Source organism: Meriones unguiculatus, chromosome 11 (assembly GCF_030254825.1).
Source record: "Meriones unguiculatus strain TT.TT164.6M chromosome 11, Bangor_MerUng_6.1, whole genome shotgun sequence".
Lineage (NCBI taxonomy): Eukaryota > Metazoa > Chordata > Mammalia > Rodentia > Muridae > Meriones > Meriones unguiculatus.
In genome coordinates, this window is record NC_083359.1 from 50,090,456 (window position 1) to 50,162,544 (window position 72,089).

Here is a 72,089-nt window from a genome sequence, read left to right on the forward strand (position 1 = left end):
CACTTGGACTTCAGTTTTGTGCAGGGTGATAAGTATGGATCTATTTGCATTTTTCTACATGTAAACATCCAGTTAAAACAGCACCATTTATTGAGATGCTATCTTTTTTTCACTGTATGGTTTTGGCATCTTTGTCAAAAATCAGGTGTCCATAATGTGTGGGTTTGTTTCTGGGTCTTCTGTTTGGTTCCATTGATCCACCATTCTGTTTCTATGCCAGTATTCAAGAAGCTAAACAGCAACAAATCAAGTAATCCAGTTTAAAAATGGAGTATAGAGCTAAACAGAGAATTCCCAATAGAGGAATATCGAATGGCAGAGATACACTTAAAGAAATGTTCAATGTCCTTAGTCAGGGAAATGCAAATCAAAACAACCCTGAGGTTTCACCTTACACCCATCAGAATGGCTAAGATGAATAACTCAAGTGACAACACATGCTGGAGAGGTTATGGAGAAAGGGGAACCCTCCACCACTGCTGGTGGGAATGTAAACTTATACAACCACTTTGGAAATCAGTCTGGCGCTTTCTCAGACAATTAGGAATAACACTTCCTCAAGATCCAGCTATACCACCCCTAGGCATATATACAAAAGACTCTCAAGTATACAACAAGGACATTTGCTCAACCATGTTTGTAGCAGCTTTATTTGTAATAGCCAGAAGCTGGAAACACCCCAGATGCCCCTGAGTTGAGGAATGGATACAGAAATTATGGTACATCTACACACTGGAATATTACCCAGTGATTAAAAAGCAAGGAAATCATGAAATTTGCAGGGTAAATGGTGGGAACTGGAAAAGATCATCTTGAGTGAAGTATAATATAGGATAAACCTACTAAAATCTGTACACCTAAGGAAGCTAATCAGGAAGGAGGATTCTGGCTAGAATGCTCAATCCCCATTCAGAAAGGCAAAGAGGATGGACATCAGAGGAGGGTGAAATCAGGGAACAGGACAGGAACCTACCACAAAAGGCCTCTGGTAAGAGAAGGCTCTACCCTGCATGGTATCGAGGCAGATGTTGAGACTCATATTCAAACTTTGGACAGAGTACAGGGAATCTTATGAAAGAAGTGGGAGATAGTAAGACCTGGAGAGGACAAGAGCTCCACAAGGACAGCAACAGATCCAAAAAGTCTGGGCACAGGGGTCTTTTCTGAGACTGATACTCTGCCCAAGGACCACTCATGGAGATGGCCTAAAACCCCTGCAACAGAGGTAGCCTATGGCAGTTCCAGGTCCAAGTGGCCTCCATAGTAATGGGAACAAGGACTGTCTCTGACATGAACTGATTAGTCTGCTCTTTGACCACCTCTCCCTGAGGGGAGAGCAGCCTTACCAGGCCACAGAAGAAGACAATGCAGCCACTCCTGATGAAACCTGATAGACTAGGAGCAGAGGGAAGGGGAGGAGGACCTCCCTTTTCAGTGGACTGGGAGAGGGACACGGGTGGGGAAGAGGGGGGGTGGGATTGGGAAGGGAGGACAGAGGGAGCTACAGGAGGGATATAAAGTGAATAAATTGTAATTAATAAAAATAAGAATAATTAATTAAAAATATATATTTGTTCCTCTAGAGAGCTCTGCCTAACACAGAAAGGAACTGCACCTAACCATAAATAAATATCCCAAATTAAGTATTCAGATTCCTCTAAGGGAGTTTTATCAAGTGAGCATTGCCTTTAGTGTCCACTGCATTCAGATTTTGTTCTTAGTTTTGCTCTTAACAATTAGCTTCCTGACTTTATTTATATAGACCCCTTTCTATTTAACTCTCTACGTTCTGATAGGTAGTTGGATAATTGACATGAAGCAATATAATGCCTAGGCACTCAGCAAATTTCATTTGCTTCCCTTCCCTTGCATAGCCAAGTCTCCTTTCTTAGTTCCATAAAGATGTAAAAGATGGTATCTGCAAACAGAACATGCCACTGTTTATCTAAATGACCACAGCAAACGATTCTCTTCCCTGAGATTTACAGCACCTATGGGGTCTTTGGGCAGAAAACATGCCCATGCACAAAGACCTCAGGCTAGCACTGCTCAAGTTCATGGCAGCACCACTCTAGCCCAAGCCAGAAATAATCCCATTAGTCACATTCAAAGCGCTAAGCAGAAACAAAAAGAAATCAAAATTAATTTCAGTGCTCGCAGTGACAGCAGCAATTAAGGTGACAAGATTATGGAAATTGTTGCCATCACCAGATATCTTTGCCTAAAGGAAGAAAATAGCCAGCAATACAAAGGACTAAGAAACAGCGTTTGAGCCAGCACATGATGAAACTCAGTGCTCAACACATGTGGGTCACAGCTCCCAGGAAGTTAGAAATAGGGGTGACTCCACACAATCATAGTGTGTTCTATACCAACTGTATACTAAAAACTATTTACCCATAGTCTTCAAGTTAGGCCTTTAGGAGGGATTACAAATCCATCTGCAATCTAAGGAGTTGAGGTACAGAAAGATAAAGAAATTTACCAGGTTTAATTTAATGGAAAATATCATGACCAAAATCTGAGTCAAGACTTTCTATAGCTGAGACCCTGTGAGCATACCATTGTCAGATTTTCAGAGAATGGTCAGAGTCCCAGAAGAGACCCACCTTCCCCCTGGTCCCAGAAGATACCCACACTCTCCCAGGTCCCTCTTTGTCAGTTGCTACATGCTAAGAGTTCCTTGTGTGTTGTTCAAATGTGACACATTTTTTTTGTTTTTTTTTTCTTTCTAATTTCTGTTTTGTGCCACTGTAAAGTGATTGCTCATGAACTCTATGGTGGTTTTCTAAAACAGACCAAGCAAAAGAGAGAAGCATCCTGTTCCAAAATCTCAGAAAAGATAAATTGTGTTTTGCTGTGCAGAATAACAAAAACAATCATTAAAGTCAAGTATGCTTGACAGTAGGTAGTCCCAGCAATGCCAAGAAGTTGTTCTGTGGGTTTGTCATCTGGTCCCTTCTGCTGGGGATGATGTCCTTCTGAGCACTTTATATGTTTTTATTGATCACCTCCATGGAGACCTGGAGTAATGGGAGAATGAGATGGTCTAAAGAGAACTTGCTTTTATCGAGAAGACAGTAAATGGCTTGTTGAGCTAATCTAATCCTCAGTCCAATTCTGGACATGGCTTCTGCAGTAAGGGAGTAAGGACAGTGTCCAAAACCTCATGTGGCTGGGAGCAAATAAAGACCAACAGGATCAATAGCCACAAAAGTGGCCAGGACTGGAGTGCCCACTTGTGAGACAAAGTGTGTCATGGCCTGAAGTGCACATTTCCCAAAACCATAAACTTCTGGGCCAATAGTCTCAATGACAGTTCATCTTCACCATCAATTTGATGGGATGTAGAATCACTTGGGGAAGTCTGTAAGGGAATTGCTATATCAGGTTAATAAGTAGGAAAATTTACCAGACAGAAGTAGCCCCACTCTATAGACTGGGGTTCTGAACCGCATGCAAAGAAGAAAATGAGCTGAGCACAGGCATCCATCTCTCTCTCTCTCTCTCTCTCTCTCTCTCTCTCTCTCTCTCTGCTTCTTCACTGCGGCTGTAGTGTGGCCTCACATTCCTGCCTCCATGGTGACTGTATTCCTTTGAACTGAAAGACAGAATAAGCCCTCCTTTCCTTAGGCTGCTTTGGTTAGGCATTTTGTCACAGCAGTGAGTAAAGTAACTAAGAATGTTCTGTATTCTAAGAAGTATTTAGAAAGTAACTTGAGAAGTATCTAGAAAGTAACAGATATTAGGAACTGGTTTTAATTATCTAGGAAATTATATTTCATTCATGAAGTCAGGAGACCCATTGAGTGAGGCAAGTATGACAGCTTAAATTTGTCATGTAGAAGACATCACTGAAAGCCATTGCAGAAGCCTTGACTTCATTAGGTAAGGGGTGACTTACCCCATCTCTTACAGAGGTATACAATTTTTTTTGTTTGCACTGAAATCAAATGGCTTCTCTGGGTGCCTGCCCTTTGGCTGGCTGTTGAACAGCGCAAATTGTTGATATATCTCTAGGTACTTAGGTACTAGAGGCTTTGAATAAGACAGGTGTAAGAAATTCATTGATTTCTAAAGTATTAGCGAAACAGTGAACCAAATATGAGACAAATAAGAATATGTATGAATACACATGCCATTGCACCTTAAGCAATAATCAATCCTAGCAAATTAGAGGATGATTTGTTCATCCATCCATCTTTCCATTCGTTCATCTATCTTACCAATACTTTCATTCAACTGTGTTCTGAGCGCCTTTAGTGTGGCAGACACTATTCAAGTGTTTGGAGATATCAATGAACAATAATGAAAGATAAAATTTATCTGATTTTCTATAGTTTATATTCCAACAATTATGTAGGGGATGATGGCAGAAACAATGGAGAAAGTAAAAAGGTGAATATGCAATAGAATATAAAAAGAAAAGAGTGAAAAGGAAAGGTTGAAATATAATCTTAGGGAGCAGGAACTTGGCAGAACTAGGCATATAGATACATGAAAAGAGTTGACAACTCAAGATCCTTACGTTGTATACATAAGCACAAAGAAAGAGAGCACTGTGCCTGAATGAAAAGCAGGGATAGGAAACCGGGTCAGGGGAAGAAATTAGGTCACGTTAGTTCTGTCTTCATGATAAGGATGCCCTGGTATTTCAGCCAAAGAGAGTACTGAGTGTTGATCTAGAAGGTAATCTAAGCCATGAATCACCACCACCACCACCACAATCATCATCACTACTGTTCTCATTTCAGACATGAGAACAGTGAAATCCAGAGAAGGGAAGTAAATTCCCAAGTTCAAAGTCACCCAAATGAGATGTAAAAGAGCCTGAATCCCGGCAGGAGGTGGCTGGTCAGAACTCACTGGAGGGATGGACTGTTCCAGCTCTATCTGCTTTGTGTGGCCTCTCTGGAGTTCAGGGATGCCGTTTATTTTATTTCTTTTGGCAGACAGCTCTCATTGCATAGTGACATTGGTGAGTAGGAGTCACATAGATTTTTCGTTACACACACTGAACCTCCAGCCTTGTTCATATGGATGGCATGACTTTAATGAGAACTCAGCAGCTCCCTCAGAAACAGTGGGTGTGGCTAGGATGCCAAGATGCTTCATTGTGGGACAAGAGTTGTTAGCAGGAGACTCCCAGCCCTGCATGAGCTTTGCACGGGCAAGCAAGTGCATGCTCCAGTTGGGTGTTTAAACTGACATAGCTATGTGTCCTGCTTAAAGGAGTCCAGCTTAGGAAAATGTTATTTTCCAGAGCTCTTCGTTTTAACTGCTGTTTATCATATTATCTAATTGCAAATATAAAAGCTGCTTAAGATGAAAGAAATAAAATGGGTAAAAAAAGAGATTTTTGTTGTTGTTGTTTTCTACTCTTTCATGGTAAACACAAGTAGATCTTGTGTCTTCCCCACATTTTATCTTTGTCTCCATTTCTGTCTTTGTCATATACACATATACAGAGATACACACACATACTCAAATGTGAAGAAATACACTAAATTTTTGTTTCCTTTTCTGAAATATGAAGATAAAATCTTCTATCTGCAAAACCTTTCAGGATTATATAATGGGTGCTTAATAAATTACACTACACCTACTGCAGTTCAACTTTGATTGTATTTAGTTTTTTTCCACTTGACATTCTGTAATGAACATTTTCCATGTGTCATTAACTACTCTTCAAAAACATGACTTTTAATGGCTGCATAATATGCCATCATTTAATGAGGCATGGTTTATTTCATGATTGGTTCTCATTGAGCTGTAAAGTGTTTTCTAATGTTTTGCTGTTAGGAGTAATTCTGAGCACCAAAGTCTTATTCTAAGTTTTTCTTTGTTTCTCCAGGTTGTACTTACCAAGATAATTGACAAGGATGAGGAAGATAAAAGGTTAAGTTTGTATACCTGTTACCAAATTACATTCCTGAATGTTGGGAGAGAACTTTTGCACCAAAAGTTGTTAAGAATTTAACCCACCAGAGATGTACATGTCTCCATACCTTAACAGGGTGGTCACAGTGAAGAAGAAACAAAATTTTGGTACATTTAAAACTATCAAATCAGACAGCCTGGTGGCTCAGCAGGCAAGGGCACCTGAGTCCAATCCCCGGACTCACATGATGAAACATGTTCACAAGTTGCACTTATTATGGCGAGTAAGAACACATTTGAGACCACGCATGTGCTCATACGCAGTGGGGGGGGTAACAAGAGTTAACAATTTGTGGTGTGCAAAGTGAATACATTTCTTTAAAGGAACAAAGGGAACAGATTCAGAAATGTTGATGTCATTTTTTTTCTCTACTGCTTAAATGCTAATCACCCTTTAAAGGAGTAAAGATGTAATGTCTTTTTTGGTTTCTAATATCAGGGCACACACCTTCCACTCTTCTCCATTGCTAAATCCCAATCACACTGAAGGGGACTGATAATTATGGCAGTTGCACAAAAATGATTGCTACCTGCAGAGGCAATCACTTCCATCTCCTGCAGAACTGATGAGCAATTCATTATCGAGGACGTAATTGCTGTAACCCTGAAGGAAAAGGAATTTTTCACATGATTTCCAGGATTCTGTTCATGTGACCCTGGTTGGTTGGAAATTAGCTTTCACGGGCATGACGCTGGAATCAGGCTGGGGCAGAAGGGTGAGTACACATTGGAAAGCACAAAGGAAATATTTGTATAACCTGTCTCAAACCTGTGACATTACCTTTAAGGGAAAACTGTATCCAGGAATGGAGTAGCATCTTCTTGAATTTATGACAATACTGGCATTCAAAGGAAGAAAAGTTGAGGGTGTACAATTAAGGACCCTGTATGCTTTGCCTCTGCAAGATCCCCACTTTAATCCCCAGCTCCCTCCTCTTCAATAATGCAAAAGGTATGGTATGGAAATAGGGTAATAGGAGCTACACTGAGTTGGGATAGTTCAGGAGTTAAGAGTTCAAAACTCTTAACTAAGCACTGCACTCAGGGTCAGCCGCTTTCGACCCAGAGAAGAACATGTCTGATTGCATGCAGGTTGATGCCCCAGGTCCTGCCTCTGAGAAAAAGGTATCGGACGGGTTTGATGCTCTTTGGATGGATGACACCTAAATGAACATTGGTACAAAGTCCCAATTTATTTCTAATATCAGAGATCAGACCTCTACTCTTACCTGATGCGTCTAAAACAAAAACGGGGAACTGTAGAGAGCTGCGTAATGCCATGCCTTAAAAATGGAGCTGGTTTCCGCCTTCCACCTTCCCGATGATGAGTGCTCTCTGTCACAAACAACTCCATATTTGGCTAAGGCTGAGGATCTGGCTTGCTTCCTTGTATGTGGACCTATCTGCATTGCCCACGTGGCACGCTGGGGTTGGCTACCCAGAGGCTATTTTAAGCTGTGGGCTGGCTTTCCCCAGGGTCAGAAGATTGTTCAAGGTTCCTGAATAAACTGCATTGAGAAGAACAAAAAAAAAAAAAAAAAAAGATCAGAAAGAAGGAGAGGAGGACCTCCCCTATCAGTGGACTTGGGGAGAGGCATGCATGCAGAAAGGGGGGGAGGGTGGGACCAAGAGGGGAGGAGGGAGGGGCTTATGGGGGGATACAAAAGGAATAAAGTGTAATTAATAAAAGTTAAATAAAAAATTAAAAAAAAAGAGTTCAAAATTCAATAGTCAAGCTGCTTGGACCAAAATCTTGCTATTCCTAATCCAAAGCAACTAAATCTGTTTAAGGTGGCCACATTTTGAATCTCTCTCCCCAGGAAGAATCCTAATCCTAGAGCCTGTCTCTCATAATCATACATGAGATTGTCTTCATTCATTCCTCAAACATGGAGTCCATGGAGAACAGAATAATATTACTAAAATGTGTTAAAATTGCTTTCATTTTGTATATTTAAATATTTAAATTTAAATATTCCTGCTCTCATACTTGATATAAAATGTCCCTCATGGACTCATGCAGTGGGGCTAGGTTGTTAGCTTATGGGCTTTTAGTAAAGTGATTGGATTTTAGAAGCTCTGACACAGTCAGTGGTTTGATTCCTTGATGGATTCACACTATGATGGAATTGTTTGGAGGTGGCGGACTTCAGTTGAGTTACTGGGGGCTATATCTCACCTGACCCCTTCTTTTTTCAATTTACTACAATGTATTCACTCTGTATCCCAGCTGTAGCCCTCTCTTTCATCCCCTCCCAATCCCACCCTTTTCACTTTTTTGCTCCCATGCCCCTCCCCCAGTCCACTGATAGGGGAGGTCCTCCTCCCCGTCCATCCGACCCTATCAGGATTGGTTGCACTGTCTTCCTCTGTGGCCTGATAAGGCTGCTCCCCCCTCAAGAAGAGGTGATAAAAGATCCAGACACTGAATTCATTTCAGGGACAGCCCCTGTTCCCCTTAAGAGAAAACCCACTTGGAGACTTTCCTGCCATGGGCTACATCTGTGCAGGGGTTCTAGGTTATCTCCACAAAAGGTCCTTGGTTGGAGTATCAATCTCAGAAAAGACCCCTGGGACCAGATTTTTTGGTTCTGTTGCTCTCCTTGTGGAACTCCTGATCCCTTCCGGTCCTTCTATTTCCCCCTTCTTTCATAAGATTCCCTGCACTCTGCCCAAAATTTAGCATTATGAGTCTCAGCATCTGCTTTGATACCCTGCTGGGAGGAGTCTGAGATCTCACCTTACACCCATCAGAATGGCTAAGAACAAAATCTCAAGTGACAACAGATGCAGGAGAAGATGTGGAGAAAGGGGAACCCTCCTCCATTGCTGGTGGGAATGTAAACTTGTACAACCACTTTAAAAAGTAATCTGGCTCTTTCTCAGACAATTAGGAATAGTGTCACCTCAAAAAATACCATGGGAAGGACCAATAAACTGGGAGAGAGAATGCAAAAAAAAAAATGCCTTTAGATTTTACAAAATATTCCTAGGTTGAATGATCTTCTTATTTATCTTACCTGACCAATGATAAGGTCATATACTTCAAAAATGGGTATTGAAAGGAATAAATAATCACCACGAGGCTACTGACTGTGCCAAGTGCTGTCCTGAAGAGGGTGTCTGAAACAAATACAAAGCTGAAATTTGCTCGTTGAGCTAAAATTACTCTTGTTCATGTTGAATGTACATGCATGGCCCCATGCCTCTAAGGGAGGAGTGCTGACTTTATCTAGGCCGAGCTGAAATACAGAGTTTCAGAGATGGCAAATTCCAGAAGCTCTGTTCTTACCAAGGACTGTGTGGCTGCTTTCAGAGAGGTGAGACTGCGTCAGTGAATCGGTACTGATCGTTTAGAGTTGGTTTATAGTGACTTTCTGGAGGTCTTGTTATATCTAAAGAATAAACACTCGTTTCCAAGTAGGGAATAAAAAGTTTCTTTTTAAAAAAAAAAACAAAACAAAACAATATTAAGTCCTAAAGTGTATGAGGAAATCTAAAAGGACTGAACAAATATGTCATTCCACAGTGTTCATGGCTCCAAAGACAGTTTATACAGACAGAGCATGTTCTGCTTCTCTCCCCTGCTCATGCTTTGTAAGATTTAGAAGAATGTAAAAGTTTTGCATTAAATTATCATGTTCTGATCATCTTAATGTTCCAATTTTTATGTAAACTCCATGCTTAAGTCCATACTAATTCATGGCAGGGTTATGTGAGACAAAGCAATTGAATGAATTAAAAGTCCTTTTTTCTTAAAAAAAAAAAAAAAAAAAAAAAAAAAAAAAAAAAAAAGAACCAGCTATACCACTCCTAGGCATATATCCAAAGTGTTTTCAAGCATACCAGGACATTTGCTCAACTATGTTCATAGCAACTTTATTTGTGATAACCAGAATCTAGAAACAATCCAGATGTCCCTCAGTTGAGGAATGGATACAGAAATTGTGGTACATTTACACAATGGAATACTTCTCAGCAATTAAAAACAAGGAAATCATGAAATTTGCATGCAAATGGTAGTGCCTAGAAAAGATTATCCTGAGTGAGGTATCCCAGAAGCAGAAAGACATACATGGTATATACTCAATTGTAAGTGGATATTATATGTATAATATAGGATAAACATACTAAAGAAGTTAACAAGAAGGAGGACCCTGGGTAAGATGCTCAATTTTCATTCAGAAAAACAAATGGGATAGACCTTGATAGAGGGAAAAAACAGGGAACAGGACAGGAGCCTACCACAGAGGGCCTCTGAAAGACTCTACCCAACTTCTTACAATATCCCTCTCTTTGCTCCTGTCCATAATCGATCCACCTGAGGTAACCAGCCTGCTCCCTCCATCCTCATTACATTGATGTTCTGCCTCAAAACAGACTGTGACTCAACAGAGCAAGGAACATCAGACTGAAGCCTGTGAGCCTGTGGGTCAAGGTAAAGGTCCCTCTGCAAAATTGCCTTTCCCCGGAGGAGTTTTTGACACAATAATGAAAAGCAAGCTCACATGTCTATCATCTGCAGATATTTTTGCCACTAACCATGTTATCTACCCTCTTGTGAGCCCCTTGTTTAAAGAGATTACAGTGAGAAAGGAGATATTGTAAGTTTCAGAAATATGTAAGGTTTAATCTCTACTAACTACTACTTATAATCAGTGTCATTTCAAATGTTTTCCATGACATTGTTGTAGCCAAGGTCAGATCCTCTTTGTCCATGCACTATTTTTATGATTCAAAGAAAATTACCTCTCTAAGCTTCATTTTCCTGGAAATGAGGATAATAACAGTTCCCTTTTCATCTTGCTACAATGTCTGGTACCTAGTGTGGGATCAGATAAGGTTGGCTTTTCTTCTTACTTATTAATAAATTCTGAGGCTCATTCAGGTACATAATCCGCCTAAGATAATATAAGCAATAAATGTATGAGATTTGAGTATGTATATGTCTGACCAAAATGCTATAATATTCTATTCTGTCATGTTGACAAATTAACTATTGTGTTAGTAATTCATGCTAGAATCCCATCAAAAGTTAGCACAGAACAGACTTTCCTCCTATGTCATAATCACCAGTATTTCTATGTAGTGTTGAAAACAGTGAAATGACTGGATAATAGTGATTTTCTTGCACAGTTATTTGGAAGATTAGAAGTGATTATTTGAAAATATTTTTCTAGTTAAGCAGTAGCTATTTTGGATTCTATAATTTAAAACTAAAGAAATGTTAGATGATTCATTACTAACTCTGTCAGGCTTCCCTAGAGAAATAGAATTATTAGAAAGAATACACATGTACTATAGAGCAACAGTTATAAAACTGCATGGTACCGGCATAGAAACAGAATGGTGGATCATTGGAACCGAAGAGAAGACCCAGAAATAAACCCACACACTTATGAACACCTGATTTTTGACAAAGATGTCAAAACCATACAATGGAAAAAAGACAGCATCTTCAACAAATGGTGCTGGTCTAACTGAATGTCTACATGTAGAAAAATGAAAATAGATCCATACTTAGCACCCTGCACAAAACTGAAGTCCAAGTGGATCAAAGACCTCAACATAAAACCAGACACATTAAATCGGCTAGAAAAAAAAGTGGGGAATACCCTAGAACTCATTGGTACAGGAGAAAACTTCCTGAACAGAACACCAACAGCACAGGCTCTAAGAGCAACAATCAATAAATGGGACCTCATGAAACTGAAAAGCTTCTGTAAAGCAAAGGACACAGTCATCAAAACAAAACGACTGCCTACAGATTGGGAAAGAATCTTCACCAACCCTTTCTCTGACAGAAGACTCATATCCAGTATGTATAAAGAACTAAAGAAGCTGAAAAGCAACAAGCCAAGTAATCCACTTAAAAAATGGGGAACAGAGCTAAACAGAGAACTCTGTGTAGAGGAATATTGAAAGGCATTTAAAGAAATGTTCAACATCATCAGCCATTAGGGAATTCCAAATCAAAACAACCTTGAGATTTCACCTTACACCCATGAGAATGGCCAAGATCAAAAACTCAAGTGACAACACATGCTGGAGAGGTTGTGGAGAAAGGGGAACCCTTCTCCACTGCTGGTGGGAATGTAAACTTGTACAACCACTCTGGAAATCAATCTGGCGCTTTCCCAGACAACTAGGAATGGCACTTCCTCAAGATCCAGCCATACCACTCCTAGGCATATATCCAAAAGAGGCTCAAGTACACAAAAAGGACATTTGCTCAACCATGTTTGTAGCAGCTTTATTTGTAATAGCCAGAAGCTGCAAACAACCCAGATGCCCCTCAACTAAAGAATGGATGCAGAAATTGTGGTACATCTATACAATGGAGTATTACTCAGCAATGAAAAATAAGGAAATCATGAAATTTGCAGGTAAATGGTGGGACCTGGAAAGGATCATCCTGAGTGAGTTGTCCCAGAAGCAAAAAGACACACACGGTATATACTCACTCATATAAACATACAACATAGGATAAACCCACTAAAATTGGTACATCTAAACAAACTAAACGAAAGAGAGGACCCTAACTAAAATGCTTAATCCCCATCCTGAAAGGCAAAGAGGATGGATATCAGAAGAAGAAAACAGGAAACAACCTAGGAACCTGCTACAGAGGGCCTCTGAAAGCCAGAAGAAGAAAACAGGAAACAACCTAGGAACCTGCTACAGAGGGCCTCTGAAAGCCAGAAGAAGAAAACAGGAAACAACCTAGGAACCTGCTACAGAGGGCCTCTGAAAGCCAGAAGAAGAAAACAGGAAACAACCTAGGAACCTGCCACATAGGGCCTCTGAAAGCCTCTGCCCTGCAGAATATCAAAGCAGATGCTGAGCCTGATGGCCAACTGATGAGCAGAGCGAATGGAATTTTATGTAAGAAGTGGGAAATAGAAGAGCTGGAGAGGACAGGAACTCCACAAGGAGAGCAACAGAACAAGAAAATTTGAACACAGGTAACTTCCCAGAGACTCATACTCCAACCAGGGACTATTCATGGAGATAACCTAGAACCCCTGCACAGATGTAGCCCATGGCAGTTTAGTGTCCAAGTGGGTTACATAGTGATGGGAAGAGGGACTGCCTCTGACATAAACTGATTGGCCTGCTCTTTGATCACCTCCCTCTGAGGGGGGAACAGCCTTACCAGGCCACAAAAGAAGACAATGTAGCCATTCCTGATGTGATCTGATAGACTAAGATCAGAAGGAAGGAGAGGAGGACCTCCCCTATGAGTGGACTTGGGGAGGAGCATGCATGCAGAAAGGGGAGGAAGGGTGAGATGGGGAGGGGAGGAGGGAGGGGCTTCTGGGGGAATACAAAATGAATAAAGTGTAATTAATAATAATAACAAAAGAATAAAAAGGGGGGATTTAATAGAGTGTGTTGCACAGTATGGTTTGGGGCAGCCTACCAATGGCAGACCCACATTGGAGAAGCTCAATCTATAAAACCCTAAGCCAGAAGAAGCTGCTTCTAATAACAAGAAAGGAATGCAGCAATAGCAGCCACCAGAGGGGTGAACTTGCCAGCAAGCATGCAGGCAAACAGGCAAAAAGAAGAGCCTTTCTTTTTCTATATTCTTTCATCTGGGCTGCTTCCCAAAGTTCTGGGAACACTTAGGATGGGTCTTAGAGCTTTAAATAATTTGCTCATGAAAATTACTCACAGGAGTATCCATCAGCCTGCTATTTAGTTGATTCCTGATCCAGTCACTGTGACAACCAAGATTAACCATGGCACTCTGCATATAATTATGGTTGAGAAATGTAAATTTTAAATTGTGTATTTTGGGTAATAAAATTAGTATAGAAGTTGCTATCTCTGCAGTCACAGACTGTTGCTGTCTACAGACTTTATCCTGGGGAAACCTGCAAGTGACAAGCCTGCAAAATACATTATAACTATACCTGCAATTTGCATGTGAGCCATAAGGAGCCACTTATCTTCCTACATTTGCTCCGGGGCAAAGTAAAAATTTGCACACTGACCTGTGTGGCTAATGTTGATAAATTAAGGGTAGCTACTAATATATCAAGTAATGAAGTCCAGATTGTGGTTGTAAGCTAAAAGCAGACCTTTGTGTTTCTTCAAAATCATGTAGGTGGAATTAGTCACTGAGGTGAACCCTTGCCAGACTTAGCCGTTTTCAGATAGCTGTAATGTTCAAAGCAGAGAAGCAGAAACATCTCAAATAAATAGTAGGCTTGACTTGAGATTGTATACAACATAGAACACAAGAAGAAAAAAATTCTTGCCTATTTCATAGTTTTGTTGGGCATCACATGGACACTCATGCAAGAGTGCACATACACAAATGAGGGCACATGGTCACGCACATGTACACACAACTGTTTACATGCATACATACACTCTTCCTAACACGGCTTACAATCACAACAAAACAATGGGAGCAGGATTTCTCCTTTTATATGAAAGTTAGAACCTGTGATGTAATGAAATGTGTGTTTTCAGATTATGAGCATCAGGAGTACAAGCCAGTGGTCCCTGAGAGCAGAACTAATCAGATAAGGACATTAAAACAGCATTATACATACAGCTTGTATGTTCAGAAATAAAGAAGAAAATATGTGCATTAATAGAAATTTGTGTTTCTATTAAAGACCTACATCCCAGAGGTAAATATTACATTAGAAAAAAAAAACTAATGAATTAGACAACAATAAAATCATTCTAAAGATAAGTGTGGAGAAAAGAAGAAAAGAAGCAAAACAAAATCAATAAGAACTCACACTCACTCGCAAACTGCGGCCAGCTTTAACTAATGCAGCACAACCTGAGATTCCATGAGTGGAGGACTGAAAAAGTATTTCAGGGATGACACAAAAAGCAGCGCTAAAGAGATGAGGACATTAAACCAGTATTATACATGCATATTTTCTTCAAAAATATGAAGAAAAACATTCATTAATAGAAACCAGTATGTATTAATTAAAAGAAACAATGACTAAGAATTTTATAATTTTATAAGCCCGTTGACCCAATAAACACAATAAATCAAAACACAAGAAACACAAACAGGAAAAAAAAATTTACAGAATTATGTAAGAGGGTTAACAGGATGACAATAATATTTTGAGAAATAACACAAGCAAGAAGATTTTGTGAAACAACATTTTAAAGTTAAGAAAAAAGAGAGGCATGCACCCATGGTGGAGTCCTAGTCCATGCTACTGCAGAGGGCCATGTCTGGGTCTATGACCCTGCAGCAGCAGGTAGTTTGTGTTGATGTCCATGGTACATGTTACCACCAAAAGCCATGTGGACATCCCTGGTCTGGGCTTCTGCCTGGGACCATGCTCATGTCCAAGGGCTGCACAGAGCTGTTCCCACCCCTCACCAGTTGCATTGGTCAGGAGAGTGGACCCCATCACTCTGCAGGGTAATGCTAGAGAGCTAGCCCCAATGCTGTGAGTGAGAGCCCGTCCTGAGAGCTGGCTGCCTCAGGCAAGAGAGCTGGTGTCTCTCCTCACCTCAGCAAAGTGCTAGAGCTGGCTTTGGTGGTGTGGGCACAGGAATGCTCATGGGTTGACCAACTCAGCTTCCAGTGAGGCCCAGGTCCAAGGCATTGAGTTGACCCACCCCAACATCTGCCCCTCTAGGAAATGCTAAAGCACATGAAAGAGCTGGTCCTACAGATCTAAAGCTGCAGAATCTTCATGACATAGGACAACAACAGTATATCCAAGAGGAATTCTGGTGAGGATCCAGTATTAATAGTGTAGCAGAAGCTAAAGACCTTGAACCAGATCAATGACTCATTGTAATGAACATTTGCAGGTAAAGATGTTTGGACAAAAAAAAAAAAAAAAAAAAAAAAAAAAAGCATATTTGGAGACACACTGTGATACATTACAGTTTCCATGATGAGATGGTGTTTGTTTTCTTTTCTTTTCTTTTCTTTTTTTTTTTTTTTTTCTTATTGGAGGAGGTTGCAAAGGTAGAGAGCAGATATGAAGTGATTGGGAGATGAGTAGGAGGTGAAATTCACAAAGAATCAATAAAAAGTTTTTAAAATTGAGGAATAAAAGACACTTTTGAGCTACAACTAGATTCAATACCCAGCAAGACTGTACTTTAAAAGTAAAAGTGAGCTATATCCCAGAGGCCTGTTGCCACTAGGGACAGACAGGTGAGACCCCTATGCTGTAGTCTCCTGTCATCTGCCACCTCCCAAGTCCAGCAGCAATGAGCTATATCCTGTCCCTAGTATGCTCCATCTTAGGGCCCACAGCTCTACCTGCATTCCTGGAGATTTACTATCATCAAGGACCATCAGATGAGGCTCCCTTCCTCCATAATTCTCAGCCTGCCTGGTCCTCTTGCTAAACCCAGCAGTGTTGAGGCCCACATCATCACTGTGCACACTATTCTAGGCTCAAAGCTCTGCCTATATCTCCAGTGCTCTGCTGTCATCAGGTACCAACCGGTAAGACTCACTTGCCCATCCTTTGGTCACTGGTTCCCAACAGAGGTAAACTGCACCTGCTCCTCAGTGAGCCACTTTCTGACTCACAACTCAGCCTGAATTACTGGAGGCCTTCCACTACCAGAGACAGACTAAAGGCTAAAGGTTGGTATAAGAACACGATCAACAAGATCCAGGGCACTATGGTACCACCAAAATCCAGATATTTTACTACAGCAAGCCCAGGATACCCTAACACAGCTGAAGCACAAGAAAATTACCTTAAATCCAATATTATGAAGATGATAAAGGCCTTTAAAAAGGAAATGAATGAGTTCCTTAAAGAAATACAGGAAAGTACAATAAAAAAGGAGAAGAAAATTAATAAAATGTTTGAAAATAAAAATAGAAGGAACATTTAAGCTGTGGGCTGGCTTTCCCCAGGGTCAGATGATTGTTCAAGGTTCCTGAATAAACTGCATTGAAAAAAAAAAAAAAGGAAAGTGAAAAAAAAATAGGAGGAACAAATTATATATATATATATATATATATATGCATATACATATGTATGTATATATAATTTGTGTAAATGTATATATACATATGTATAGATGTATATATATGTATGTATGTATGTATATGTATATATGTGTGTATGTATGTATGTATGTATATAAACTGAGGGAATCCTGGAGATGGAAAACCTAGGTAAGCAAACAGAAACTACAGCCCCAAACATCACCAACAGAATATAAGAGATAAAAGAGAGAATCTCAGGTATAGAAGATTCAATAGAAGAAATTGATACATCAGTCAAAGAAAATGTCAAATCTAAAAAGTTTCTAACAGAAAACATCCAGGAAATTTGGGACACTATAAAAAGACCAAATCTAAGAATGATAGGAATAGAAGGAGAAGTTTCCCAGCCAAAAGGCCCATAAAATGTTTTCAACAAAACAACAGAAGAAGGCCCTTCTTGCTAGTACACCGCGAGTGCCATGTCTCTGCAGACCCGGCTCCTGACCTCCGTTCCTCGTCCTCCAGCTCAGACCTCTGTGCTCGGGCTCCGGTGTTGGGTGCAGGCCTGGTGTGGTCTCCCAATTGACTGAACAATGCAGAAGGATAGTGGCCCACTGGTGCCTTTACATTATTTTGGTTTCGGCTATATAGCCCTGGTTGCTATCGGCGGAATTATTGGCTATGCAAAAGCAGGTAGTGTGGCGTCTCTGGCTGCTGGACTCTTCTTCGGGGGCCTGGCAGGCCTGGGTGCTTATCAGCTGTCTCAGGATCCCAGGAATGTGTGGGTTTTCCTAGCCACATCTGGGACGTTGGCTGGCATTATAGGGATGAGATTCTACAACTCTGGGAAATTGATGCCTGCAGGCTTAATCACAGGTGCCAGTTTGCTGATGGTTTCCAAACTTGGGACTAGCTTAGCTCACCACATTCGTAGTGGCCATGTCCCTGCGTGGGCTCATGAAGAGTTGAAGGTCTCCAAACTCCCACATTACAGTGTATGAAGAGATAAGCGCACAATATGTGCATATTCTGACACCTTACAGAAACGGACACTGAGCACGCTGAGGTGAAGATGAGCTGTTACCATGCTAACTGTTGAGAGGCGGCAACTGTCTAACCTGAGTGCCAGCAGCTGACATCAGCCCTGTGTTATGATGGCTCTCCTGTCTGTACTAGCAGATAAGGGGTGAAATGTTGGGTGTGAACAGGGACCCCCAGAGCTACACGTCCTGCCCTGAAGTGTGTGAAATCTCTTGCTGACATTTGTGATGTGGGGTCTCTTGCATCGGTCTGCTATGAAATTATATCACAGTAAAAATAAAGTTTGCTATTAAGAAAAAAAAAAAGAAACAAGAAAATTTCCCTAACCTAAAGAAAGAGATGCTTATAAATGTATAAGAAGCTTAGCAGACACCAAATAGATTGGACCAAGAAAAAAATCCCCACCACCACTACATAATAATTGAAACACTAAATGTATAAAACAAAGAATGAATATTAAAAGCTACAAGAGAAAAAGATCAAGTAATATATAAAGGCAGAATTATTAGAATTATACCAGATTTCTCAACAGAGACTTTAAAAGCCAGAAAGCCTGGGCAGATGTCTTGCAGTCTCTAAGAGACCACAGATGCCACCCGAGGCTACTATACCTAGCAAAACTTTCAATCAACATAGCAGGAGAAAACAAGGTATTTCATTAAGAAATTAAGACAATATCTTTCCACAAATCCAGCCCTACAGAAGATACTAAAAGGAAAACTCCAACAAATGAGGCTAACTACACCCAAGAAAGAAACAAACACACTACCACCACTCTCCTTCCCTCTTCTTCTCCTGTGCCCCTCCCCCAGTCCAATGATAGGGGAGGTCCTCCTCCCCTTCCATCTGACCATAGTCTATCAGGACTGGCTTCTTTCTCTTCCTCTGTGGATTGGTAAGGCTGTTCCCCTCTCAGGTAGAGGTGATCAAAGAGCCAGCCCATGAGTTCATGTCAGAGATGGTCTCTGGTCCTATTATTTAGGGAACCCACTTGGATACTGAGCTGGTTTAGGCTACTTCTGTGCAGGGGTTCTAAGTTATCTCCATGCATGGTCCTTGGTTGGTGTAACAGTCTCAGAAAAAAAAAAAAACATCTGTGCCCAGGTTTCTTGGTTCTGTTGCTCCTCTTGCGGAATTTCTGTTCCCTCCTGGCCTTTCTATCTTCTTCTTCTTTCATAAGATTCCCTGCACTCTGCCTAAGTTTAGCTATGCATCTCAGCATATATTTTGATACCCTGCTGGGTGGAGTCTTTTAGAGGCCCTCTGTGATAGGCTCCTGTCCTGTTCCTTGTTTTCTCCCTCTTCCGATGTCTGTCTCATTTGTCTTTCTGCATGAAGATTGAGCATCTTACTTAGGATCTACCTTCTTGAATAACTTCCTTAGACATACAGATTTTTACAGATTTTAGTATGATTATCCTATATGCTATGTCTAATAACCAGTTATAAGTGAGTACATACCATGTGTGTCTTTCTGCTTCTGGGATACCTCACTCAGGATGATCTTTTCTAGATCTCACCATTTGCCTGCAAATTTCATGACTTCTTTGTTTTTAATTGCTGAGTAGTATTCCATTGTACCACAATTTCTATATCCATTCCTCAGCTGAGGGACATCTGGATTGTTTCTAGCTTCTGGCTATTACAAATAAAGCTGCTACGAACATGGTTGAGCAAATTTCCTTGTTGTATACTTGAGCATCTTCTGGATATATGCCTAGGAGTGGTATAGCTGGATCTTGAGGTAGCACTATTCCTATTTGTCTGAGAAAGCCCCAGATTTATTTCCAAAGTGTTTGTACAAGTTTACATTCCCACCCAGAATAGCTAAAACAATCCTCTACAATAAAAGATCTGGAGATATCTCATCCCTGATCTCAAGCTGTACTATAGAGCAACAGTAATAAAAACTACATGGTACTGATATAGAAACAGAATGGTAGATCAATGGAATTGATCAGAAGACCCAGAAATAAACCCACATACTTATGGACACCTGATTTTTGACAAAGATGCCAAAACCATACAATGGAAAAAAAAAAAAAAGAGCATTTCCAACAAATGGTGCTGGTCTAACTGGATGTTTACATGAAGAAAAATGCAAATAGATTCATACTTATCACCCTGCACAAAACTAATATCCAAGTCAATCAAAGACCTCAATATAAAAACAGACACACTAAACCTGTTAGAAGAAAAATGGGGAAGAGCCTTGAGCTCATTGGCACAGGAGACTACTTCCTGAACAGAACACCAACAGCACAGGCTCTACGAGCGTCAATAAATGGAATCTCATGAAACTGAAAAGCTTCTGTAAAGCAAAGGACACTGTCATCAGAACAAAATGACAGCCTACATATTGAAAAAGGATCTTCACCAACCCTATATCTGACAGAGGGCTAATATCCAGAATACATAAAGAACTTAAGAAATTAAACAGCAACAAATCAAATAACCCAATTAAAAAATGGAGTGCAAAGCTAAACAGAATTCTCAATAGAGGAACATAGAATGGCAGAGAAACACTTAAAGAAATGCTCAACATCCTTAGTCATCAGGGAAATGCAAGTCAAAATGACCCTGAGATTTCACCTTACACCCTTCAGAATGGCTAAGATCAACAACTCAAGTGACAACATATGCTGGAGAAGATATGGAGAAAAAGGAACCCTACTCCATTGCTGTACCATTTTTTTAATGGATTACTTGTTTTGTTGCTTTTTTAACTTCTTGAGTTATTTATATATTCTGGATATTAGCCCTCTGTCAGATACAGGGTTGGTGAAGATCCTTTCCCAGTCTGTGAAAGCTGTAATTTTGTTCTGATGACAGTGTCCTTTGCTTTTTGTGGCTTTTCAGTTTAGTGGGGTTTCATTTATTGATTGTTGCTCTTAGAGCCTGTGCTGTTGGTGTTCTGTTCAGGAAGTTGTCTTCTGTGCCAATGAGATCAAGGCCCTTGCCCACTTTTTCTTCTAACAGATTTAGTGTGCCTGGTTTTATGTTGAGGTCTTCAATCAACTTGGACTTTAGTTTTTTGCAGGGTTCAAAATATTGTAGCAGCTTTATTCATAATAGCCAAAACCTGGAAACAACCCAGATGTCCCTCAGCTGAGGAATGGATACAGAAATTGTGGTACATTTACACAATGGAATACTACTCAGCAATTAAAAACAAGGAAATCATGAAATTTGTTGGCAAATGGTGGGATCTAAAAAAGATCATCCTAAGTGAGGTATCCCAGGAGAAGAAAGACACACATGGTATGTACTCACTTATAACTGGGTATTAGACATAGCATACAGGATAATCATCCTAAAATATGTACACCTAAAGAAGCTAAGTAAGAAGGAGGACCCTGGGTAAGATGAGCAATTATCACTCAGAAAGGTAAATGGGATGTACATTGGAAGATGGAGAAAACAGGGAACAAGACAGGAGCCTACCATAGAGGGCCTCTGAAAGATTCTACCCAATAGGGTATCAAAGCAGATGCTGAGAGTCAAAGCCAAACTTTGGGCAGAGTTTAGGGAATCTTATGAAAGAAGGGGGAGATAAAAAAGACCTGGAGGGACAGGAACTCCACAAGGGGAGCAACAGAACCAAGAAATCTGGGTTCAGGGGTCTTTTCTGAGACTGATACTCCAACCAAGTACCATGCATGGAGATAACCTAGAACCACTGCACAGATGTAGCCCATGGCAGTTCAGTATCCAAGTAGGTTCCCTAGTAAGGGGAACAAGGACTATCCCTGACATGAACTCAGTGGATGGCTCTTTGATCACCTCCACCTGATGGGGGAGCAGCCTAATCAGGCCACAGAGGAAGACAAAGAAGCCAGTCCTGATGAGACCTAATAGGCTAGGGTCAGACGGAGGGGGAGGAGGACCTCCACTCTCAGTGGACTTGGAGAGGGGCATGGGAGGAGATAAGGGAAGGAAGGTAGGATTGGGAGGGAATAAGGGAGAGGGCTACAGCTGGGATACAAAGTAAATAAACTATAATATAAAAAGTAAAAATAAAAATGGGGTACTGAACTAAACAGAAAATTCTCAACAGAGAAATCTCTAATTACTGAGAAATGTTAAAGAAATGTTAAAAATCCTTAGTCATCTGGGAAGTGGTATCAAAATGTATCTGAGAGTCCATCAGATTCCATCTTGGATGGAATCTTGGTTAAGATAAAAAACTCAACTGACAGCACATGCTGGCAAGGATATGGAGCAAGGGGAACACTCCTCCATTGTTGGTAGGAGTGCAAACTTGTACAACAACTTTCTAAATCAATCTGATGGTTTATCAGAAAACTTGGAATGCTTCTACCTCAAGACCAGATATACCAGTCCTAGGCATACACCCAAAAGATGTCCCACCACACCACAGGGAGACTTGCTAAAGTATCTTCACAGCAGCTTTATTTGTAATAGCCAGAAACTGGAAACAACTTAGATGTCCTTCAACTGAAGAATGGATAAACAAACTGTGATATATTTATACAGTGGAATGCTAACTACTGAGCTATTAAGAACAAGTACATCATGAAATGGATGGAACTATAAAATATTATCCTGAGTGTGGTAACCCAGACCCAGAAAGACATGGATAATATGTACTCACTTTTAAGTGGATATTAGCCATAAAGTATAGGATAGCCATCCTACAATCTACAGACCCAAAGAAGCTAAGTAACAAGGAGGGCCAAAAGGAGAATGCCTAAATGTCACTTAAAAAGGGAAATAAAATAGATACCTGAAGAAAATGAAGGAAAGGAACTGTGTGAGAAAGGGGGTGGGGAGGGGCATGGGCTTGAAAATCAGATTGGGGAAAAGATGGAGGACTGGGAAAGAAAACTTAAATTGGTATTGGGGGCATCTCTTGGATAGGGAAAGCTCCTGGGAGTCTATGGTGTGACCCTAGCTGAGACTCCTAGCAGTGGGAGATTTGGAGACTGAAGTGGCCACCTCCTGTAGCCAGGTGGGACTTCCAATGGAGGCAGGGGACACCGACCCACACAAAAATCTTTAACCCTCCCAATCAGTGGCTGGCCCAACTTGAGTTGCATACTATGAGAAAGAGTCCACCCTGACACTATTAATGATATTCTGTTATTTTTGCAGACAGGAGGCTAGCATAACAGTCATCTGAGTGGCTTCACATAGCAGCCACTGAAAACAGGTACAGAGACCCACAGCCAAAATCAGGCAGAGCTCAGGGAATCTTATGGAAGACAGGGAGGAAGGATTGAAAGAGCCAGAGAGGTCAAGGACACCACAAAAAAAAAAAAAAAAAAAAAAAAAAAAAAAAAAAAAAAAAAAAAACTACAAAATCAACTAACCTGGACTCCTAGGGGCTCACAGAGACTGAACCACCAACCAGAAAGCATCCATGGGACAGTTCTAGGCATACGTGTAACAGATGTACAGCTTGATCCTTGTGTGGAACTTCAAACAGGAAGAGCAGGGGCTACTTCTGAGTCTGCTGCCTGCCGAGGCAGGTAGATACCCATGGGAGATCTCTGAGAAGAAAGGGAGGGAGCCACCAGGCTAGGAGGAAGGGAGAGGGAGAATCTGGAAGGAGAGGATAGAGGGGAACTTCCTACCAGGATATAAAGTTAATTTTAATTAGTTAATGAAAAAAAGTGAAAGTGATAGGTGCAAGAAGTGTATTACAATATTGTACTTACAACTGCTCTAAGAACAGTCTCACATGTGTGTATATGTGTGCATAGTTAGATAGATATAGATAAATAGATATAGAGCAGAGACCGATACAGATATATAGAGAGATGATAGATAGATAGATAGATAGATAGATAGATAGATAGATAGATAATGCATGTTACTCAAGTATTCTTGTGTGATGGCATAATAGTTTGTTTGTTTTTAGTTTTTCGAGGCAGGGTTTCTCTTTGTAGCCTTGGCTGTCCTGGACTTGCTTTGTAGAGTGGACTGGCCTCGAAGTCAAGGAGATCCACCTGCCTCTGCCTCCCCAAGTGATGTGATTACAGCTGTGTGTCACCTTGCCTGACTACATAATTCTTTTTTAAGAAAAGACTGTTTTAGGCATACAAAAATCTATCAGAAGTAGATTGGCAACCACAAAGATGTTAAGAAAATTTTATCAGCAGAAGAAATTTTTCTCACAGAGTTATGTAACCACACAAAACAATGAAAAACACCACAAGTAAATATGGTGCTGTCTATGACTTTTCTTGTATTTTATGTTTCTTTAAAATCTATTCTACTTTTTAAAATAAAATATTACTGCTTAGAGAGGTCTGGCATGTGGTTATCATATTCTCTATTTTAGAGACAAGAAAACTTTCTCACACAAGGGAAATCATCTTCTGAGTGTGAGTCCATATCTCTCTCACAAAGATTCCCTTGATTCAAACTATCAGATTGGTTAATAAGTTCTCACTTTTCAACAAGTTGATAAATTTGAGGAGGCTTTAAAAGACACTCAACTAACTGGAATTGTTCTGGTAATGAGAAACTTTTAATAGAACAGAGGTCTGAAACCAACAAATAACTCTTAAGTCCACCCAATGCTGTTTCCCTCTTCTCTTAGTCTACTCAATGACATTTTTTGCTGCCCAATATTACTCATCTATTTCTTTCCTAAAGTAGATTATTTGAATTGGTCCTTGTGAGAGATTGATGTATCTATTAAGTTTGTTCCATGGTGAAACTTAGTGGGAACAATAAATTTCACAAGCATGTTTTCTATAGGATGTCATGTAATCATAAAAATGTTGGCTTACATGGTAAATCTATGAGAAAGGAAAGACCATGAATTATGTTCCCCATACAACTCTTATTCAATTATTTGTGTAACTCAGGCTTAAATGCTTATAGTGGCAATCAAGGTGATCAGAACAGGATACACCTCTTAAGATTAATGTCATCATGCTTGGGAAATCCTGTGGAAGAGAGTAGAGGGGAAGGATTTAGGAGCCAGAGGTGTCTAAGACACCACAGCGCACACACTCAACTAAGCAGGGCTAGGAGGGGCTCAGAGGGATCGAAGTGGCAATCAGGAAGCCTGTATGGGTAGTTCCTCTGTATATATGTTGTGTAGCTTGGTGTTCTTGTGGGACTCTTGACAGTGGGAGTGGGAGCTATTGCTGAGTCCTTTGCCTGGTTTAGGGATGCTTTTCCTTCTTCTTAGTAACCTTGTCCAGTCTTGATATGAGGGTTTATGCTTAGTCTTCTAACTTGTTTTGCTGTGTTTGTTTGATATCCCTGGGAGACCTGCTATTTTTCTGAAGGAAAATAGATAAAAATTGGATCTGGGGAAGAGGGAAGGTAAGGGAGGATGAGAAAAATGTAGGGAGGATAAATTTGTTGAGATGTAATGTATGAGAGAATAATTTAAAAATTAATGCCATCTTTGAAAACAAAGACGTCCTTAAGTGAGATGATGACACCAAGAAGCTGAAAACAACAAGATCTAGTGCTGATTCTCTACAATCGGGAAATAAAAATGTTAAGAAATTAGGCTTTGGGGCTGGGGGGATAGCTTAGTTAAATCACTTGCCCTGTAAGTGTGAGGATTAGTATTTGGATCCACAGAACCAACATGAAAGCCAGGCAGATGTGGTGACCCATATGCCATGACAGCACTGGGGAGGGAGCAGAGGCAAAGAATCTGAAGACAAGCTGGCTATCTAAAATAGCCAAAACCAGCTAGCATGTCCATCTCATACCTCTTTACTTTGTCAGGTTACCTTCTGTTACTTTCTGGGTTTTCCCCAACTGCCACAGCAAGGGTATACAACTAGAGCAGCCGAGTCTGTCTAAGCTTGGATTTTAACCCCCAAGTCCTCTGCCTGTAAGGAAAGGTGGAGGCATGTTACAGAAACTGGTAGAGTGGGCTGGTAGACTCAATAATGGGGGGCATTTAGACCACATTTAGACCTAGCTGTGGAATACAGTTTATTAGAGAGAAGTATTGGGTTCTTGGGACTTTGAAAGACAGCTATTCACCATATTGAATTCAGTCCTCAGATCACAGTTCTATAACCAAGTTCTCTAGATGCTTTACTTATTGCAACAGTGCAGGGGAAAAAAAAAGGTCCAAGACATTGCTGTTATTATCCATAGACACTGCCTTTAAGGGAGAAACTAAATGCTGCTTTCCATTCCTATCCACTGCTTCTCACCTATTTGTTGTGTAGTTATTTCTTCTCAATGGAAACACTTCCTGGAGGGCTGAAGAGGCTCAGAAGACTCAGGAAGCTCAGAATCCCAAAATTCACAAAGCCATTATTCAAAGTGGCAGGCAACTTCTAGTCAGATGAGATTTCCAGTGGGGGCTGCTTGCACCATGGCCAGTACGCTGCAGAGATGTAGCATCCCTGGGCATTCAGCCATGCTTGGGTGGGCGTTTGATGAAGAAGTTCCTGTAACTTCTATGCTCTGTAAGTAGCCACAGAAACCTATCTGCTTCACTAACCTTGACTTGATTGGAATCATTTTGCTGGTCTGTCATTGGTGCTTTATCTAGGGTGAATAATGTTTTGTTCACATCTCCCAAAGAAGGGTTATACGACAAAATCATATTGAATACAGTCTACAGCTCATGAATATATAATGAAGCCTGCCTACATACTCTCTTGTCAAAAAACCAACCAAACAAACAAAAACAAAAGTGGCAAAATAAACCCTTATAACCAGCCAGAATTATACTGTAGACACACTGCTTCATTGAAGAAAATAAACTATGTGTTATTTTTTCCAATTTCCATCAGTTGCTTATGACCTATTTTATCTCATGATCACATGGCAGGATAATAAATAATATCCCTCTATAGTTCTGCATGGGATCACTCTATGCTACAGAGGATGTGTCTTGTCCAAGCTAATTTTCAGTCCAGATAAGCAACAGGAAGTGAAGGGTCAATGGCTATGGAAAGTTTCATCTCTTCCACAAATCCGTGGTGGGAAGCAAATGCCTTCTGTTTGCAGAGACAAGACTTACCTCTTCCTCACATACATCAGGCAGACAGAGAAGGCTCACCAATCACCTTGTATCTGTGAGAAGAAAAGAGTATATTTTCAGAGAAGTCACATTTGTGGAGAAACCTCTTCTATAGGAGAAAGAAATACTGAAAATACAGAGCACACATAATATACAAAAAATGATTAGTCTACCTCAGGAAGGACTGAAGAGGTATTCCTGGGATGGATAGAGAAATATCAGAGAATGAATGAGGAGTCAAAATTGATCCCATATTCATTCTTTCGATGTGCTAATAACTGTTAAGTGGGACACATCCACAATAAGTATCAAACATGTTCAATGTCTTCCTATATTGTTGAGCCACTATCTCTAAATAGCCATATCTATCTACCGTTTTAGAATATTTGGAAATAGTTTTTCAGACTAGTTGAGATGGGGCATGCTGGATTAAGGTTGAATCCAATAAAACAACTTGCATGCTTTTATTAAGAAACAAAAGAGATATAAAGTGAATGAAAAGAAATTAGTTAATTAATTTAAAAACTAAAAAAGAAACAAAGAGGATACACAATGATGCTCCTGGAGATGAATGCTCCGTATAAATGTGGGCAGAGACTGGAGAGATGTTTCTACAAGCCAAGCAGTGTCCCTGGCTGCTGGCAGCCAGGAATACCAAGGAAGAAGCCTATCAAGCTTTCCCTCATCTTCCAGAATGAATGAAGCCTGGCAGCACTCAGCTTCTTCCCACTATTTTTTTTTTATCTCCCCATCTCCACCCTCTCTTTACACTACCTCCTCATTAGGTATTTGGATGAGGAGCCAGAGGCAAGATTACAGGGTACTATGGTGACAGTGAAGGGTGAGACTTCCTCAGGTCTACTTGTTCAGATCCCATCACTGAATCCTGGATCCTCTAGTCTCCATGGAGATGACTCTTTCTGCCTGGTTGCTGAGCTTCTGGCTGACAGCCAAGGAGAGAGCCAGAGGCAGGTGAACTTGAGCTCTGTGCTTCCAGCCCAGGCAGGTTTTAGAACAGGTACCTTTCTGCTTTTCACTCTGTATCTCCGCCTGTTGTGGACCACTTTTTGCTGGTTAAAGTCCATATGGCTAACTGCCATACATGACTGTGGTAGGTGTGACTTTTGATATCCTAACAAAGTCAAGCATCCTCAAAATTATGATAAAACATCCAAATCCCTCAGGGACTCTGAAGAATGCCAAAGCTTTCCATCCTGTGGCAGAATGTAGAATGTCAAAAGGAGGCAAGAGGAGGAGGCAGAATGTACTCTTTTTTTTATTTTTATTAATTACACTTTATTCACTTTATATCCCCCCATAAGCACCTTCCTCCTCCCCTCCCAGGCCCACCCTCTTTCCCCTTCTTCACGCATGCCCCTCCCAAAAGTCCACTGATAGGGGAGGTCCTCCTCTCCCTCTTTTTTATCTTAGTCTAACAGATCTCATCAGGAGTGGCTGCATTGTCATCTTCTGTGGCCTGGTAAGGCTGCTCCCCCCTCAGGGGGAGGTGATCAAAGAGCAGGCCAAACAGATTATGTCAGAGGCAGTTCCTCTTCCCATTACTATGTAACTCACTTGGACACTAAACTGCCATGGGCTACATCTGTGCAGGGGTTATAGGTTACCTCCATGCATGGTACATGGTTGGAGCATGAGTCTCTGGGAAGACCCCTGTGTTCAAATTTTTGGTTCTATTTCTCTCCTTGTGGAGTTCCTGTCCACTCCAGATCTTACTATTTCCCACTTCTTACATACTATTCCATGCACATTGCCCAACAATTAACCATAAGTCTCAGCATCTGCTTTGATAGTCTGCAGGGCAGAGCCTTTCAGAGGCCCTCCATGGTGGGTTTCTAGGAGGTTTCCTGTTTTCTTCTTCTGATGTCCATCCTCTTTGCCTTTCAGGATGGGGATTGAGCATTTTAGCCAAGGTCCTCTCTCTTGATTAGTTTCTTTAGGTGTACAGAGTTTAGTAGGTTTATCCAATGTTATATGTCTATATGAGTGAGTATATACCATGTGTTTCTTTCTGCTCCTGGGACAGCTCACTCAAGATGATCCTTTCCAGGTCCCACCATTTACCTGCAAATTTCATGATTTCCTTATTTTTCATTGCTGAGTAATACTCCATTGTATAGATGTACCACAATTTCTGCATCCATTCTTCAGTTGAGGGGCATCTGGGTTGTTTCCAGCTTCTGGCTATTACAAATAAAGCTGCTACAAACATGGTTGAGCAAATGTCCTTTTTGTGTACTTGAGCCTCTTTTGGATATATGCCCAGGAGTGGTATGGCTGGATCTTGAGGAAGCACTATTCCTAGTTGTCTAAGAAAGTGCCAGATTGATTTCCAGAGTGGTTGTACAAGCTTACATTCCCACCAGCAGTGGAGGAAGGCTGCCCTTTCTCCACAGCCTCTCCAGCATGTGCTGTCACTCGAGTTTTTCATCTTGGCCATTCTGTTGGGTGTAAGGTGAAATCTCAGGGTCATTTTGATTTGCATTTCCCTGATGGATAATGAGGATGAGCATTTCTTTAAGTGTTTCTCTGCCATTCGATATTCCTCTACAGAGAATTCTCTGTTTAGCTCTGTTCCCCATTTTTTGATTGGATTACTTGGCTTGCTGCTTTTCAGCTTCTTTAGTTTTTTATATATACTGGATACTAGCCCTCTGTCAAAAAAAGGTTTGGTGAAGAATCTTTCCCAATCTGTAGGCAGTCGTTTTGTTTTGAGGATGGTGTCCTTTGCTTTACAGAAGCTTTTCAGTTTCATGAGGTCCCATTTATTGATTGTTGATCTTAGAGCCTGTGCTGTTGGTGTTCTGTTCAGGAAGTTGTCTTCTGTGCCAATGAGTTCAAGGCTCTTCCCCACTTTTTCTTCTAACAGGTTTAATGTGTCTGGTTTTATGTTGAGGTCTTTGATCCACTTGGACCTTAGCTTTGTGCAGGGTGATAAGTATGGATCTATTTGCATTTTTCTACGTGTAGACATCCAGTTAGACCAGCACCATTTGTTGAAGATGCTATCTTTTTTCCATTGCTTTTTTCCATTGGTTTTGGCATCTTTGTCAAAGATCAGCTGTCCATAAGTGTGTAGGTTTATTTCTGGGTCTTCTGTTAGGTTCCATTGATCCACCATTCTGTTTGTATGCCAGTACCATGCATTTCATGTTAAAGTCTTGGAGATATCAGGGATACAAGGCACATATCTAAACATAGTAAAGGCAATATACAGCAAGCCTATAGCCAACATCAAACTAAACAGAGAGAAACTTAAAGAAATCCCACTGAAATCAAGAACAAGGCAAGGCTGCTCACTCTCTCTATATCTCTTCAACATAGTTCTTGAAGTCCTTGCTAGAGCAAGAAGACAGTTGAAGGAGATCAAGGGGATACAAATTGGAAAGGAAGAAGTCAAATTATCACTATTTGCAGATAGGATAGTATACCCGAGTGACCCCAAAAATTCTACCATGGAACTCCTACAGCTGATAAGCACCTTCAGCAAAGTGGCTAGATACAAAATTAACTCAAAAAGAAAATCAGTATCCTTCCTGTATACAAAAGACAAAATGGCTAAGAAAGAAATTAGGGAAACAACACCCTTCACAATAGTCACAAATGACATAAAGTACCTTGGTGTAACCCTAACCAAGCAAGTCAAAGACTTGTATGAAAAAAATTACAAGTCCCTGAAGAAAGAATTAGAAGAAGATATCAGAAGATGGAAAGATCTCCCATGCTCATGGCTTGGCAAGATTAACATAGTAAAAATGCCCATCTTACCAAAAGCAATCTACAGATTCAATGCAATGCCCATCAATTACCAACACAATTCTTTACAGACCTGGAAAGAAAAATTCTCAACTTCATACGAAATAACAAGAAACCCAGAATTGCTAAATAATCCTCTACAATAAAAGATTTTCTGGAGGTATCTCCATCCCTGATCTTAAGCTGCACTATAGAGCAACAGTAAAGAATACATTCTTTTATAAGGAACCTATCCTGGTGATAAAGAGATGTAAACCTTTCTAGGAGTTTTATGGCCTGATTATCTTCCTCAGATTCCCACTCTGACTCTCAACATTATTCTATGGGAAACTTGTTTCCAAAATACACTTGGAAGGTACATGTAAAGTCAATTTGATTTTCTACAAAACAGAAAGTGTCCCTTTAAATTTTCTAAAACCTTACCCTTATAATATGAGTGATCAAATATGCAAGTAAGACATTTTGAGGGTATTAAGGATAGAGCATAAGTGGCAGAGAATTTCTTAAAATAGTTAGCACATTTATGGCAGATTAAGCTCTTGATTTTTTTTAATTACTGTGTTTGCAGCTGGGCATGGAGCTGCATGCCTGTAATCCCAACACTAAGACAGCCGAGGGGTGAATTTTGAGTTCAAGAATGGACTGGGCTACATAGCAGCAAAACAAAACAAGGATGATGGTCAGAGCATTGTGGATACTCCCCTATGAACTAAGGTGGTTGGAAGGATGACATGATAAACAAGCCTGTTCACATCTCAGCTGGTAATTATCTGTGGAGGTTTGCCTGGTGTTGACCTCACATGTGGATATGATGGCCAAAAGTCCCCTCACATCTCCAGGCTTCACACCAAGTCTTCATTAATCACTTCTGTAGCCACAGCTACAATTGTTTGCATTGGCAGCCCTCCTGAAAAAGCTTAAAAACCAAACCAACATCTATATCACTGGTACACTATTCAGACTGAGCAAGACCTGAAACTCCAAGGCTGTAAGAGTGGCAGCAACAGCCCCCTTGTGACTGGAGTATTGGGGTAAAGGTGATTGAAGATTGGGGTAAAGGTGGTGGCAGGAGAAACTACATTATCAGGTTCAAAATTGGTCATCTTGGTTAAGCTAGGAGGGTCAACAACACAGGAAGGTCAGCATAGAGCAGTCTCATTCCAAGAAGAAGCAGGGTTTTGATACCACTCCCAACCTCTGGATCTACTAAGAGAACTAATCTAGGTAAAGCCATGATTAGCTGTTACTTACATTTGTGTAGCCGTAACCAAAACAGCTAACTGAATGGTTTAAGGTGTGTGATAGCTCTTTTTGGAAAAATGTAAATGTCTACTTAATTAACCCAGATATGGCTCTGAAGGCAGATCAAAGAAATGATGTTATCTACATCCTACTTAGTGAAACAATGAGTTTATTTGGCTTCTTATAGGGGCATAGTTGAGTTGTTAGTTACAGGACTATACATCTTACCAACCAGGATGATGATTTCCCCATACTGGCACAGGTGAAATCCCCTTTAATTAGCCTTTTTTCTTCATATATCCTAGGATGTGCCAAGACTGCTGACATCCCAGAAGACTTACATACATTTGAGAACCAGTTCAGGAGGCAGTGCTAGATCTCAGCTCCCTCTACTCCTGTGTGTACAACAGGACCGATATCTCAGGACTCTGGTAAGTAATTGCGGCTGTTCTCATGAAGACAGCAATGGCTCTTCTGCTCAGAGGGCAGTGTTTCACAGCCAGGAAGAAATAAAGTTTTAGCTCACAGTTTTAGAAGTGTATGTCTGTCATGGCTTAGAGAAGCATGCAGAGCAGCTCATTCATGCCACAGTGGTCCAGGAGAAATGACCTAGGAAATGCAAGAAGGGCACAGGGCAAGAGATGTCCCCCAGGGACATGTTCCTAATAACCTGCTTTCTTCAACTAGACCACACCTCACACAGTTTCACCACCTCCCACGGTCTATTCAAATTCTGAATCCATCAAAGCATTGTTCCACCCATTCTGTCAGAGCCTTCAAGGTTTAATCTTTGTAAATGTTCTCACAATCTCACTCAGAGAGTGTGCCCCCAGTCCAATCAAGTAACCAGTAATAGTGGGCCACTAAGTCATTTTGAGGAAAGGAAACCTAAAATGTCATCATTATGAAGGTCAGGTGTGTGTGTGTGTGTGTGTGTGTGTATGTGTGTGTGTGTGTCTTTCTTTCTGTCTCTCCCAGAGTGCACATGGTACCATGGTGGTTTGAAAAGCTGACAAATGCTTTAAAAGCATTAACAGTTCAAGTGGAAAGCAGTCCCTGTGGCCCTCTCTGTCACCTCCCACCTTAGGAAAGGCATGTCTGCATACATGCTGCCTTCTAACTTGTCCTTTCAGTTCTGCTGAAGAGAACACAGAATTTTCTGACTATTGACTTCTCATCAGTAAAGGGCAGTTCCTGGATTAAGCTGATCATTCTCCCAAGTCCCTCCGAGTCTGACAGCTGTCGGGTAGAAAATTCCCAGCACCTTCTTGGCTGCTCTTTAATCGAGCACAGAGTATCAGCTTTCCTCTCCATCCTACCTTCTTCCCCATTTCCCACATTAGCAGACTCTGTGTCTTCCTTCAAATCACTCTTATTCTCTTCTGTGAACTATTCCTTCACACAACCCTAAAGGAAATTAGCTAATGTACTCCCACTGAAACCCCTAGACTTCATACAATGCACACCACCTGTGCTGCATTTATTTCAGTCACTTCTGTTTCATCTAAGGGAATAAAGTATGCCACACTCTCAGTTTAGGGCAGGAGCTGTCCACTCTGCATTCCCCGTGAAGCCATTGTGAAAGTTATGAAAGGGCCAGGTGCCTAGGGGAAACTTAAGGGGTTCTGGTGTTGTTAGCCATTGGGTTGACATTAACTTGAATGTTTCAAATTTTTCTTTTCTTTGTGATACTGGGTCTCACCCTGTTGCTTAGCCTGGTCTAGAATGCCTCACCTCCTGCCTCCTCTCCTAAGCATTGGGATAACAAGCAATCTTTATCATGCTCACTTAAAATAAGACTGTGTGTGTGTGTGCATGCACATGTGCATATAGAGGCCAGAGGACAACATCACTTGTCTTCTTCAGTCACTCTGCACCTAATTTTTGAAACAGGGTTTCTCAGTGAGCCTGGAGTCCCGGGATTCAGCTAGGCTAGCTGGCCACAGGTAAGCTACAGGTATCTGCCTACAACTTCATCAAACTCAAGTGCTGAGATTACACACATATTATTTTGCCAGGTTTTTCATGTTGGTTCTGACAATCTGGACTCAGACCCTTATGCAGTAAAACGCTATAAAAACAGCCACCTTCCCAGTTCCACAAACTGGATGTTTCTGAATGTCACACATCATTTGGAAGCAGCTGAGGTTGTGAGTCCCTGTCCTCTGTCTGGCAAATGGTTTTGTATAAGACATTTTGCCATTTAGCTGTTTCATGATTTTTTAGTTAAATTCCATTAACCTTTACCCAGCTCCCCTACAGCTGTTGTTTGAATGAGAATATCACTTGTCCCTGAAAAGCTAACTGGAGCTTTGAAGAGGAAGTCTCCATCAATCAGTGCTCTCTCGTAGGACAGCTCAGAGGAATACCAAAGAAAAACAACCTTTCTCTTCTGGAATCTGAGGTAGCCTGTTAACTCTAGCTGTGCCTAAAACCCACTCATACCCTAAACAGTCTTCTGTGGGCCTGAGACAGAATGTCAAAACCACACCTACAGTGAATCTGGCAGGAGTTACCCTTAAATGATGGAAGTCCCTACACTCTACCTCCCCCAGCCTTGGAATCCAGAAGCTGTTCAAAGCACTTTCCTCATCATTCCACATAAACACAGAGGGCTACTATCAGGGGGATGCCTGGGTACTGTGACATCTCCTAGAGAGAGAGGAGGCAGAAAGGAGTTAGGAGGAAGATGATGACCTGGGTGCTCTAGGCGGGGGTTCTCAGCCTGGGGGTGGCAACCCTGATGGTGTCGCATACCAGATATTCACATTACAATTCATAACAGTAGTGAAATTATATTTATGACAGAGCATAGAAATGACTTTATGGTTGGGGTCACCACCACATGACGTTAGAAGGGATGAAGCATTAGGAAGTTTGAGAACAACTTAGGTTGTGTTAGGGACACTTTTTCAAATACCTGAGGTCACAGAGAAGAAAGGAACCTTGAAAGATGCCCATAATAATGAATGTGCACCGCTCTCCTCCATAATCGTTCATCTCTAGTCCAACTGAAGATGCTCTGCTGCTAATGGTGTGGAACCCGAGTGTGTCCTGGACCATCAGTGAGGCCTTTCCCCCTCACTCCCTGTTCCCTAGTACTGCCTAGAGACGGGTTATGCTGTCTCTATTTTTAGTAGGCAAGTGAGGTTTAAACTTATTAAGAGCAGACAGATTCTAACTCTTCCCCCTTTATTATTTTAAAAGCCATATTAACCTGGTCTAGGCTGACCTGCTAAAAGCAATGAGGGTTGCTTATCAGGGACAAAACATTTCTCACTTGAAGATATCTTCTCTGCTGCTGACCACCTATCATTTAGAATTTATGGCAGTGACTATCACACAACACAGACCACTCCCCGCTGCAGATAGTATCAACCTTCTCAGGCTAGGGTGAAATTCTAGAAGCAATTAAGTGACATATGAAAGATGAGGAGTGTGTGAAAAAGCTTATTCTGAGTGCATGGCATTGGGCATTAGGAGGATATTTTTTTCTTAAAAGACAGAATACATAAAGAGACAGTACAGGAAATTAATAATCATTATAATTAGCAGAAGGCAAGCAATGTCTACTGGTCTGGAACTGCTGAAGAGATTTATATACTTGTTCTATCTGATCCTCTTAATAATGCTGAGAAAAATACTATGCTAAGTATCCTGACTTCCCGACTTTGCAGATGGGAAAATGAAGTTTTTTCCCAAATGCATACATCTGAGAAGCAAAGAGGCTGATGAATGCAAAGAATGGTGATGATGGCCTATGGAAGATGGCTGAGTTGGTAAGAGCACTTGACGTAAGTTCAAATCCCCAACACCTACATAAATGCCAGGCATGCAAATGGACATGTAGCTAAACTGATTTCTAAACATAAATGTTTAAAGCTATAGACTACATCTCATGGTTAGAGAAACCTCTTTCAGCAGTAGGTCTAAGTGGGGCCTCAGAACAGGTGAAGTGATGAAATTAAGTGATTTTTGAGACATTGATGTTACTTCATCTGAGGTCCAGGAATGTCACAGAGTAGAGAATGGAAGGACCAGGGAGCCAAAGGATAGGGAGATGTTAGAGCCCTGTCTTCTGTGCATGACATAGCTGTGAGATCACTGTAACTGCCTAAAGGGGAAGGTGAGCCTGGGAAGACGACTGTTTGGGATAAAGAAAGGGGTCAGTACTGGAGTAGTGGAGGGCTAAATGTAATCACAGTGTATTGTATACAAGTGTGATTTGTCAAAACTAAAAAAAAAAAAAGTGTTGAATACACATGCCTGTAAACCTAGTGTATGAAGACGGGAGGGTTGCTGTGGCTTGTTGGCCAGATAACTCAAAAGAAAATCTATGAACTCCAGATTTATCAAGAGATCTTAACTCAAGATAATAAAATAATAAAAAAGATACCTGTTTGCTGCCCCCCCCACATATACGCATACTTTGATGCATACACCACACACATAAACACAAATATACACCTCTACATACAAAAATAATGATGCCAACATAATTTTACATTTATTATAACAATTACATTACATGTCTTCATTTCTATAGAAGTGGAATCTCAACATCCAGGAAGGAATTTGAAATTCAAAAGAGATAGAGTGCCCAACGAGATAAAGTGAGGTATATTAAACACACCCACATATTGGCTTCTGTCTTCCCTGGGTTTTTGGTCTACTGCTAACTCTGATAACAGTTTGGTATCTGTTTCAGGTATGAATAGGATATCCTTAACCACTCAACACTCATCTCTGAGCACTGGCCAATAATGAAGTATCCTTTCAACTTACAGCTATTTGTATCTTGCATTGAGGAATTCCTTGAAGTGATGATTTTCCCTGGGCACTTGAGGAAGCCTTGCAGCCTCTAATCACTGGGTGCCTGCAGTACCCCCCCACACACACCTCAATTGGGATGATTAAAAAATTGCCTATATATAGCTGGCTAATTGTCTGCTAAGAGAATTCACTCTCAATTGAGTGTTCTCAACATTTACTCTGCATCATAGTCTGTGGGCTTGAGAGAACAGGTTTCTGAACATCATACACAGAATTTCTGAGAAGTTGCTTCTTGTGTAGGTCTAAAATTTGAATTTTCATAACTTGCTGGAGATGCTAACTCTGCTGGACTGGGAATCCTTGACTTGGCCTACTCTGTTCTGTGTTCAGAGCCATGTGTGTATCTAATCCTGAGAAGGTGCCTGGGGAGAACAGGTGGTGCTGGGAATTGTCCCCTCACCTTTCAGGAAAGTAGGGTCTGGCTTAGAAGCTGATTCTAAAAATTTCAGGTAACAGAAAGGAGTTGCATTTAGATCACATAAATTTAAGCCTGTACTAAACTACTGGATGGAGCTATGTACTCATGGCTACTGATTTTGCTTTGTGTTTTTTTAAATGTGTTCTTTGTGTGTGTGTGTGTGTGTGTGTGTTACACCCTGAAGAAAATGTTAGATCCTCTAGAGCTCTCCACTTTCCTGACACTGCGACCCTTTGATACAGTTCCTCATGCTTTGGTGACCTCAACCATAAAATTATTTTTGTTGCTACTTCATCACTGTGATTTTGCTGCTGTTATGAATTGTGATGTAAAGATCCAATATGCAGGGTCCCTTACATGCGACCCTGTGAAAGTGTCATTGGACTCCGGAGGGGTTGCATCCCATAGGTTGAGGACCCCTGATCTTGAGTTACCGGTACGTACTCAGAAGCAAGTTCCTGTCTTCTGGAGGAGCAGCAAGCACTTCTCCACACCGAGCCATCACTCCAGCCCCTCTTCATTGTTGGTAACAACAACAATAATAACAAGTAGTATTTTTCATCATTTTCTGACCATATCGTCACCTCCTGAAATCAGTCTCCTCGTCAGTTCTACTCACTAAATAGATAATCACCACCTTAAACATAACAAAAATACCTGTGAAATTATGATTTTTTCACTTCCTAATTAAGTCTTCCTTAAAATGCATTAAGGTAACTAAAAATTCCCATGTACCACCTAAGTGGATTTGTAGTTCCTGCAGTTTATTTCATCACACTTTAGTGGACTGAGATATTGTCGGGGAACCTTAGAGGATGTAGAGTGTCACACAAATTCAAGGTGCTGCCATCACCTAGAACTAAGCAGGACAGTTGTCATAACTGTCTAGAAAGCAAATAGGCAGTGAGACTAAAGTGGCCCTCTCTGGTACAAATTGCTGCAACAAAGCAGATTCTCTTTCTGCACTTCAGTCATGCTTGCAGTCAGGAGTAAGCACGTAGAGCTGTTATCTCATCTCTTCTAGAGCTGCCTCTAACATTCAGAGGTACATATGCAGTGGGACATGATGAAGAATTTGGAACGAAGAGGTGAATACTTAATTCACAGAATATCCAGCAAGTTTCAGTCATTTCTCTCATAATTATCAAGAGCAGGTCTCACTCTGGAAGAGCCCATCAACGACTTCAAAGCACACCACCTCCCAAGGAGAACATCATTTCAGAGCCTTGCCAGTGTCTGTCTGAGGCAAACTTGCCTTTACTGTGTCCCCCTGATGATACAGCCGTGTGTATACTATATCATCTTGGATTCATCACAGAGCCTCAGAAAACCATTTCTCATTCTGAACCAGCATTTCTTCCCTGTGTGAAATTTAACTCACCTTGAAAGCTTTTTGAAAACTTAACGTATGAACCCATACCTGAGACCAATGGATCCAACGTCATGGATGTGGGGCATAGGCATCAATACTTTTCAAGTACCTCAGCTAACCATAATTCACATTTTTGGTTAAGAACATTGTTTTGATGATGGGGGGAAAAACCTGCAGTACTTGAATGTTCCTGGAACCAAAATCCACAGCTCCTTCTCTTCTGAGAATTCCATAGCCTGGCCTTTTATTCACCATTCCCTGACATTGTGCATTGGCTTTTTGCTTTTCCACTTATTTCATTTTCTACCTCAGGTTTCAAAGAAGAGACCAAATGGCAATATTGAACATTGATTGGGCACTCATGTTGGCAAATGCTGTACTGTTGTATATGCAATTCACTGAGTCTTCAAAATAAGTAGTTCTTGCTTTGTAAGTAAGTAAGATGCTTTAGAAAAGAGAGCTGTGAGTTGCTTTTAGAATGTGTCCTCATTATTTTGAAGAACACCAACAATACAAGGAGAATACCAAGAGCTGCCATTTAGTTCAATATTCCTTTCCAACCTGTAGCAACAACTGAGTGGGCAAAGGCTAGATACAGATCATTTGTTACAGTGACTGTTCTCTTTTCTGAAAACACTGAATTAGCAAGGCAGGAGGAAGAGAGGAAAGAAATGGGGAAAAGAAGAGGGGGAATAAAAAAACCTGTTCGTCATTCTGTGGCTAGTCTCCTCCAATGCACAGCAGAGGTGAAGTGCGGTTGGCAGTGTTCTTGGGCAAGGAGGGACACAGGAAGCTGCTCTACAGTGGACACAAAGAATGAATCAGTCATATAGCTCATGTGACCAGTGGAGAGAAAGTCTCCATGGAGCTCAGCATCTCAGCTATTCCTGTCTACTTCTAACAATCACATCTGCCATTGAACTCCGTGGAAACCTCAGGAATGTATAACACAGCCTCTCTTTTTCCTATGTTAATCTGAGTAGGTCTCCATTACCAGCAATAAAAATAACATAAAACCAATACGACTGTGTGTGCAGTATGAGAAAGGCACTCAGAAAGGTATAAAACTCTGTCAAGTACCAGCTCGAAATTTACAACCGAGGAAACTGAAGGTTTAGAGTCAGATGCAGGTCATCTCCAAGCTTACACTCAATAGCTGTGTCACCTTGACAGATATTTTACTTCTGTGGATTACAAGGGCTTGATCTATGAAAATTAAACACTAGTATAGCATGTGTCACTTCGTTGGGGTCACCACTAATCATAACCCCCATCCCTGTATTCAACTTAGAAGAGATATGGGAAAGCACAGAGGTTATTTCTGAGGGCATGCCATCAAAGAGAGGGCAAGGTATGGGTTTCATATGATCAAAATCACCTCACCTCTCTCTTTACTCGTGGCTGTGTGGGAAGAGGAGAACTTCCATCCCGTCACCCAAAAAGGCCATTTCTACATTCCTGACTTGCAACCCAGGGGCCATCAGAGCAGCCAATTAGGGTGTTTTATCCTCAAAGTGCTCAGTGAAGGCAGGTGGGAAGAATGGGTCACAGAACGCCGGGTGCCAAAAAGGAAAAAGTTCACTAGGGCATGTGCTTTGAAAGTGCCTCATTCTAAAATTAAAAAAAAAAAAAAAAAGATTTAATAAAAAAAAAAACTGGGTCATTGACTTGATCCTCATTAAAAGTTTCAGTTTTCCGCATATTGAGCCCAAAAAAATACAGGAATGTGAGAACATTCTATTTTGGGGGGAGATCATAGAAAAAGTTGGGGCTATGAAAGTAGACAAACCTTCAGTTCAAGGTTGGATTTTGTTAGTTCTCTTCATGAACCTCAGCTTATCTCTCTACCTTATAAAGCACCCTAAAATTCTCAGTATTGAACTGATAAATATGGGCGGGGGAGATGGTTCAGTTTATAAAGTGCTTACTGTGCAAGCATAGGGATATGAGTTCAATCAAAACTCACATAAAAGTGTCACATGTGCTGGCATGCATGTGTAACCCAGCTCTGTGAAGACAGAGGCTGTGGACTCCTGGAGTTCACGGGCTAGCCCATCTAGACTCCTTACCTAGCTCTAAGCCACTATCCCAGAAGGGAAAAGCTGGGTTATGCCTGAGACACAAAGCCAGAAGTTATACTTTGGCTCGAAGACTGATCTGAATGACATGGAGGAAATACTATTCAGTCCACTATCTCAAGAGACAGCTCTGCTCTGGCCAGTGTCACAGGACACTACTTTGGCCAGTGAGGCAAGGATTGGTATGTGCTGGGGACTTCTGGGAATGTTTTTGTTTTTTCTTCGAGCCATCTTTTACCCATTTCTGCTCTGTCTCTGGTACTGAGCACTACTTAAGAACAGCCTATGGATGAAGCTGACAGCCAAGTAAAGCAGAGAAGATACATCAAAAGAGTCCGGGTACTTGTGTCATCATTTATTCCCTCAATCAACCCATATTGAAACCTGCCTTAGTCTGAGTTTCCTGTTCCAGGCAATAATAAATGACCTGCCATTTAAACCAGCTGGAGTTGCAATTTCTGTCGTTGCATCCAAAAGTATCCTAGCTGATGAGGGTTAATTATGATACTACACGTGTTAAATCACTTGTCCCAGTCAACTCTGGCACACCAGTAAAGGCAAAACAAATGATTATATCTTATCATTGACGCCTTCATCATGATAATCATCATTACTAGTCACATAGCTACTCACAATAAAAACAACTGCCACAGCTACAAAAATAACATGGACCACTTCCTCTGTGCCAGCCACAGTTGTAAGTGCTTAACATATTTAAATTATTTAATCTTCACAACGGCCCCTAAGATAAAAGTTATAATCATCCCAATCTTCCAGATGGGGAAAATGAGGTGCTGAGGGACCAAGTAATTTCCCTAAGGACTCACAGCTGGCAGGTGATAGTTAAACCAGCAGCCCTGCACTAGATCAGTGACACAGAGGGAGGAAGGCCATGAGGAAAGCTCATTGGCTTCCTTGTGTGGTCCTTTCTTGTTGCCCCAGCTGCTTAGTAAAGCCAAACAAAGCAAGTGTACAAGCCCTCTGAGGGCTGTGATATGAGAGTCAGGTATGCTTGTATGACCTGAGATGTGTAATCACCCTGACACTAAATTGCTTAAACTTAAATGAGATTCATGAAGGCTGGGGAAAAGGCTCAGCTATCAAAGCACCTTCTACACAGGAATGAGGACTTGAACTTGATCCCCAGAATCCACTTTAAAAGAAGAAAATACAGAAAATCCAAAATAGTAGTGCCAAGAGGACACTATGTGATGCAGGATAGCAGTGACTGCACAACAACAAACAGACCAAATTCTGGGCCCTAAAACACCCATGATTGTGTTTCCCAAGATTCCATCAGGCTCCAGAAACTAACAGCCAACACCTGTTGGTAGAGGTAGCCAGATGGGTAGAGACCAGCAAAAAAGCACAACAATATGGCAAAAGCCAAAGCAATATGGCATCTCTAGAACCCAGCCATTCAGAGGCAAGTAGCCCTGGACACTCTATCAAAAGTGAAATTCAAGAAGATGACCTTACTTCTGTGCTTATGTAAAGGAAAATGAAGAAAATAAAATAAAATAAAATATATAAAGAAATAGAGGAAGATAAAGTCAAACAGATTATGGCCATCCATAAAGAAATAGAGGAAGATAAAGTCAAACAGATTATGGCCATCCATAAAGAAATAGAGAAAGATAAAGTCAAACAAAGTATGGCCATCCGTAAAGAAATACAGGAAGATGCAGCAAAACAGTTTGTGGCCCTTAGAGAGGAAATAATTAAATCACTGAAAGAAATAAAAGAAACAGGAATGTTCAAACAAACAGGTGAAGGAATTGAAGTAAAATGCAGTCAGACTAGTGAAGGAAATAAAAAAAATGGTTCGAGATCTGAAGATAGAATTAGAAAAAATAAAGAAAAAACAAACAGAAGAAATCACGGAAAGGGAGAATTTAGGAAAGAGCTTAGGAACTGCAGAAGTAAGCATAACCAACAGACTACAAGAGATGGAAGAATGAATCTCAGGAGTGGAAGATACAATGGAAGAAAACAATGTAACCGTCAAATAAAATGTTAAATCTGAAAAATTCCTGACCAAAAATATCCCAGAAATACAAGACAATGTGAAAAGACAATACCTAAGAATAATAGAAATAGAGGAAAAAGAAGATACCCATCTCTAAGGCCCAGAAAATAATTTCAACAAAATCATAGAAGAAAATGTCCCCAATTTAAAAGAGAAGCCCACAAGCATAAAAGAAGCCTACAGAACACCTAATAAATTAGATTAGAAAAGAAAATCTTCCCACCACATAATAATCAAAACAGCAAGAATGCAAAACAAAGAAAAAATACTAAAAGCTGCAAGGGAAACAATGCCAAGTAACATATAATGGCAAACCCATCAGAATTGCAACTGACTTCTCAACAGATACTATGAAAGCCAGAAGGGCCTAGACAGATATCATGCAGATCCTAAGAAAACACAGATGTCAGCCCAGGCTACTATACTCCACAAAACGCTCAACCATTATAGATGGAGAAAACAAGATATTGAACAACAAAAACAAATTTAAACAATACTTACACACAAATGCAGTGTTACAGTGTTACAGAAGATACTAGAAGGAAAAAATGCAACCCAAGAAAGTTAACTACATTCAGGAAAACCAGGAAATAAATGACCTCACTACAGCAAAACTAAAAGTAGCCAAACACAGAAACATATTACCACAACCAACATCAAAATCAAAGGATCTAACAGTCATTCAACTCTTTTAGCACTGGTGGACTCAACTCTCCAATAAAAAGACCTAGACTAACAGAATGGATGCATAAACAGGACCCAACAATCTGTTGCATACAAGAAACACAGCTAAGTCACAAAATAGACATTACCTGAGAGTAAAAGGCTAGAAGACAGTTTTCCAAGCAAATGGACACAAGAAGAAAGCAGGAGCAGCCATTCTAATATCTCATAAACTAGACTTTCAACCAAAATTAATCAAAAGAGATGGAGAAGGTCACTTCATACTCATCAAAGAAAAATTTCAACAAGAAGATATCACAATTCTGAATATCTATGCCCCAAATACAAGGGTACCCACGTTTGTAAAAGAAACATTAATAAAACTTAAATCACACATAGATCCCCACACATTAATAGTGGGAGACTTCAACAACCCACTCTCAACAAAGGACAACTCAACAAAACAAAAATTAAACAAAGAAACAATGACTCTAACACAGGTCATGTATCAAATGGACCCAACAAAGATCTACAGAACTTTTCACCTAAACACAAAATAATTTACCTTCTTCTCAGCACCTCATGGAACCTTCTCCATGCTTTGTGACCATATAGTTAGTCACAAAGCAAGCCTCAACAGATAAAAGAAGATTGAAATAATCCCATCTCTCCTATATGACCACCATGGAAAAAAGCTGGTCATCAACAACAGAAATAGCAAAAAGCCTACACACACTTGGAAATTAAACAACTTGCCACTCAGTGACAGCTGGATCATGAAAGAAGTAAAGAAAGAAATTAAAGACTTCCTAGAATTCAGTGGAAATGAAGGTGCAACATACCCAAAATTATGAGAAACAATGAAAGCAGGGCTAAGAGGAAATTTCATAGCACTAAGTGCCCTCAAGAAGAAATTAGAAATATCTCATACAATCAACTTAATGGCTCACCTAAAAGTCCTAAAAAAAAAAAAAGAAAAGAAAAAGAAGAGGAAGAAGAAGCAGACACACCCAAGAGGAGTAGATGGCTGGAAATAATCAAACTCAGGGCTTAAATCAATAAATTAGAAACAAATAAAACAATTCAAAGAATCAATGAAACTAAGAGCTGGTTCTTTGAGAAAATCAACAAGATAGACAAACCATTAGCCAATCTAACTAAAAGGCAGAGAGATAGTATCCAAATCAACAAAATCAGAAATGAAAACGGGGACATAACAACAGACACTGAGGAAATCCAAACAATTATTAGGTCTTACTTCAAAAGCCTATACACCACAAATTTGAAAATATAAATGAAATGAACAATTTTCTGGATCAATTCCACTTGCAAAAGCTGAATCAAGACAAGGTAAATAAATTAAATAGTATATCCAATAAGGAAATAGAAGCTGTCATCAAAAGTCTTTCATCCAAAAAAGCCCAGGACCACAGAATTCTACCAGACTTTCAAAGAAGAGCTAACACCAGTACTTTTCAAACTATTCCACAAAATAGAAACAGAAGGAACACTACCAAACTCATTCTATGAAGCCACAGTCACCTTGATACCTAAACCTCACAAAGACCCAACAAAGAAAGAGAATTTCAGCCAATTTCCTTTATGAACACTGATGCAAAAACACTCAACAAAATACTCGCAAACCGAATACAAGAACACATCAAACATATCATCCAGTATAACCAAGTAGGCTTCATCCCAGGTATGCAGGGGTGGCTCAATATACGGAAATCCATCAATGTAATCCACCATATAAATAAACTGAAAGAAAAAAAACACGTGATAATTTCCTTAGATGTTGAAAAACCATTTGATAAAGTCCAACATTCATTTATGTTTAAAGTCCTGGAGAGATCAGAGTTATAAGACACTTAAACTAAACTTAGTAAAGGCAATATACAGCAAGCTTATAACCAACATCAAACTCAATGGAAAGAAACTTAAATCAATTCCACTGAAATCAGGGACAAGGCAAGGATGCCCACTCTCTCCATATCTCTTCAACATAGTTCTTGAAGTCCTAGCTAGAGCAATAAGACAACTAAAAGAGATCAAGGAGATTCAATTCACAAAGGAATAAGTCAAAGTATTACTGTTTGCAGATGATATGATAGTATACCTAAGTGACCCCAAAAATTCTACCAGGGAACTCCTACAACGTATACACCTTCAGCAAAGTGGTTGGATACAAATTTAACTCAAAAAAATCAGGAGCCCACTTGTATACAAAAGACATATAGGCTGAGAAAGAAATTAGGGAAAGAATACCATTCAAAATAGCCACAAAGGACATAAAGTGCCTTGGTGTAACTCTACCAAAGCAAGTCAAAGACTTGTATGAAAAAACTTCGAGTCTCTGAAGAAAGAAATAGAAGATATCAGAAGATGGAAAGATCTCCCATGCTTATAGTTTGGCAGAATTAACATAGGAAAAATGGCCATCTTACCTAAAGCAATTTATAGATTCAATTCCCATCAAATTACCAACACAATCTTTACAGACCTTGAAAAAAAATTCTCAACTTCCTATGCAATAAAAAGAAACCCAGAATCCCTAAAACAATCCTCTACAATAAAAGATCTCGAGGTATCTCATCCCTGATCTCAAGCTGTACTATAGAGCAACAGCAATAAAAACTGCATAGTACTGCATAGTACCGAGTGGTGGATCAATGGAATTGAACAGAAGACCCAGAAGTAAACCCACACATATATGGACACCTGATTTTTGAGAAAGATGCAAAACCATACAATGGAAAAAAGAAGGCATCTTCAACAAATGTTGCTGGTCTAACTGGATATCTATATATAGAAAAATGCAAATAGATCCATAGTTATCATCCTGCACAAAACTAAAGTCTAAATGGATCAAAGACTCAGCATAAAACCAGACATACTAAACTGTTAGAAGAAAAAGTGGGGAAGATCCTGGAGCTCATTGGCACAGGAGACAACTTCTTGAACAGAACACCAACAGCACAGGCTCTAAGAGCAACAATCAATGAATGGGACCTCATGAAACTGAAAAGCAAAGGACACTGTCATCAGAAAAAAATGACAGGCTACAGACTAGGAAAGGTGTTCACCATGATATATATATATATATATATATATATATATATATATATATATAGAGAGAGAGAGAGAGAGAGAGAGAGAGGGGGGGGGGGGGCTAATAGCCAAAATATATAAAGAACCCAAGAAGTTAAACAGCAACAAGTCAAGTAATCCAATTTAAAAATGGGGAACAGGGATAAACAGAATTTTCAATAGAGGAATATCAAATGGCAGAAAAACACTTAAAGAAATGCTCGAACTCCTTAGTCATCAAGAAAATGCAAATCAAAATGACCCTGATATTTTACCTTAAACCCTTCAAAATGAGCAAGATCAAAAACTCAAGTGACAATACAAGCTGGAGAGGATGTGGAGAATGGGGAACCCTCCTCCACTGCTGATAGGAATGTAAACTTGTAAAACCACTTTTGGAAATCAATCTGGCACTTCCTCAGACAATTAGAAATAGTGCTACCTCCAGATCCAGCTACACTACTCCTAGGCATATATCCAAACTATGTCCAGGTATACAACAAGGACATTTGCTCAACCATGTTCATAGCAGCTTTATTCATAATAGCCAGAATCTGGAAACAACCCAGATGTCCCTCAGTTGAGGAATAGATATAGAAATTGTGGTACATTTACACAATGGAATACTACTCAGCAATTAAAAATAAGGAAATCAAGAAATTTGCATGCAAATGGTGGAACTTAGAAAAGATCATCCTGAGTGAGGTATCCCAGAAACAGAAAGACACACATGGTATATGCTTACTTATAAGTTGATATTAGAATATAATAATAGGATAATCATACTAAATCTGTACACCTAAAGAAGCTAAGCAAGAAGGAGGACCTTGGGTAAGATGATCAATCCTCATTCAGAAAGGCAAATGGGATAGACCTCAGAAGAGGGAGAAAACAGGGAACATGACAGGAACCTACCACAGAAGGCCTCTGAAAGACTCTACCCAGGAGGGTATTGAAGGAGATGCTGAGACTCATAGATAAATTTTGGGCAGAGTACAGGGAATCATATGAAAGAAGGAGGAGATAGAAAGACATGTAGCAGACAGGAGCTCTACAAGGAGAACAACAGAACAAAAAAATCTGGGCCCAGCAGACTTTTCTGAGATTGATACTGCAAGGATCCTTTGTAGAGATAACCTAGAACCCTGCACAGATGTAGCCATGGCAGCTCAGTCTCCAAGTGGGTACCCTAGTAAGAGGAACAGGGGCTGCTTATGACATGAACTCAGTGGCTGGCTCTTTGATCACCTCCCCCTGAGTGAGGTACAGCCTCATCAGGAAACAGAGTAAGACAGTTGAGCCACTCCTGATGAGACCTGATAGGCTAAGGTCAGAAGGAAGGGGAGTAGGATCTCCCTATCAGTGAACTGGGGAGTGGGCATAGGAGGAGAAGAGGGAAGGAGGACATAAGTGGGAGGTGATGATGTACGGGGCTACAGCTATGATACAAAGTGAATATATTTTAATAAATAAAAAATTCAAAAGAAAATGCATAGCACATGGTGGTATGCATTTGCAATCTCAGTGCTGGGGATGGGGGCATACACAGATATCTATGGTTCCTTCACCAGCAGTCTAACGGAATCAATGAGTCCCAAACCTTAGCTAAAAATGGATGTTAGCATAACAGAAATTTTCAGTTCCATGAGGTCCCATTTATTGATTGTTGATCTTATAGCCTGTGCTGTTGGTGTTCTGTTCAGGAAGTTGTCTACTGTGCCAATGAGTTCAAGGATATTCCCCACTATTTCTTCTAAGCAGTTCAGTGTGTCTGGTTTTATATTAAGGTCTTTGATCCACTTGCACCTTAGTTTTGTGCAGGGTGATAAGTATGAATTTATTTTCATTTTTCTACATGTAGACATCCAGTTAGACCAGCACCATTTGTTGAAGATGCTTTTTTTTTCCATTAAATGGTTTTGGCATCTTTGTCAAAAATCAGACGTCCATAAGTGTGTGGATTTATGTCAGGGTCTTCTATTCGATTGCATTGATCCACCAGTCTGTTTCTATGCCAGTACCATGCAGTTTTTATTGCTGTTGCTCTATAGTATAGCTTGAGATCAGGGATGGAGATACTTCCAGAAGATCTTTTATTGTAGAGGATTGTTTTAGCAGTTCTGGGCTTCTTGTTGTTCCATATGAAGGTGAGAATTTTTCTTTCAAGGTCTGTAAAGAATTGTGTTGGAAAAAAAAATTGTGTTAGTAATTTGATGGGAATTGCATTGAATCTGTAGATTGCTTTTGGTAAGATGGCCATTTTTACCATATTAATCCTGCCAAGCCATGAGCATGGGAAATCTTTCCATCTTCTGCTATCTTCTTCTAATTCTTTCTTCAGAGACTGGAATTTTTTTTCATACAAGTCTTTGACTTGCTTGGTTAGGTTCACACCAAGGTACTTTATGTCCTTTGTGGCTATTGTGAAGGGTGTTGTTTCCCTAATTTCTTTCTCGGCCCTTTTGTCTTTTGCATACAAGAGGGCTACTGAATTTTTTTTTAGGTTAATTATGTAGCCAGCCACTTTGCTGAAGGTGTTAATCAGCTGTAGGAGTTCCCTGGTAGAATTTTTGGGGTCACGTAGGCATACTATCATATCATCTGCAAATAGTGATACTTTGACTTCTTCCTTTCCAATTAGTGTCGACAGAACAAAACGACTGCCTACAGATTGGGAAGGATCTTCACCAACCCTATATCTGACAGAGAACTAATATCCAGAATATATAAAGAACTCAAGAAGTTAAACAGCAACAAATCAAGTAATCCAATTAAAAAATGGAGTACAGAGCTAAACAGAGAATTCTCAATAGAGGAATATCGAATGGCAGAGAAACACTTAAAGAAATGTTCACCATCCTTAGTCATAAGGGAAATGTAAATCAAAATGATCCTAACATTTCACCTTACACCCATCAAAATGGCTAAGATCAAAACCTCAAGTGACAACACATGCTGGAGAGGTTGTGGAGAAAGGGGAACACTCCTCCACTGCTGGTGGGAATGTAAACTTGTACAACCACTCTGGAAAGCAATCTGGCACTTCCTCAGACAACTAGGAATAGTGCTTCCTCAAGATCCAGCTATACGGCTCCTAAGCATATACCGAAAAGAGGCTCAAGTACACAATAAGGACGTTTGCTCAACCATGTTTGTAGCAGCCTTATTTGTAATAATCAGAAGCTGGAAAAGGCCCAGATGCCCCTCAGTGGAGGAATGGATACAGAAATTGTGGTACATCTACACAATGGAATATTACTCAGCAATAAAAAACAATGAAATTTGCAGGTAAATGGTGGGATCTCGAAAAGATGATTCTGAGTGAGCTATCCCAGAAACAGAAAGATTCACATGGTATATACTCACTCATACAGACATATAATATAAGATAAACCTACTAAAATCTGTGCACCTAAAGAAACTAATCAAGAGGGAGGACTCTTACTAAAATGCTCAATTCCTATCCAGAAAGGCAAAGAGGCTGGACATCAGAAGAAGGAGAAAAGAGGAAACAAGTCAGGAGCCTGACACAGAGGACCTCTGAAGGGCTCTGCCCTGCAGACTATCAATGCAGATGCTAAGACTTATGGGCAACCTTTAGGCAGAGTGCAGGGAATCTTAGGAAGGAAGTAGGAAACAGTAAGATCTGGAGAGGACAGGAACCCCACAAGGAGAGCAACAGAATGAAAAAATCGGAGCACAGGGGTCTTTCCTGAGACTGATACTCCAACCAAGGACTATGAATGGAGATAACCTAAGACCCCTGCACAGATGTAGCCCATGGCAGTTCAATATCCAAGTGGGTTCCATTGTAATAGGAACAGGAACTGCTTCTGACATGAACTGATTAGCCTGCTCTTTAATCACCTCCCCCTGAGGGGGAAGCAGCATTACCAGGCCACAGAAGAAGACAATGCAGCCATTCTTGATGAGACCTAATTGACTAGGATCAGAAGGAAGGAAAAGAAGACCTCCCCTATCAGTGAACTTGGGGAAGGGCATGCATGCAGAGGGTGGAGGACGGGAGGGATTGGGATTGGAGGAAGGAGGGAACCACAGGGGGGATACAAAGTGAATAAACTATAATTAATAAAGAATTTTTTAAGAAAAAAAATGGATATTAGCTTTGAATTTTCAGATATGCATTGCTCATTTAGAATACCCAAAAATGTGAGGAAATTAATGATGAGACTTAGTTGGGGGTGGAGGGGTTTCCAAGAGAATCTCTGTATAAAGCATTAAAGGGGAATAATGGAACAGAAATTCTGTGAGGGATAGTAGGATAGAGGACGAATAAATAACACTTTAAACTTTCAAAAATTCACATGGAAACCTAATACTGTAGAAGCTTCCAGATGGATGGATATTGATAGATAGATAGATAGGTAGATAGATAGATATACAATTGTTACCTTGTAATGAGGGGACAAAACCCCTTCAAGTCACCAGAGGCTAACAGGTAAAAACCTCAGTGACAGGGATGGTTTACCTTTTTGGAATTTCTGTTCATTGAGCTTCCACAGATGCCCCCAAACAATACAGGCTATTGTCAATCCTATTGGTTACCTATTGTCAATCCTATTGAGTCCCTCAAAGACTCAACAGTAAGGCTACATTGCTAAAGGCATCATGTGCTTGAGTCATAGAGCATGGAGAAGTCAAGCTGTTATTGACCTGGAGGCTTCATTCCTACCAGATGTGGAAGGCTTCATTCCTACCAGATGTGGAAGGCTTCATTCCTTCCACAGTTCTGGAAGGTGCTATGAACAATACTAGTATAGAAAAGCAACCATCATTCTTACTCAGCTCTGAGCCCTGAGAGCCATATTGACTGGCAAGACATGTGTACTAGTGCAATCATGGCATCACTGTGCACGGGTAGAAAGAGTTTAGGAAGCAAAAGTAGCAATAGTCACAAGGAAACAATGTCTTCTGGATACAGGTAATGACAGCATCCATAACACCTGTACAAGTTCAAGCCGGACCAAATCCCAGCATAATGTAGGAAATGGACTCAAAGTCCTACTCTTAGTCAAGGATGGCAACTGACACCTGCTGGGTGAGGGAGTCAGTACTCTTTAAAAATGCCCCTGGTAAGTGAACCACATTCTGATGGAGGACTATGTGTCTTAAGAATACATGGGCAGCACAAATTGGGCTTAATAGGTTTAGAGAAATAAGGAGGACACATGTTGGGTGGGTGTGGAATGGGGGATTGTTCTAAGAGGAGTTGGGTGGCATGAATATGATCAAAATGCATTGGACAAAGTCTCAAAAACTAATTTTTAAAAAGGTGGGTGACATCTGAAGTTGACTTCTGTTCTCCATGTGTTCTTACAGGTTCATGCATATGAACACACACAAATTAGAGGTCTGCAAAGAGCCACCCCATTCCTATAGGATTATTCTGAGAATAGAGTGGAACAATGCACTTTCAGTAGCTGTGCAGAGCCCATATGGGATCCACTGAAGATGACAATGGGAGCTAGAGTGTTGGTATGCCTTCATTTCATTTGCCAGTTTCACAGAGGAAGAAAGACTTCAGGAGACTGTGGGAATGCCAACCAAAATGGCAGCTATCACTAATTTAAATCCCCTTTTCTGCTCACCTCACTAAAGAATTTGATGATAATTCCCTTCCAGGTTTCATGCCATATGTAAGTCCAATTTGACTCATTATCTCCCTGTTGGTACCAGGAGAAGGAAAGCCAGATGTTGTTACAGACTTATCTCTGCTCTGAATAGAGTCTGGATGGAGAAGTCAAAGGTGAATTCCCTAGTACATTGGTTATTAATTAACCTTGAAGACAACGTTCAAGGATTTTGGGATTGAGCCCACTGCTCAGGACATGAAACTTCCTCAGTTCCTTCCAGATAATCTTGGGTGATGATCTTTGGAGGAAGAAGCTACTTGGCCAGAACTAAGGAAACACAGCTGGAGGAAGCAACCCATTGTAGAACCAAACAGAATATGGTACTTGAGTTCAGTCATAGTGGAATAGACAGGCTCCAAAATCAAGCAAGTCACCTGGGCCAGGATCCAAGAGCTGTTCTGTGGATGTGGGTAGGCTATCTAAGCTCACTGAGTGTATAGAATGGGGTAATTGTGTGTGTGTGTGTGTGTGTGTGTGTATTTGAATATATGAGTGTGTTTGTTTGTAGAGATAATTAATAATTTTCTTAATTGGGAAAATGTCTAGTGGCTGCTTCCTAACTTTGCCTTCTTTCCTTCCTGAATCCAAACTTCTTTTGAGCCCATCCCAAATTTGTGTGTGTGTACATATATGTGTGCACATATGTGTGTGCATGTGCATACGTGTGTATGTGTATATATGTGCACATGTGTGTATATGTGTATGAGCTTGTGCATATGTGTGTTGCACGTATATATGTGTGTGAGTGTGGGGAGGGGTACACAGCGTCTGTAAAGCTGTGTGTGTGTGTGTGTGTGTGTGTGTGTGTGTGTGTGTAAATAGGTCTATTTTGGATGTTGGTTCTCAAGTGTCCTCCACCTTGTTTTTTCAGTCAAGGCTTCTTACTGTGACCTGGGACTCACAAAATAGGCTAAGCTGGCTGAAATCTACCTGTCTTCATCTCTTCAGCACTTGGGTTACAAGCACATGCATCAAGCCCACCTTATTGTATGGATTTTGGAGATCCAACTCAGGTCTTCATGTTTGAACAGCACACGTTTTACCAACTGTTACCACCCAACCCCCCCTTGCCAATTCTGACTACACAAAGCCTTTTCTTTTCTGGCTACTATTGATCTATTCACCAAATATTCTTCCTGCCTCCTTGCCCTGACTTCCATCCACAGATTATCATCTTCTCAGGACCCCTGTACCTCCACAAGTCTATCCTGCTCTGCCTTGGCCCGGTTATCATGGTTTCTTTCTATACTCTGCCCTAAATTCAGGACTCACACTTAAGCATTTCATTCTCTGAGAACTAAATGGAGAGAAACTTAAAGCAATCCCACTAAAATCAGGGACAAGACAAGGCTGCCCACTCTCCCCATATCTCTTCAACATAGTGCTGGAAGTCCTTGCTAGAGCAATAAGACAGTTGAAGGAGATCAAGGGGATACAGATTGGAAAAGAAGAAGTAAAATTATCACTATTTGCAGATGATATGATAGTATACGTGCGTGACCCCAAAAACTCCACCAGGGAACTCCTCCAGCTGATAAACACCTTCAGCAAAGTGGCTGGATACAAAGTTAACTCAAAAAAATCAGTAGCCCTCCTGTATACAAAAGACAAAAGGGCTGAGAAAGAAATTAGGGAAACAACACCCTTCACAATAGCCACAAATGACATAAGGTACCTCGGAGTAACCCTAACCAAGGAAGTCAAAGACTTGTATGAAAAAAATTTAAAATCTCTGAAGAAAGAATTAGAAGAAGATATGAGAAGATGGAAAGATCTCCCATGCTCATGGCTTGGCAGGATTAACATAGTAAAAATGCCCATCTCACCAAAAGCAATCTACAGATTCAATGCAATTCCCATCAATTACCAACACAATTCTTTACAGACCTGGAAAGAAAAATTCTCAACTTCATATGGAATAACAAGAAGCCCAGAATTGCTAAAACAATGCTCTACAATGAAAGATTTTCTGGAGGTATCTCCATCCCTGATCTTAAGTTGTACTATAGAGCAACAGTTTTAAAAACTGCATGGTACTGGCATAGAAACAGAATGGTGGATCAATGGAACCAAACAGAGGACCCAGAAATAAACCCACACAGTTATGGACACCTGATCTTTGACAAAGATGCCAAAAGCATACAATGGAAAAAATGTAGCATCTTCAACAAATGGTGCTGGTCCAACTGGATGTCTACATGTAGAAAAATGAAAATAGATCCATACTTATCACCCTACACAAAACTGAAGTCCAAGTGGATCAAAGACCACAACATAAAACCAGACACATTAAATCGGCTTGAAAAAAAAGTGGGGAATACCCTAGAACTCATTGGTACAGGAGAGAACTTCCTGAACAGAACACCAACAGCACAGGCTCTAAGAGCAACAATCAATAAATGGGACCTCGTGAAACTGAAAAGCTTCTGTAAAGCAAAGGACACCATCATCAAAACAAAACAACTGACTAAAGATTGGGAAAGAATCTTTACCAACCCTTTCTCTGACAGAGGACTCATATCCAGTATATATAAAGAACTAAAGGAGCTGAAAAGCAGCAAACCAAGTAATCCACTTAAAAAATGGGGAACAGAGCTAAACAGAATTCTAATAGAGCAATATCGAATGGCAGAGAAGTACTTAAAGAAATGCTCAACCTCATTAGCCATTAGGGAAATGCAAATCAAAACAACCTTAAGATTTCACCTTACACCCATGAGAATGGCCAAGATCAAAAACTTAAGTGACAACACATGCTGGAGAGGTTGTGGAGAAAGGGGAACCCTTCTCCACTGCTGGTGGGAATGTAAACTTGTACAACCACTCTGGAAAGCAATCTGGCGCTTTCTCAGATAACTAGGAATGGTGCTTCCTCAAGATCCAGCCATACCACTCCTGGGCATATATCCAAAAGAGGCTCAAGTACACAAAAAGGACATTTGCTCAACCATGTTTGTAGCAGCTTTATTTGTAATAGCCAGAAGCTGGAAACAGCCCAGATGCCCCTCAACTGAAGAATGGATGCAGAAGTTGTGATACATCTATACAGTGGAGTATTACTCAGCAATGAAAAATAAGGAAATCATGAAATTTGCAGGTAAATGGTGGGACCTGGAAAGGATCATCCTGAGTGAGTTGTCCCAGAAGCAAAAAGACACACACGGTATATACTCACTCATATAGACATACAACATAGGACAAGCCCACTAAAATCTATGCATCTAAAGAAACCAAGCAAGAGAGAGGACCCTAACTAAAATATTCAATCCCCACTTGAAAGGCAAAGAGGATGGACATCAGAAGAAGAAGAAAACAGGAAACAACCTAGAAACCTGCTACAGAGGGCCTCTGAAATCCAGAAAAAGAAAACAGGAAACAAACTAGGAACCTACCACAGAGGGCCTCTGAAAGCCTCTGCCCTGCAGACTATCAAAGCAGTTGCTGAGCCTGATGGCCAACTGTCAGGCAGAGTGAATAGAATTTTATATAAGAAGTGGGAAATAGTAAGAGCTGGAGAGGACAGGAACTCCAGAAGGAGAGCAACAGAACAAGATAATTTGAACACAGGGAACTTCCCAGAGACTCATACTCCAACCAAGGACTATTCATGGAGATAATCTAGAACCCCTGCACAGATGTAATCCATGGCAGTTCAGTGTCCAAGTGGGTTACATAGTAATGGGAAGAGGGACTGCCTCTGACATAATCTGATTGGCCTGCTCTTTGATCACTTCCCCCTGAGGGGGGAGCAGCCTTACCAGGCCACAGTAGAGGACAATGCAGCCACTTTTGACCTCATGAAACTGAGGTCAAACTGATAGACTATGATCAGAAAGGAGAGGAGAATCTCCCCTATTAATGGACTTGGGGAGGGGCATGCATGCAGAAAGGGGAGGGAGGGTGGGATCGGGAGGGGAGGAGGGAGGGGCTTATGGGGGGATACAAAATGAATAAAGTGTAATTAATAAAAAAAATACTTCCATCAATGTTTTATGTTCTTCTAGTAATCATCTCACTTATCTCTCCATTTTACAGTAAAACACCTTATTTTATTATCATATGTCTCTTGTCCACACCTCTTCACAAAGTCTATTCTTATTAAGGTCACCAATATCTGATATAGTATTGAAATTAATGGTTAATCCTCAGTCCTCCTACAGAAATTCCAAGCATTCTCTGGCAGATTTAAGCACCCTAGCTTTTCTTGCCTCTCTGCCCTGGGAGATGCCATCCTCATATTTGCAAGTTCCTCTTTTGCTGAATATTCTCTGTATCTCTAAATCTTTAAGTGCTTGCATGCCTCGAGGCTGCCCACCAGCCTGAGCGTTCTTCCTTCTCTCTTCTTTTCCATTTGAGTTGGACAGAATTTTTACTACCATGTATTTTTACAAATACATGGTAGAAATTATGTAAAGGGATAAAATGGCATCTCAGCTCATGTTTTCAGAGGTTTCAGACCAGGATTAGCTGGCTCCATGGTGACATAGTGACAGAGTACAGTTGACAGTAACAAACCTGCCAGCTTCCCAGTGCTAAAAAGTAGATAAAAGCAAGGAGGGGCTGGGCCAAGATACACATCTAAAAGGCACGTCTCCGTGAAAGCTGCTTCCTTCCCCTGGACACCTCACAGCCTCAACAGCTCTCCACAGACTGTGTAAACCACTGACTAGAACAGAGTCCTCCTTATCTGTCTCTGGAAAGCCCTCACAGACACACTCAAGGGTGCACTGCATTAATATCTCCCATGCTCTCAATCCAATCTGGTTGACAATCATGATTAAACTCTGAGCTCTTTCTCCAGGTGTAGAAAAGGGACTATTTGAGAAAAGGAAAGGGCCAGTTGGAAAGGGGTGAGGAAAAGCAGAAGGTATTGGGGTGTAAGAACAAAGTCTAAGGTACACTTATAAGAAAATGTTATAATGAAATTCATCATATTGTACGGTGAATATCCCCAAATCAATAGAAAAACACAATAGATTACAGAAGTTTCCAGATGTGGTTGGCTGCTTGGCTTTGCTTACCATTTGTTCATCTAGTCAGACAGGCCTCACTCTACACCCTAGCCTGGCTAGGAACTCACTGTGGGGTCCAGACTGGTCTCAGTCTCACAGAGCTCTCCCTGCCTCAGCCTCCTGACTGCTCAGTTGAAAGGTGCACGTCTTATCTGGTGGCTTTGCTTGGTTTCTATCGCAGAAGAAATGGTGGGGAAAACAAAAGCAAAAACAAATAAACAAACAAAAAACCCACCACGCAATGCTCAGTGGGGTGGCTGAAGCCTGCACACAGTGCAGATCCTGCAAAGGCCACTCTCTGGGTCATTCCTGGGGCAGATGACATATCCTTTCGGTCAGATGGCTCTGTGATGGAATGCCCTCTGAGAGCAAAATGCACATCCCAGTCCTTGTTCCTCTGCCAGGCTTTTATAAACATAAACATACAAAATTTGGTGGCCACAAGAGAAAAATGATGTTATTACCAAACACTTGAAGTAAAAATCTCTCCACAACCATTTCATAAATCAAATCTAAGATACTGTCAGAAAATACGCATCACAAACTAAAATAACAATTATTGTCCTTTGGCCAAAAAACAAAAAGGATTGTAAAGTCTGTCTATATCTGTGGAAAGCTTCCATTCCAACTGCACTGTGTGTTTTTACCTTCTAGACTAAATAGCAGTACAGGATGACGTGGGCCTGTAGGAGCAACGCTCTAATAAGGACAAGCAGAGAAGCCAAGGAACAATGTAGAAAAGCTGTCATAAGTTATAGATTTTCATCAACTACCCCAACACCATGGAGTTTCAATTACAGAAACATACAGTTTACACAAGTAATTACTGGAGAAACTACTGCGGGAGCACATCCATTCATGGAGTTATGAGGCATCAATTCTCTTCTCTGATTGCATCTTGGACTCCAAGTATGGCAATCACAACACCATATTTTAATAACACAAATTTTGGGAGAATTAAAAAGAAAAAAATAACATTGCATGTGAAGTATGTAAAAAGGGAGAGGAACAGGACTGAGAAAAAGTTTGTTGAGATGGAACTTTGGCAGAACTTTGGAAGATGATCACTCAAGAGCCCTGCTCTAGAGGTTGCTGATGGTGTTCTGGATGCCTGGGAGGATTAGAAGGAATCATCTCTTGGAACAAGCCTGTTAAACAAACTTCCTGTTGCTGTTGGAGTGTGACAAGAGGTGTGGATGGCAGCTCACAGGCTTTTAGCATTAAGCCCTTTCCTCAAATCAATAACTGGTGTTACAAGCACACAGCATATTTATATGTTCACATATAAACATATACACGACAGGCACATGGAGTGGTTTGAATGTGGAATGGCCCTTATAAGCTCATATGATTGAACACTCAGTCTCCTGTGGGTGAAGCTGTTTCAGGAGGTGCTAAAATCTTCAGGAGGTAGAACCTTACTGAAAAGTGAGTCATTGGGGGGTATGTAAAATCTAAAGATTTTAAACTTCCTATTCATTCTCTGCTTCCTGGGTGCTCATGTAATAACTGTGACCAGATACCTTCCCTAAAACAACAGACTGTATATCCCCAAAGGTGAGCTCAAAGTAACCCTCTCTTGGTGAAAGATGCTTCTTGGAGATATTTTAGCCATAGCAGTGAAAAAGGCAAGCCATGTGCACACATACATACACAGGCAAGCCCTTTTGGTGGACAGTCATCCTACCACTTTAACAGGACCAAGGCAATTTTAGCCCAGGCTGTCTAATTACAAACCTGCCTGTACTATCTTATCGTTGCATAGCAACTGCCAACATTTTGCCAATTTGTTCAGTGCCTAACTAAGTATAGGAAGTGCCTGCACTCTGCCAGCTGCTTTGAGAGGAGCTGCGATGACAGGCATGCAGCAGATATTTGAATGACTCAGTGTAGGTTCATTCTGATGCCCAGTTTACCAGTGAGTAAACTGAGGTTCAGCAAAATTATAAAAGACAACTCAGGCACCTGTGCTGGTTTGAATGGGAATGCTCCCCACACACTCAAGTGTTTGATCCACACGGAGTGGCACTACTTGAGGAGATGTGGCCTTGTTGGAGCAGGTGTGGCCTTGGTGAAGAAAGGGTGTCTATGGGAGCAGGCTCAAGCTGTGCCTGGTGTGTCCCACAGTTGTTTCTGCTGCATGCAGGTTAAGATGGACAACTCTCGTCCCCTCCAGCACCATTCTGCTTACATGCTGCCATGCTTCCCACCAGGACAAAAATAAACCTCTGAAACTGTAAGTCAGCCTCAACTAAAAGTTTCCCTTTGTAAGTGTTGCTGCATCTCTTTGCAGCCATAGAAACCCTTAGTAACACCTCCAACCTGCCAGTGTAAAGCTAGGTTTTGACAGCACACCAGAGATCTCGTCCTCAACACTATAATGGTTTCCCCTTCTACAAGCATCGCTGACCACAGTCCTTTTGTTGTTTCCATCACTGAGTCTCAAGAACTTTTTAAGGATATTGCACACTGCAGGAGCTGACACAATTGTGACTGAAACATGAATGTCTTAGCTGAGACATCACCAGCCACTATGCAAAAGGAACAAATTTAGGACAGACACATGTGTTTGTTTGTTTGTGTTGAGAAAGGGTCTTGCTAAATAGTCTAGACTGGTCTTAAACTCCTAGAAATCATCCTTCCTCAGGCTCTTATGGCAGCTACATTTTTAGCTATATTTTTAGGTGCCCTTCAGAATAGAACACTCTTCACAAATTAGCACCTCCTGTCATCACCATCAACATCATCACCATCATCACATAATCCTTATCATCCTCCTATTTTTTCCCATCATCACTAGAACACTAGGGATAAACTCTAGCCAATGCTGGACCTTAAGCCACATGCTATACGTTTATATTTCACTTTCATCTTCACAGTGATTCTGCAATGTAACTGATATTTACCTCAATTTTGTCGTTGGGAAAACAGAGTCAGAGAAGCTCAATACTTTGCCCAACATGACATAAAGATATTCTCTTCTGAGAACAAATAGAAGTGACTTAACAATCTACTTGAATCCATAGAACTTCTGGCTGTACCAGATATTATTAGTGCTGTGGAAGAAAATAGATACCCCTTCAAGTCAAAGAAAACAAAGGGCAATGCCAGAATCCTACTGAAAATGAGCTTTTCATCTGGGAAATACATGTAGAGGAACACATCTCCTTGAGCCCCTGTCCTAATACGCAGGGAGTCTTGAGGCACCAGAGGCTGCAGATGGTTACTAGCTCTTTCCCTCCCCGAAAAAGGGAACAGCTAGCCCTGGAAAAATCATTGTTTTAAACAGTGCTGCCACCTGTGGTCCCCATTTCTCCAGTGTATTCATGTGTCTCTCCTAGGATCTGACAACATAACCGAGAGGAGTCGTCATGCTGTGGCCTGTCACAGGGACACCTGGAGCTCTGACCTAGCCAAGACCTCTTACCTTTGTGCTCACACTATAATTCAGATCTGAAAATGAGCCCTGCCATTTAAGAACAGAAATAGGTCAAAGCTTCATCTCAAAAAAAGAAAAGAAGAAAAGAATGTAGGTATGTAACAAATTACGTACATACGGATCACTGTATAAATGCTGAGATGCATACACATGAAATGACACACGAAAAAAATCCCTTTTTGTTCTACTCACAGTCTCAATGGATTGTCGGAGGTTCACCCACATGCGTGAGAAAGGGGTTTTACTCTGTCTATTAAGTATAATCCCTTCTGCAAAAAGCTCACAGACACATCAAGAAACAATGATTTAGTGGCTGTCCAGCTGGCATAAAATTAATCATCACAGGTAAAGGGCAAGAAAACATGCTGACCTCTCAGGAACAGACTGTGGGGTGAGAAATGATTTGATGGTGTATAAAAGGATGGCATATAAGAAATCTTGGAAGGACTAACATTGAATAAAGGTGATGAGAAAAAAAATGAGTCACAGGAAGAGCTCAAATAGTGCAGGAAGGGAGAACAGCACGTGAAAAATCCCCAGTGGGAGAGAGCTTCGGGGAACAGATAAAAGTCAGTGTGGTGGGACCAGAGAGGAGGGGCCAGGCATTCATACCTCCTTCCATACTGTAAGCTCCATGGCAACCTCACCCACTGTATGCATAGTTATACTTCGAGCCATTGGAAGGCTTCCTACCATAGGCCTCAGTTTATTCATCTCTGCAATGTAAGTTTTAAGCTATGTGGCACTATGTCTTTGCTCAGTCCAAGCATCTACAACTAGAGCTTCCTGAAAACACAGTTAAAATACTCCAGGTTCCTTGTTCCAGCAAAATGCCCACGTCACCATTATTTTTAAGTCTGTCAAGTGGCAAACCTTATACACAGATCAGCAAATACATAGTTAAGCTGGTGATTTCCAGCACATTCTTTAGCATAGTCAGTTCTCCTGAATGTAAATAAGGCCAGATTCTGTGGGTAAGAATCTGGCTTCTGCAACTCTGGGCCTTTCTGAATCCTAATGCCAGATTCACTAGGAATCAATTAAAAATAGCTGATAGTCCAACCAAGGACTATGCATGGAAATAACCTAAGACCCCTGCACAGATGTAGCCCATGGCAGTTCAGTATCCAAGTGGATTCCATTGTAATAGGAACAGGGACTGTCTCTGACATGAATTGATTGGCCTGCTCTTTAATTACCTCCTCCTGAGGGGGAAGCAGCCTTACCAGGCCACAGAAGAGGACAATGCAGCTACTCCTGATGAGACCTGATAGACTAAGATTAGAAGGAAGGAAAAGAAGACCTCTCCTATCAGTGGACTTGGGGAAGGGCATGCATGCAGAGGGTGGAGGAAGGAAGGGATTGGGGCTGGAGGAGGAAGGGAACCACATGGGGGATACAAAGTGAATAAAGTGTAATTAATAAAGAATTTTAAAAAAAATAGCTTCTTTCCTACTTTACAGAAATCCCTCATTTTAAAAATACCAATATCTGTTCAGTGCAAAACATTAAGCTAGAACCAATTTACTAGTAAGGTTTTTGGGGTCTTTTTGTTTTTGTTTTTTTTCCCTCTCAGAATTCAAAAGATCTTCATTCAGGCTTCTTTTCCAACTTGGCTTGTGGTGAGAACACATTTGGCCTAAAAAAATAATGGCACAGCCAGGCATGGTGGCACACGCCTTTGATCCTGGCAATCAGAGATATGGAGGCAGGTGGATCTTTGTGAGTTCAAGGCAAGGCTGGTCTACAAAGCAAGTCCAGCATAGCCAGAACTAAAACAATGAAACCCTGTCTCAAAAAAATAAAAAATTAAAAACTCAAGAAGGAGGGATGAGGAGGAGGAGACAGAGAAGGAGAAGGAGAAGAACAACAAGAAGAAAAGCAAGAAGAAGGACAAATGGGATGGACATGGGAAGTAGAAGAAAACAAGTAACAGGACAGGAGCCTACCACAGAGGGCCTCTGAAAGACTCTACCTAGCAGTGTATCAAAGCAGATGCTGAGACTCATAACCAAACTTTGGGCAGAGTGCAGGGAATCATATGAAAGAAGGGGAAGTTAGTAGGATCTGGAGAGGACAGGAGCTCCACAAGGACCAAATATATCTGAGCAGAGGGGTTTTCGCTGAGACTGATTCTCCAACCAAGGACCATGCATGGATATAACCTAGAATCCCTGCTCAGATGGAGCCCATGGCAGCTCAGTATCCAAGTGGGTACCCTAGTAAAGGGAATAGGGACTGTCTCTGACATTAACTCAGGGGCTGGCTCTTTGACCTCTCTACCCCCAAGGGAGGAACAGCCTTGCTAGGCCACAGAGGAGGACACTGCAGCCAGTCCTGAAGAGACCTGATCAGCTAAGGTCAGATGGAAGGGGAGGAGGACCTCCCCTATCGGTGGACTTAGAGAGGGGCAGGGAGGAGATGAGGGAGGAGTGGGGAGTGGGGAGGGAATGATGGAGGAGGCCATAGCTGGGATAAAAAGTAAATAAACTGTAATTAATATAAAAAATTTAATTAAAAAAAGAAGATGGGCTGGAAAGATGGCTCAGAGGTTAAGAGCACTGGCTACTCTTCCAAAGGTCCTGAGTTCAATTCCCAGCAACCACATGGTGGCTCACAACCATCTATGAAATCTGGTACCCTCTGCTGGAGTGTAGGTACATGTAGGTAGAATACTGTATTCATAATAAATAAATCTAATAAATAAATAAATAAAATTTTAAAAAAGAAGAAGAAATTTTGCTCATTCTCCATTGGTATACACACATATCCATTCATTCACACAATGAACACATAAGCCTCTACAAGCACACAGGAATGCATTAGGTAAATAGCCATTGATAACTCACTAAAAACACCCACACACCAACAGGAACTTAAATTCCATTCCTCATTCCGTGTGCAGATATCATGTTCATGCATGCTGGCTTAACACATGCATGAGGATTCTTTTGCTTTGAGAACAGCAGTAAAAATACATAGGCAGATCATCTCATCCATGAACTCACACACTCACAAACACGCAGGTTCAAATTGGAAACCATTTGTATACACATAACTAAGGTATAAGTAGCTATTTACACACACACATGGGTCAATGTATAAACCCTGAGATGAACACACGTAATATGGTATAGGACAACCCAAATACATAACACAGTGCGGCAAATGCAGCTTTGGGTGGATGTGTGAGCTCATGTGCAGAAGAAACCGGAAATACTTAACAACACATACCCTCTCACACAAAGCATTCCCACACAGAAACACACACACTAGGGGTTGGGTTTCATGTTGTTCCTTGAATTAGCATGTCAAAAGAAACATGTTTCGTACTGGGGTTGGTGCTGTATTTCGTTTACTTTGTGCTTTTCTGCTGTGAATCAGAAAATCAACTGTAGTGGAATAAGTGAAACAGTAAGGAAAATAATATGCAGGCTTCTCCTTCTCGGAATGAAGCCAGAGGTCTGGTATTCATCTCTGCAAAGAAGAAAGTGTGACTTCACGCTCTACAGGGAGCTGGTTTTGTGCTCTTGAAATTCATGAACTCCTCACAGAAGGAGTCTCACAGGCTGATCTTCAGAATCACTGAACCAATATTAATGGTACCCTTACATTTATGATTCCTTTATCTTTGGGGTTGAAGACATCTTCTCATCTGTGTCCTTTAAATCTTCTCAGTGAAGGTGGGAAGGGCAGGTGTCACGATGTTGCTTAAGTGTCAACAATCACTAACTGTAGTCATCATACTTGCACATAGTTGAAGGTGCCTGGCATTGCAAAAAATGCTTTGCTGCCTTCACTCACTTTCTCCTTTACAAGAACCCAGAGAGATATGCCTATTATTGCTGCTAATTTGCAGAGAGATAAAGCAAGGATAAGATCAGAAATAAGTTGCTCAGGGTCATGATTGATGTGCTGATTTTTGAATCTAGCTCAGCTTTGGAAAGACAGGCTCAGAGGGTGGTAAAGGCTGGGGTGTTTTAAAATAACAAGTTATTTTTAAGCCTTGTGTTTTTAACAGTCTGTTTTGATTGAGTGTAACCAAGCCCACTTCACAAAGTCTGCCTGGCTCTCTTCTGCCAGTTGGCCTTTATCCCATGATAACAACTCACCACAGGAAGTAGATGTCCACAAAGGATCAAAAGACAGCCACGTTGAGGTTATTGAGAACAACAGTGTTCAAACACAGCACTATTGATCCTTTGCTGGGGAGCTGACCTATACTTATAAGATATTACTTTGCATCCTAGTCTCCACACACCAAAATACAGACAACTACACACCTCCATCAGATGTGTCAATCAAGGGTGTTTCCTGATAGTGCTAGATGGCCCTTGGAGGACAACCATACCAGTCTGTGAAACTTGCAGGCTCTATTTTAATGCACTTGTTTTATCAACAGCTCTAGGAAGTAGTTCCTATAATACTTATTCTTCCAAGATGGAAACTGAGGTGTTATATTACTTACTTTGCTCGTTGTGTGACCAAATAACTGAGAAACAACTCAAGAGAGAAGGGGTGGCTTACAGTTTGAGAGAACAAAGTCAGGCATTGTAGAGAAGGCATGGCCACAGGGACAGGAGGCTCTCAGGCCACATTTCACTCACAGTCAGGAAGCATAGTGATGAGGAAGTGGCACCAGCCTGTAGCTTCTCAGTACATGCCATCTGTAGTACCCTGTTTTCTCTAGCAAAGCTCCAGCTCCCATGGGTTCCACAGCCTTCCCAAGCAGCACCTCCACCATCTGGGGACTAAGTGCTAAAATCCGTGAGCCTGTGGAAGACTTTTCACACTCAAACAGAAATCTCTGAGCGAGTACAGTACCTGGCTCAGGTTCAGTCATCCCCTCACCATCTTCTGCTAATTCATTTATATGCATGTGAAATGGTACAACCGGATTTGAAAGCAAGTAATTTCCTGTGTCCCTATGGATGAGAATTAGCCACCATTTCCCTGTGAGTCACCACCAAACTGTTACCTTATCCTTTAGTTAGTGTCAATTAATTCTTTTACAGCTGAATACATTTTCCATCATTACAGGGACAGTGAGGAAGAACCCAGATGTTGACCTCCATCTCTTTGTATTAAAATCTAATATACTCTGGATCCTCTAAAATGGTGCAAGACCAAAACTTCAAGTATTCCAGAAGAACAAACTATATTTTAAGGGAAGAGAAAGGTTTACATGGAAGAAGAAAGAAAAATAAATGCAATTGGCATCTACCCCCTTTTTTCTGGGTAATTAAAATCAGTTTGAGCTGAGTGTTGCCCTCTTATAGAATCCAGAGCCTTGCCCATATCTCCAGGGTGGGCTCCAACTGGCTGGAACAAATCTCCATACTCTTGGAAGCCACTGTGATTTATTTAACCAATAGATATGATTTGACCAATAAAATAAGACATTCATTTGCTAGAAGGGAAAGATCTTTTGCCCTATAGATAGCCTGAGGATAAGAAAGCATAGAGCTATGACTCTCCACAGCCATTTTGACTCATAAGGATGTCATGGAATGCATAAGACAAGACGAAGGCAGAGAGAAGCTATGGAAACCAACTCATACCCTGACTCAGTTCCACTTGAAAAAGCCAGAGCTTCTCAAGGGAGATACAGCTTTATGCAGTATGAATGATTCTCAACTTAAAATGCTTGACTTGCTTTCTTTAAACTTTTCACTGCTGTGGTATTGAAGCACAGTTAATGGAAATGGTGCTTCAAATTTTGATTTTCTCAAATTTAGTTCTCTCCCTAAGTGAGTGTTATATAGAATGAGACTCACAGTTGGGAGCAGCAAGATGAACTTCCAGTAATGGTGCTTACCTTGCTGTGCTTGGTATATGATGGGACATTAATGCTCTTTTGCTGTATGATAATTTCTTCTTACCATAGTTTGGTTAGGACATTCCTAGCTCAAATAGAAGAGAGTCTGTGAATCCCTTCTGTGGCTGAAAGTAACTTGAGCTGCATTTTCTAGTAAGCTCAAACATCTAATTTGTGCTATCAAATTCATATTAGCTAAGAACAGGGTTTATTACCATATGCTAAGGCTTGAGGAAAGAATGTTCATGACAGAAGTTGGATATGCATGATTCTATTAGTCCTCAAACAATCCCGGATGCCCATGTGTCTGCTGCCTTCTTACAGATATAGAAACCCAGAAAGGAAATTTGTCTAAAGACTCTAAGCATCAATAGTGTTTGATTGGAGTTGTCCTGCATAGAGGGGACTCCTTTCAGAGCAATAAAAAAAGGAAGGAATCCCACTGTCAGATGTGGAGGAACTCACCCCAAGTTGCTAGTAAGAGGTGATCTGGAGCTCCTCCCCCTAAACAGTAGAGATAATTGGCATTGCTCTTGGTTGCTTTCCAGAGTGGGATAATAAGATCCTTTGGCTGAAGGCATCAGAGTCTGCAGTAATAGGATGGTAGAGAGATAAGGATGACACTGTCCGGGAAGCTTCCTTCCCACTGGCCAGCTTCCACAGCACCAATGGGTACTATAAAGGCTACTGAGGTGGGGGCAGTCATCAACAGTCTCACCCACCTGTGAACATGACACACTCACAGATGCAACAGTGGCACAAATATAGGGTAATCAAACTGCTTTTTAGGTGGATTTGAGGCTTTTCCACAGGAGGGATTGTATGCCTGGTACTAAAAATCTGACCAAGATCCAAGGTTGGGTATTCCACAGGCTCTCTGGCTATGGGATTATTTTGTTAAATGGACTTAGTACCAAACTGCCCTCTAAATTATCCCTACCCATAGGTTAGTGCAGGTTGCAGACTTCATTGGAGAAGTCGAAGTGCAGAGAACAAGTATCTGCTCAGCCATAAATGGAACGTTTTACCTTCCTTACCCTGAAGAAGAGCTCAATGTGGCATGCATCTGCAGTTGCTATTAGCTAATTTTCCACACATTCTGTGGGAGAGTCAATGAACAGATGAATGACCTCTGTGAATATGCAAATGATTCATGGTTTATTGGTTCCTTCAATAAAACTATTTAATAGTTATTAAATGGTTCCCTACTTAATGAATTTATGAAAAACAGTAGGCAATAGCATCTCTTTGATACGGAATTTTACATTTTATTTATTTTTAATGTTTGAAAGTCTCACACAAGTTCACTGCATCTATATTTCTTGTTTCTTTTCCTCCAACTCCTCCCATGTCCCCATAATCCTTTCCAAATTTATGGCCTCTTTTTAATTATTATTGTTTTACACACACACAGCCTACTGAGCCCATTTAAAGTTGCACATATAAGTTCAGGGTTGGTCATTTGGAATTGGATAAAGTATGTGGAAGCTTGTTCATGAGAAAACATGATTCTTGCTCTCTCAGAAGCCATGAGCTGTCAACAATGCTCATTGAAGAGTGGGCCGTCAGGTTGGAAGATTTGGAACTGCCAAGGTGGGTGAAGAAAAAATGTTGCTACAGGTTTCTAGAGTTTAAAAGAGACTCCCAGTTCTCCAAAACAAAGGCTACTATTGCCAAGGATAAACTACATTGCTTTAATGTTAGAATTTAAGTCAACATCACTGTTGAGGTTGAAGTTAGAAAAGCAGACCAGATACACATGTTCTACATGCAAAGTCAGTCTCAGAAAACACTCCAAGCAAGCTCCTGAAAGTAAACAACTCCAGTCTTGCACCCAAGTGTTACACCAGAACACGGCAGGTTTGCTTGTGTGTGTGTGTGTTTGAGACACTGTCTTGCTATCTAGCTCAGGTTAGCTTTGGGCAAATTAAAAATCCCTTTGAATTGTGATACGAATGCAATGAGGAAGTAACAAATTTTCTGTGTTATCATACTCTTGACTTTAATAATCACTTGGCAAGTTTTAGTTATTATTATCCCTAAAATATTCTACATGTATAAGTTGTATTTGTATCATGAACTTCGCACCTGGTCTAGTTTTAAGAACATTAGTGCTATCTCTCCTGCATAGACTATCCATTCATTAATTCAAATTAATGAATGGGAGAGAGAAGATTTTGCTTATTTATTTTAAACTAAATCCAGGAAAGTATGGTAGATTGTATAAGCCAACCAAGGGTACAAGATGTAGAGGAATTTTAGTTTAGAACTTGGCTGCTCTGGCAAGAGATCACATCCAAAGTGCTTTTAGGTCTGTGGAATACAGACATGCCTTTAATCCCAGGAGACAGAGGCAAGCAGATCTCTGAGTTCAAGACCAGCCTGGTATAGAGCAAGTTTCAGGTAAAGAAAAGCTTAGATCAAAGTGTGGTGATACTCCCAGAACTCAGGAGACAGAGGTATGCAGATCTCTGATTTCTAGTCAGTGCTGTCCAGGCAGTTCATTTGAGTCAGTGAGTTGAGGGACAGTGCAGTGGAGCTGAGGTCACAGCAGTTCAGTTCATGAAATTCAGAGTCAGTATCTACTGAGAGATTTTTACAGAGAGAGGTTGAAGAAATAATAAGCTAGACACAGGTGAAGACAGAGCAAGAAGGAGCCAGAAGATTAGAACATATTGCTAAAGTCAGTTTGAGGCCAAGCAGAGCAATTCAGTCAGAGGCTGAGAGAGAAGTCAGATTGAATCAATCATCTTGGAGAAGAGTTTGAATCAGAACAGCTGAGTTGAACCAGCCAACCAAAGTTAAGAAAGAACTAGAAAGGGTGAGCTAATTCAGCAGTAAGTCTCAGAGGCTGAAAACATTCTAGGCCTAGATTAGATTGTATGGAGGCTAGAAGCTTCCAGGACTAGGCCTAGGTTAGCAGATGGAGGCAGTAAGCCTCTGAGACAATTACATGAGGAGAATAAAAGTCACTCTTACAATGTAAAGGTTGTTGGCAGTTAATACTGCCAACTTGACAGGCTCTAAGATCACCTAGGAGATAAAAACCTTGACATGTCTGTAAGGGGTTTTCTAGATTGGCTGAGATAGGAAGATTCACCCTAAATGTAAACAGAACCATGCCATGGGCTGGAGTCCTAGCTGAATAAAAAGGGAAAGTAGTTTAAGCAGCACCAGCATCCATTTCTCTTCTTCATGATTATGGTTGTGATGTGACCAGCATCCTCACTGCAGGGAGCAGATGAAGGCTTGAGGAAATGCTGTTGACATTACCATGGCCATGTCAAGGTCCCCACTGCCTGAGACTCATGAGACTGGCAAAGCCTTCCCATGACCCATGTGTAGAGGTTGTCAGCGTATGCAGAAAATGTCAGCAACAGCTTCCTTCCCTGGGATGTTTAAAGACTGGCCTCCTACAAGGAACCCCTTCCAAGATTAGCTAAACTCCCCCCCCCCTTTATTCGGCTGTATAAAATTAACTTGCCTCCTTGACTCATACATAAATGAATGCACTGAGTTTCCAAGCTGCCTCTGGCATGTCTCTACCAGAGCACACAGCCCACACAACTGTCACTTCTTCATTCTCTTTCCACCGTGTCAGGTCAATCTCTAAGTCACACAGGGCACAGCACCTCACACTTATGCTATCCTGTTTCTGCAGGACAGGACAGTGCTTTTAAACTGTGGCCAGAATAAACTCTTCCTCCATTAGATTGCTTTTGTCATGTATTTGTCATAAACAACAAAAAGCAACTAATAGAAGGATTGAATGAGAATAAACAATCTTAAATAAACAAAAAGTCTAATTTAAAGTGCACAAGAGAATTATGGTTAAAGGTTACAAGCTACTTGGAAGGCTAAGACAGGATTGCAAGTTCAACATCAGCCTGGACAAAAAGAGATGTCAAGGACTTCCTTAAGATATTCCCTCAAAATTAGAATTAAAATTACAAAAAGAGCTCAGTGGTGTGGTACTTAATTAGCATGTGTGAAGCCCTAAATTCAACACATAGAACTGCAAGAAAAAATGAGCATGAGTGAGAATATATTATCTTGTACAACAGGTGTCTCCAAATACCCAAAAGATCTATGAATAACATAGTATGATGGATAGTTTTAAATGTCATCATGACACAGTTGAAGATCACCTGGGAAGGGAGCACCGCACCAGGGAGGGACTTGGTAGTGTGGGTTTCCTGTGGGATGTATGGGAGGATTATCATGCTTGCTGTACAAGGCACTGTTTCCTGAGCAGAGGACTCTTAGTGTCTAAGAATGAATAAACACACTTGCACACTGGTATCTGTAACGGTGAGCATCATGTTTAAAAATAAACTTACTGTGCTGGGCTTATAAAACAAACTGTTTTAAACTTGTGTAAACCCTGAAAGGTTACTCCTACCTTTAATGTACTCTGGCAGCTGGCTGGAGATGGACCACTTCCTGGTGCAGTTGAGTTATTCTTCAAAAACTTGCTGATTGTTGCAAAATATTTCACTGCCTCAGCTATTCTTACAAGGTAATGGGTCACAAGATTAAACAGGCTAACTGCTAAGTTCTGCTTTTGCAAGAAGTGCTTGCTCGCTTGGACGGCTGAGGCACCTGCTGGACGTCTGTTCCAAAATCGAGCCCAGGCAGGATATGAGTTAATTTGGCTTCTGAAAATTGTAAATTCATGGGTTTTGCCTTTACAATCCTTTGCCTAAGAATACCCAGGGCCTTTCCTAGAGAGCTCTCTCTGGTTTGGTCCTGGCCAGTCTTATAAAAAAGCCTTTAATTTACTAAAGCAAAGCTTGAGTCAGGCTGATGAATCTCTGCAGGACCCCAGCCCCATAGCAGTATGCATACGCTAAAGCATGTCTCGGCTCTTCACTGTGGGTGGGACAGGCTTGTTACTCTAAGCTCCTGCTATAACTGGGAGGTAAGCCGACCCTTCCCCTGAGGTAGCTTTTCATAGGGCATTTTATCTCAGCAACAAGAAGTCAACATGAGACAGATACCCCGCCTGGGGTGGTGGTGGGCCATGAAAAGCCTCGCGAAAACACATCCCTGAATTGTAGTAAGGCTGACCACTAGTCCACTGTTCTCTTTCTGTAGATTTTGTCAGATGGAGGGAACCTCAGGACCCTTTGTATTTAGGATAAAAAATAGCATTAACCTCCAAAACCCAGAATGGACCAAAGCTTGGAGAACTGGATTTACAATCAAACCTATATAAGTTCAGTCTGCTTTTCTAGGTTTAGACATTGTCTATGAGCTCAATGATAAGCAACAAGCAACTCCTTGTTCTCATATTCTTCATTTCTTTCCAAGAACTAAGAGAAAATACAACCATATCCCAAGTTTTTGCAGAGATCTAGATGAAGAGAACCATGCAGTGCCCTCAGGCACACTGTACCCTGCCAGGCCCTCTTTACAGACTCAGGTCCCACTTTGTGCCCACTTCTAACATGTGTCCATTCACATTCCATTACCCAGCACTTCAGCCAGATCCAAATCACACATGTGAAGCGCTAACAGGTAAGCAGGTGCACTGGAATCAGGTACTAGCCCTATCTCGATTGAGGTCAGGACCTCAAGGGATGGGTGGTTAAATGACTTTGCTCGAGTCACACGACTTCTGGGCACCAGGAAAACCTTTGAACACAGTCAGGTTCCAGAGTACACATCTCAACCAGTAAACATCCCACTTGTCATTTAAGTGACCATGTTCTTGCCTTGGGAGTCTATTACTTGGTATTCAGCTCTT

The 72,089-nt window shown here is 40.9% G+C and overlaps 1 protein-coding gene across 1 annotated transcript; it reads left to right on the forward strand.

The window, feature by feature from the left end:
* The first annotated feature begins 17,389 nt into the window (after positions 1-17,389).
* LOC110562368 (transmembrane protein 14C-like) lies at positions 17,390-17,898 on the forward strand. Its single transcript, XM_060365083.1, has one exon. The coding sequence runs from the start codon at positions 17,491-17,493 to the stop codon at positions 17,896-17,898; it is 408 nt and encodes a 135-aa protein (XP_060221066.1). The 5' UTR covers positions 17,390-17,490.
* The last annotated feature ends 54,191 nt before the right edge of the window (positions 17,899-72,089 follow it).

Excerpts from the sequence above, each read along its gene's own strand:
- LOC110562368 (XM_060365083.1), top strand. The coding sequence starts at position 17,491 with ATGCAGAAGGATAGTGGCCCACTGGTGCCTTTACATTATTTTGGTTTC.